Genomic DNA, 72,089 nt, shown 5'->3' on the forward strand with positions numbered 1-72,089 from the left:
TTTTAGATCACCCCCTCAGATCTACAGTGACTGCACTTGCTGTGCGCTTTTAGTGGAAAGTTACATAGTTACATAGTTAGTCAGGTTGAAAAAAGACACAAGTCCATCCAGTTCAACCTTAAAAACAAATAAATAAAATAAAAAATAATCGTACAATCCAAATACCCGATTTTATGCCCACAATTGATCCAGAGGAAGGCGAAAAAAAAAACCCCCAGCAGAGCATGCTCCAATTTGCTACAGCAGGGGGAAAAAATTCCTTCCTGATCCCCCAAGAGGCAATCGGATTTTCCCTGGATCAACTTTACCTATGTTAGTACCCAGTTATATTATGTACATTCAGAAAAGTATCCAGGCCTTTCTTAAAGCAATCCACTGAGTTGGCCAGAACCACCTCTGGCGGGAGTCTATTCCACATTTTCACAGCTCTAACTGTGAAGAAACCTTTCCGTACTTGAAGATGAAATCTCTTTTCCTCTAGACGTAAAGAGTGCCCCCTTGTCCTCTGGGTTGACCGTACAGAGAACAACTCAACACCAAGTTCACTATATGGACCCCTAATATATTTGAACATGTTGATCATATCCCCCCTTATTCTCCTCTTCTGAAGAGAGAATAAATTCAGTTCCTCTAATCTTTCCTCATAGCTGAGCTCCTCCATGCCTCTTATCAGTTTGGTTGCCCTTCTCTGCACTTTCTCCAGTTCCCTGATATCCTTTTTGAGAACTGGTGCCCAAAACTGAACTGCATATTCCAGATGAGGTCTTACTAATGATTTGAACAGGGGGGCAAAATGATATCTCTCTCTCTCTGGAGTCCATACCTCTCTTAATACAGGAAAGGACTTTGCTCGCTTTGGAAACAGCAGCTTGGCATTGCATGCTATTATTGAGCTTATGATCTACCAAAACCCCCAGATCCTTCTCCACTATGGATCCCCCCAGTTGTACTCCCCCCTAGCATGTATGATGCATATTCTTAGCCCCCCAAGTGCATAACTTTACATTTCTCAACATTAAACCTCATCTGCCACATAGTCGCCCAATTAGACAGAGCATTGAGGTCGGCTAGTAAATTGGAGACATCCTGTAAGGACGTTATTCCACTGCATAGCTCGGTCATCTGCAAAGACAGAAATGTTACTTTTGATCCCAGACCCAATATCATTTATAAAGATGTTAAAAAGTAAGGGTCCCAGCACTGAACCTTGGGGTACACCACTGATAACCTTACACCATTCAGAGTACGAATCATTAACCACGACTCTCTGAATTCTGTCTTTTAGCCAATTTTCTATCCATTTACAAACTGATATTTCCAAACCTGTAGACTTTACCTTACACATGAGCCGTGTGTGAGGAACTGTATCGAACGCTTTTGCAAAATCCAAATATATCACGTCCACCGCCACCCCTCTGTCCAAGTATAACACGTCCACAGCCACCCCTCTGTCCAAGTATACCACGTCCACAGCCACCCCTCTGTCCAAGTATACCACGTCCACCGCCACCCCTCTGTCCAAGTATACCACATCCACCGCCACCCCTCTGTCCAAGGTTTTACTTACCTCCTCATAAAAAGAAATCAGATTTGTCTGACAACTTCTGTCTTTCATGAATCCATGCTGTCTGTTGCTTAAAGTGTTTTTGTTCAGCAAGAACTCGGCGATGTGGTCTTTTATTAAACGCTCCAGTATCTTCCCAGCTATAGAAGTTAAGCTAACAGGTCTATAGTTACTTGGTAAAGACTTTGATCCCTTTTTACATATAGGCACCACGTTCGCCCTGCGCCAATCCAGTGGTACTATTGGATTTGTGGATTTGTCTTTGGTAAATCAACCCCATTTGTGCAGTTTGATTTGACCTCATTCACTAGCATTTGTCTTCCCAGTTTGCAGGTGTTTTATCATTTTTCTGGGTTGGTTGCAGGGAGCTAATGCTGGTTATGTAAATCAAAATTTTAGGCTAAAACCTTGTTTTCAGAGAATCGAGCCTGCAATGATAACTACCCTGCACTTGGGCATGTGATCTGATGTAATGGCACACATGCAGAGTAGACATGTGCGATTCGTTTCGTACGATTTTCTCAAAATTCGTACGTTCGGGAGGATCCGAAATACGAATTGCCATGCGTTCCGAATTTTGTATGAAATACGAACTTTTGTTTACGAATCCCCAGGAGGAAGTCAGCACAGCACAGGGATGGTGGGAGCCCCTCATCTAACGAAAATTCGTATTTCAGATAGGAAATTCTTCAACGGAATTTCGTATTTCCGATAAAAAACAAACTTCCATCAGCATCGGCTGTCATATTGAGGTATATATTTTTGCCTTTAAATTCATCGTAACGAACGTTCGTACAAGGTAACGAACCTAACGACAATTCGTATTTCGTACGAATTGAAATTGAATTTCGGACACGAAATACGAAGTACGAATTAATTTTAATAGGAACCGTAACGGAATAGAAGGAAGCAAATTTATTGACGCCGCCCATGTCTAATGCAGAGTAATTACTGGCTATGGCACCAAACAGGAAATGACCACAAAAGGAGGTGGAATAAAAGAAGGCCCCTTGAACTTTTTTAGTCCTGTGCTGTGCCTCGATATCTCATTGTGAAGTTCTGTTACTAATGCTGCCCAGCCCTGCCCTATTGTTGTGTACAGATGACTCACCTGCAGACCCTGTGTTTACTTGTAAATAACCAGAATTCATAAGTAAATAGCTGAGGCCGGCGGCATTGATATGTAAATAAAATCTCTAGCAACCAATTAACAAGCAGAAATCATTTGCTGTAACCTCTAGCAACTAATCAGTGAGCCATAATGTGTGCTGTAACCTCTAGCAACTAGTCAGTAAGCAGCAATGATATGCACATTACCCCCCCCCCCCAGTTCCGGACCCCCTGCATGTTGCATAGTTCTGCCCATTCCTACCTTACTCTGCACTTTTGTATTCACAAGATAATGATTGGTTGCTAGGACCACCTAGCAACCAATCACCTGCTACTCCTCCAGCATTTCCCATCCTCTATTCAGTGCTGCCCCACTGTCTCTCGCTCTCCCTCCCCTGCTGTACAAGAGAGCGAGAGACAGTGTTTTCTTTCTCCTGCTCTGGCGGCCAGTCCTGCGTGTCACCTGGGTAGTGGAACAGCTCGCACCCCCGCCACCCCTGTCACAGCTGGGCTCTCCCTGTGCTGTCAGCCGGTCACATCGCCGCTGAGCTGCCAAGCCCGCCCCACTGTCACTGTTTCATACAAGGGAGGATGGGGGGCACCGTCTGACTCTCCCCAGTGTGTGGCACCCAGGGAGGACCGCCCGCCCCCCCATGCCCCCCAGTTAGTATGCCACTACCTACCCCTGATATAGCAATACTTGCTACTGGATACTAAGTATTAATTTCCATGAATTCCTGTGATATTTTTGTACACTCAACCTGGTGTGTCAGAGCAGCTGAGCTTCATGATAAGGTTGAGGCAAAGAACAATGGCTCCTACGGGGGCAGCACTATACATATAACCTTAAACTGTAGGCAATCATTGTTAGTTAACAAGCTATAACATTCTTCTAAGACTTCTTGTACCTGGATATAATTACTTTGAATAAGTGTTTGATTATTCTTGTTTAAACCTGTGCACAGTATTCAATCATGCTGGAGTTAAAGTGGTTGTAAACCCTTACAAACCACTTTGACCTACAGGTAAGCCTACATTAAGGCTTACCTGTAGGTCCAAGAAATATCTCCTAAACCTATACGGTTTAGGAGATATTTACCCGAAGACAGGCACGCAGGCGCACTGGGCAAGCCGCAGAGTGTCGGCTCCCGTGCGCACGCGCGGGAGTGATGTCATTGCTGCTCCGACGAATCACAGCGCCGGAGCAGCGAGACCCACCAAGAAGATGGATGTTCGGAACTACAGGGGACAGCGGTGACTTCGCTGGCTCCTGTGTCAGGTAAGTGACACATAATGGATGCGATGCAATGCATAGTAGTCCATTATGCTTTACCTTTGCAGGGAATCAAAGAGGAATTAAACTCATCAGGGTTTACTTTCTCTTTAACCAGAAGCATCACCATGAAATATTTAGCCACCTTTAGCTGTTGGAAGGTAGTATTACCACTCTGCCTATTTAAAGATCCTTTACGAGTGTGGCTAAATGCCTCAAGATATCTCTGCAAATAGATGGCTCCATTGCTGGGGGGGAAAGAACATTAATATAACAGCAGTGGAGGGCAAGCAACGCGTGCCCATCATCAGTGTGTGCCTAGAGCTCATAAACCACGCAAATTATCTAGGTGACATTAGCCTTTCAGTTTGACAAACATGTCCCTGTCTGCAGTTCCCTGATGCCACTTGAAGGGTTGAAAATGCAATAATCCCAATATTGTGGTGGTCAGCTCAGATTGTGAGGTCTCCCTTACTCTTTTGATTTCAGTCTGTCCCGACTGCTTGTTTGTGCACTTGTGTTTCTAGCTGCAGGCGATACATCTTTCATGTGTCATTCCTCATACAGCGCAGTCTTTTAAACGCATTCATTGAGGTAAACCGCACGTCACCCTTATTGTAGACTGTTCCAGATGCTGATATTGTACCCAGTGTTCATGAACTGGTTCTTAATTGTACTTTTGGGGATGGCTAAATAAAATGAACTTAAAAGAACTTTTCTGTAGCCTGGTGTCTATGGCTATGGTCCCGGGTCCCCCATTGCTGCTACATGGACAGTGTAATAATAGGGCTGCAAGTGTGTGCGGAGACTCTTTTCTTCTCCCCCCCTTCTCTCTTCTACCCGCTTCTGGCTGGCAGCGCCTCCTGACCAATCCACTTCTGAGGCAGGCGGAGCTGTTGCTTTGCCCGTTGGGAGATGTAATTTTAAAAAGGCGGGGAGAGCAGTACAGTGCAAGGAATAAGAACCGGCAGTGAGACATTACCCTGATGTGCGGCTGCAGAGATCGGGCAATGTCTCACTGCCTGTGATTAGCACAGCGCTGCGCCGACTTCCTGGCGGGCTCTGCACGTGCAGCATGCAAACACGCCTGAGCTCATCCCTGATTGCAGGTAAGAGGGAACATATTTAACCACTTGCCGCCCGCCCTATAGGCAATTGACGGTGGAAAAGTGGTTTCATAATCCTGATCGGACGTCATATGACGTGATCAGGATTATGAGCCGCTGCGTACCCCCGGGGGCGTGCATCGCGGCGATCGTTGTTGCGGGGTGTCAGTCTGACACCCGGCAACTACGATCTCGGTAAAGAGTCTCCGACGGAGACTCTTTACCACGTGATAAGCCGTGTCCAATCACGGCTGATCACAGTGTAAATAGGAAGAGCCGGTGATCGGCTTTTCCTCACTAGCGTCTGTCAGACGCGAGTAGAGGAGAGCCGATCGGCTGCTCCTCTGACAAGGGGGGGTCTGTGCTGATCGATTATCAGCACAGCCCCCCCGAGGATGCCCACACTGGACCACCAGGGACGCCACCAGACCACCAGGGATGCCCAGCAAAAGGTAATCCTCCCTAGACCACCAGGGATGCCAGTCAGCACAATGGATGCCAATCAGTGCCCATAATGGATGCCAATCAGTGCCCACAATGGGCATCACTGATTGGCATGCATTATTGTTTGGCACTGATTGGCATCCATTAGTACAGTATAACACCAATGCCGCCTATGAGTGCCCACCTGTGCCGCCTATCAGTGCCCACCTGTGCTGCCTATCAGTGCCCACCTGTGCCGCCTATCAGTGCCTGCCTGTGCTGCCTATCAGTGCCCACCCATGCCCATCTGTGCCGCCTATCCATGCCCATCTGTGCCGCCTATCCATGCCCATCTGTACCGCCCATCCATGCCAATCCGTGCCAGCTATTAGTGCCAATTTGTGCCACCTATCAGTGTCCATCCATTTCGCCCATCCGTGTCGCCCATCAGTGTCCATCAATGCCACCTCATCAGTGCCACTTCATTGGTGCCACATCATTGGTGCCCATCAGTGCCGCCTTATCAGTGCCCATCAGTGTAGCCCCATCAGTGCCCATCAGTGAAGGAGAAAACGTACTTATTTACAAAGTTTTGAAACTGAAACAAAAAAAAACAATTTTTTTTTCAAAATTTTCGGTATTTTTTTATTTGTAGCGCAAAAAATAAAAACCGTAGAGGTGATCAAATACCACCAAAAGAAAGCTCTATTTGTGGGAAAAAAATAATAAAAATTTCATTTGGGTACAGTGTAGTATGACCGCGCAATTGTCATTCAAAGTGCGACAGCGCTGAAAGCTCAAAATTGGTCTGGGCAGGAAGGTGTTTAAGTGCCCGGTATTGAAGTGGTTAAGGCTATAAACAGGGTGGAAGTGATTTAATTCTACATCCATGTGATCAGTAAAGGCTGCTGTGTGATTATCTAACATATCAACATATGTACAATTGGTTATTATTTTCTATGAGGACATTATTCCGGTATATGTGAATGTTATTATTATAGATATGTATTATTTTGTATGAACACAATAGCAGTTGCTACCCAGTCTATCAGTCTGAAGGTCATGTGTTTGTGTCATTTCAGAAACCTTTCAATAAAAACATTTCTGGTTTCACCCGGCCCGCTCCCTTCACATATTGGAATTATTGACCATATTTTCAGCATATGTGCAACATAAGCGGCCTGTTGGCCTTACTTCTGTGTCATCTTCTGTGTGCGTGCCTGTTGTTTGGGGGGTTTTCATGCGGGTAGCATGGATGTTTCGGGGCTCAGGAGTTAGCGAGGCTTTTGTCTGGTTTGCGGATGTATTGGGGTGCACGGATTTGTACACTAGTGCAGGGCCCCCCATGTCAGCGTGGGTTCCACCTGGGGGTTCTGGGGGTGGGAGTGGGTCCTTCCGTGACGCAAGTCTAGTGAAGGCTGAGCTAGTAATGGTTTCTCCTGTGGCGACCACCGCGGCGTCTCAACCCCCTGCTCTGGCCTGGCTCCGGCGACTGTAAGCCATGCCGGAGCAGACGGTGGACAAGGTAAGGTGCAGGAAAAGGAGGTGGACCGAGTACGTTTGGCGGATTCGGGCAAGGTGTGAGGTATACATTTGTTTTGAGGGACCGCTAGGAGCACATCTCAAGACGGAAGTGCGTGAAAAAATTTGGAAGGGTGAGTATGTAGAAATGTTTTCCCTGCTCCCACTAGGGAAGTTTAACCTGGACAGAGGTAAGATGGATGACAGAAAAAAGGAGGACGAGGAGAAGAGGCGGTATAGACTCATAAAAAAACAAAAATTGCAGCGCTAAATAATGTGAGATACTAGTGACAATACACACCAGACAAATATCAAAAAATTGTGCTAAAAAATCTGTGAGAGTAAACTCACTGAAAACAGTGAGCCACAACAATAGTAGTGAAACTAATAAATTTGAATAAAAAGCAAATGAATATCAAATCCAAAATGCATAACATTAAATTATAAAAAATAATCTGTGCAGTTCATAGAAAATCGCAGAGAATGGGAAAATGCTATGCACATAAAAAAATCCTCATGAGAGGTCAAGACTCTACAACATCAATGAATCAATCCTTCGTGTAATCCCCATCCAATTCTTATACAGGGGACTTCAAATATATGCGGTAGTATGGAAATGTGATACTTGACGTCCAAATTCCACCAATAGCAAACTTCTAAGAAGATAGCAGGCGCACTTATCATAGAACAATAATGGGTACTCTTACCCTAAGGTGTGGACCCACACACCGTAATGGTGGGTCAATCGTGCATCAAAGTGCAAGGAACAATCAAACTCCCGACTCTCGATCGAGATATGCGATGCAGGTTCTCTGTGTCTCGAACTCCCCGAAAGTGCAATCATGAAGGTAGGTATAATGAGAAAAAATAGAAAAAATGCCTCCACATAGAGTAGATCACTCCAGTACATAAAATATATTTAAAAATGTTAAATGATAAAAAACTTAATTCATGAAGGTACAAGCCATCAAGAGAAATTATGCATAGGCCAATGCATATTTTTGTTTTTTGTTTTGTCATCCTTTTCTTTCCAGGTCCGGGCTCGTGTTTGATTTGGATCATGGGCCACTCATATGTCCACTGGGGTGCGAGGAGAGCTGATGTTTGGCCTCGCAGGATGTCAATTAGGCATTCCCAGGGAGGAGGCTGTCATTCGCTGGATCGGGGTGCCAGGCCTATTGTGGAGCAGAGTGGTACCTGAAGTTGAGCGGTGTGCTCGGCTTGGCAGAGCCCCGGACGTACTTGTTATACATGCTGGGGGCAATGATTTGGGTCTTAGGAGTGGAAGGGATCTAATACAGGATATAAAATGGGTTTTTTTTTGTTTTTTTTTGTGTCTGTAAGTCGATTATCCTGATCTATTGATCGTTTCGTTCGAGATGGTGGCACGCACATTTTGGAGGGTGGCCAGTTCAGTTTCCAGGCTGAATAGAACCAGGAAGAAGACTTACCGGGAGGTGGCACACTTTTTTATGTAGAATGGGGGTTTATCCATCAGGCATCAGGAGCTGGAGTCAGAACCGTGGAGATATTTATGGGGAGACATTAATTTGAATGCCGGGGGTATCGATATGTGGTGTCTTGGCCTGGAGGATGGTATTCAGAGGGCCTTGTGGGTGTGGAGGTCCCCACAAACCTAAGGTGTCGGGTTTGTGTGGTGGTGGTGAGGTGCAAGGTCCTTTTTTAGGTTATATGGGCACCAAAAGGTATGATGTAGGAACCCATCTGAGGTACCGCTCCCAGGTAGTGGATGTGTACCTGCTAGTTGTCTGTGAGTTGGTTTTTGCGGCTGGAGGCCACTGAAGTGACTAGCAGGTGCTGTCCTGGGTTTTTATGTCTATTAGGACCTTGCAGCCTTTTCTCTTTAAATAAACAGTCTGGCCTGGTTTTTATGTTATTAATGTTTATTATTGGTTATTTATATTTGTTTAATAAAAAGGCTGCTATGGCCAATTTACTCCATTTTTGTGTAGTGTGGTCACTAAGGGAAAAAGGTGGAGGGTTATTGGTATAGCATTAAAGAGGAACTAAACTCTCCCACTTTGATCTTTTTATTTAGTCCATTATAATAAGTAATTATCAAACTATAGTCACTGTAATCCAGCCCAAATCGCATAATACTTGTTTCCAGGGGTTAGGCAGCGCCATCTTAAGTATTGTTTTCTGAGTCCACAGTGGAATGTACACATTGAGCACTTCCTGTACTGTTAACCAAGCCTCCTTCTCAATCCAACATTTCTATGGCAACCCTGATTCCCTGTTCATAGGTGACTTGTTTTATTTCATAGTATTTACTTGTGCCGATTATTATTATTATTATTATTGAGAATTGATATCGCGCCAGCAATTTACGCAGAGCTTTACAATATAAAAAGGAGACAATACAGTTACAATACAATAAAATACAAGAGGATTAAGAGGGCCCTGCTCAGAAGAGCTTACAATCTAATAGGGTGGGGCAGGTGGCGGCACAGTGGTGTAGTGGTTAGCACTCTCACCTAGCAGTAAAAAGGGTCACTGGTTCGAATCCTCTCCACAACACCACCTGCCCGGAGCTTGCATGCTCTCCCTGTGCCTGCGTGGGTTTCCTCCCGGTACTCCGGTTTCCCCTCACACTCCAAAGACATGCAGGTAGGTTAATTGGCTTCTGTCCAAAATTGGCCCTAGTATATGAATGGGGACCTTAGATTGTGGGCTCCTTGATAGTAGGGACCAATGTGAGTGTGCAATGTACAGGGATAGGGGTAGACACTCACCCAGGTTGAACTGGATGGACTGGTGTCTTTATTCAACCTTACTAACTATGAAACTAGGTGGTGCAAAAGGTTATAACTGTCAGGAATGAGATGATGGAAGTGGTAGGAGATTAGTTTGAGACGTGATAGGCTTCCCTGAATAGATGAGTCCTCAGGGATCGCCTGGAGGTAGCAAGAGTAGGGGATAGCTGGACCAGTGGAGGTAGCAAGCTCCAGAGGATTGGATAGGCTCTGGAGAAATCCTGGAGGCAAGTATGGGAGGAGGATTATCTAGTGTTTGCCTGTTTCAGTCTTATCAGCTTCATCTGATAAGATTGCAGTAAGGCCATCCAATGCCCAGGTTTAAACTCCACATCACATGGGGTGTAGGAGGAAGCTCTCAGTCTCCTGGGATTTCAGTGTTGTGTGCTGTAGGAAGTCCTGATAATAGAAGTGCACAGAGTGTGCCATAAATCATGGGGCATGCTCAGTGACATCATTCTAAAGAATAAAAAGGATTACAACAATATTAAGCAAGTAAAGAGATATCTACAAGCAGCGTTCATTAGAGTTTTTTATGCTGATTTACATGGGATAAAGTTGTAGGGGAGGGTTTACAACCACTTTAACAAGACATATTTAATACTATAGTCATGTGATTTTGGTGATTATATACAGCAAAGGTGAAAAAGTAAACCTAAAACACTAATAGAAAACACAAGATGCATGTATTGTATAAGCCGCCCAACAATTTGTGCATTCACCCCATGCAGGTCTCGCTACTGAGCTCATGCTAATACGTCATATCCCTCATGTTTGTCAAAAATTTTAATTTTGATTCTAGTAAAGAAGTGTACAATGGTTTCATCATAATTCAATGAAAGAACATGAAGCAGGAAACATATTACATTTGTTGTAGACATTGTGTAATCCTGCACAATTACTTGATGAATATTTTCGTATCGCCTGCAGCCAGTGAAGAGACGTCACCTCGTGTTTCCATCCAGAGAGCTTGGTTCACAGGAACTCTGCAGCGCTGTTTTGAACTAGACAGAGAACAGCGATGCCAGAGGCAACTTATCCACAGGTACTGTGTCTGGTGAGTCACCAGGCACCCAACATCCAGAAATAAACAAGAAACTAGAAAAGGTTTCTTAGAGCCTTTAAAACTCATGTCTGCAGCCTTCTTTCTAGTCGAACAGGACCCATTGAATAACATCTTTGAAATGCCTTTGCTTATAACCAGTGCTTACCCTGTACTTCTTTTTTTAACCATTCGTCACATATTTTTGCTCCTAGCTTGTCCTAAGTAGAAATTTACGACAATACTGTAGCACCTCTAACCCCATAGATGCTATCAGGGACCCCCAAAAATCATGTGGACTGACATTTCACCTCAAAGTAGGATTATTGACTTGTAGGGAATATGTGAACAGATGGTTGCTGGTCACTTTTTGGTCAGCCAGTAGAGTTTATTCAGACTGATAAACTCCAGACAGTGAGGGTTAGGGTAAAAGGCACCCAAAAGAACCAGACACCAAAAAAATCCTATTTTACAGCCAATACAGAAAAGTTGCAGACCTTGCGACTGGACGGGCCACCAGACATCCTGCAGTGTTCAAGCATTTTCCTTGCTTTTCAAAACACCCTCTGGTCCACAAAAAGCCTGCCCTAGTGATACTCCTGGGCACACAGACACACTGAGCCTTGCACCCTGTACATAGAGAACTCTTGACCCTGTACATAAAGAACTATTGAGCCTTGCAGCCTGTGCATAGAGAATGCTTGAGCCTTGCCCCCTGTACATAGCGATCCTTGCACCCTGTACATTAAGAACGTCTGAGCCTTGCACCCTGTACATAGCGAACTTCTGAGTCCTGCACCCTGTACATAGAGAACTCCTAAATCTTGCACCCTGTACATAAAGAATTATTGAGCCTTGCACCCTGTACATAGCAATCCTTGCACATGGTTAACATGGTTGGTACCCATCTGTGGGATGGGGGTTAACATGGTTGGTACCCATCTGTGGGATGGGGTTAACATGGGTGGTACCCATCTGTGGATGGGGGTTATCAGGTACCTTCCGGTTAACGAGGGGTTAACCAGGAAGGGGTAAAAGGTAGGTCACTGCGAAAGTTGAGTACCGCCTCCAGGTCCGGGGGCTTGCGACCGGAGGCCTAAAGTTAAAAGAAGTTTGGCGCAGTGACCAGTGGTGGGTGTTTCCCTCAAAAGACCCTAAAAGTATATAAAAGTTGGTTAAGAGTTATTTAAAATGTTATTTATTTAATTGTTAATAAAAGGCCGTCAAGGCCATTTACTCCAAAATCTCATCATGTCATTTGTGGGGGGATTTGGAGGGGTTAAATATTATGTTTAACGGGTGGCTGAAGTGACTGTGGGTTAGGTCCTTCACATGTCATGGTTCCTCACCACAAACATCGAATTGTAAGGGATAAGGACAAATGAAAATGTCTTTCTGTCTGTCAGCCTGTTTGTCCTCTGCAAGCACTACATACTATGTCCGTGTTGTATACACACATGAAAATAGATAATTGTGGTTATGATATGATTTGGACATTATGATTTTCTCCTCTATGTTTCCGGCATTAGCAAGTGGCTGCAAAGTGTTGCAGATCCTGCACCAAATCTCACAGCTTCTTCTGATCATTTCACAATAACTAAGTTTTTTTGTTTTTTTTTATTCTCAGTTGTAGCGTATTTCTTATTAAGCAAAGGCAATCCATCCCATCTTTGATCCCTCGCATCAAGGCCGTCAGAAGTTGTTTCATTGTGCCGAATGATAAAAATAGCCTAGAAACTTCAGAGAGAGAACTTTGGGTGCAGCATATGGGCTGCTTGGCACTTCCAATAACGAGGGGAAGAGTTAAAGGGCCACATATGTTACTTTAACCTGTCATAAATGGAGCACTGTTCATTTCAAAGAAATTGAGGATTCCTTTAGATAGATGTATCTATCTAGCAATGCGCGGCGTAGCAAAGTGTGTGAACTGCTCATTGGGATCTCCAAGCTCCTTTGATAAAATTAGAGCTGACAAGCTCCAGTTTGCTCGGAAAGCCACAGGGAACATGAAGAAAGACAAAACTGCTGACGAGCTCAGACAGTAAAATCGAGTCAGATTATTCTGATTATGAAGAATAATACTATAGATTTCAGAGGTTCTATGTTAGCAGCTCCATGTGTGACCCAGTCAAGGAAAGAGAGAGAGCATGACCCAGTTGCTGTTAAGCTAAAATACATATTTAAAGGTCAGCTAAATACAGTAAAACCTTGGTTTGAGAGTAACTTAGTTTGAGAAAGTTTTGCAAGACAAGCACAATTTTTTAATAAATTTTGACCTGATATACAAGCGATGTCTTGATATACAAGTAGCGTTGTGTCACAACTGAGTATAAAAGAAAAGAGACACACCTCTAATGCCGCGTACACACGACCGGACTTTTCGAGGGACTAGGTCCGATGGTCTTTCTGATGGCCTTTCGGCAGAGTTCCGACGGACTTTCTGAATGAACGGACTTGGCCACACACAATCACACCAAAGTCCGTCGGATTTGAACGTGATGACGTACGACCGGACTAGAATAAGGAAGTTCATAGCCAGTAGCCAATAGCTGCCCTAGCGTAGTTTTTTGTCCGTCGGACTAGCATACACACGAACGGATTTCTTGGTCTGGCGGAGTTCCGGTGGAAAAATATAAAACATGTTCTATTTCTAAAGTCCGCCGGATTTTTGCCAAGCAAAGGTCCGATGGAGCCCACACAAGATGGAATTGTCCGACGGACTTGTTCCGTCGGACCTTTGCTGTCAAAAAGTCCGGTCGTGTGTACGCGGCATAAGTGTAGCAATATGGTTACATTTATTGAAGGTACAACATTTAGCAACATATTGCTACACTTAGCCCCTGTACACACGGTCGGACATTCTGCCAACCAAATCCGTCGGATTTTTGTCCGACTGATATTGTCCGTTGGATCTTGTCCGAAACTGTTGCATACACACGGTCGGACTAAGTTGTCGAAAAATCCGATCATTCAGAACGTGATGACGTAATTCCGTTACGATGGGACTACGTTCAGGCTAGTAGCCAATAGCTTTGATGTAGGAATTTGATCTGAGCATGCGTGGCACTTTGTCCGATCAACATTCTCTACACATGATCGGAGTATGTCCGATCGGACCAGTTGGTCGGAAAATATTTCCAACAAGTTGGAAAATTGGGTCCGACGGATATTCCGATGCATACCATACACAGTCGGATTATCCGACAACACGGTCCGATAGGACACATTCCGACGGATTCTCCGACCGTGTGTACAAGGGCTTAGAGTTGCCTTTCTTCTCTTTTATACTCTGTAGCTCCTGCTGGATTTTGCTTCTAATCCCCTTGAGGAGGCTTCCATTTGTGAATGGACATTTTATGGTTACCCAACCACTGCTATAATCTTTTTATATAGACTATAAACTGAAGGACCTATGAATAAATGGTTGTGGAATGAAACATTTGAGTTTCCATTATTTCTAATGGGGATATTCGCTTTGATATACAAGTGCTTTGGATTACAAGCATGTTTCTGGAACGAATTATGCTCGCAATCCAAGGTTTTACTGTCCTTGTTTTGGCCTATCATGTCCCATTAGGACATTGTTGGGAATGCTCTTGAGCATGTGAAGATCCAGGGAAGTGACTTTACCGGAATGCTAAATCCAATTTATAAAAATCAGGCATTGGTTCTACCAGTGGTTGTAGCTTCACATGCTGACTGGACATACCAGACACATGGTGCAGTAGACTGAAACGGTGTTGTGCATGGACTGGTGTCTTGATTCAGCAATGGTTTTTATAGATCCAGTTAAAGGACCATTAATGTAGAAACATACCAGACAGAATATAAGATTTACCCAGAAGCCATTTCTCATTCTGGGAAGGCTCATTGTGTGGAGACCAAAACTTTAAAACAGTGCTATCTTGTTGCTAAGCCATGAATCACTATACTCAATAATACCTTGGAGGACCAAGGTAAAGAATAGATCACATTTTCAGGTTTGTTGAATTGTAGTAGTATATATTTTCTTTCTGCATTTTTAAAGTTGATGCTTCCTTAGTAGAAAAACCCAAATTTGTTGCGCTGGGAGCATATAATAGCTTAAATTTAAAATTAGTATTGTGGGCAAAACATAAACAAAATATATAGAAAAGGGTGAAGTGCTTCAAAAAAGTCCAACATGAACCCAACATATATTGCTGGCACAGACTCAACTGGCAAAAACATATAAATGTAATCCACTTTTTAAAAGTCTGAAATAAGCCAAAGACGTGTCTTTCCTCACTTCTTGAGGAAGTGAAGAGACCGCCACCGTCACCCAAACATACTGCCTCTTACCCATAGGTAGATGTTAACAAGCATGGATATAAATCACTGACAGCTCCTCAGAAGCACGGGGATGACTCTGTATCTTCTTCACAGTCTCAATACCCAGTTAAGAGAAAAAAGAGACTCCTCATTGTACACACATCCAAATGTTAGATTATTGATAAAAAGCTAAAACGTTTTGCACTCACATTTCAGGAGGTTAATATAGGCATTGTAGGAAAGGTCCAGTGTTTCCAACCCACAACATGGCCGCTGCATCCCAGCATGCAAGTCGCGTCACACATCTCCTACTCCTCCTACGCGTTTAGTCATCTAAGACGTCGTCCGGGGCCTGACATCATAGATGACGATGTAAATGTATTTCACACAAACAAAACAAAAAAACTTAGGCGAATGGAGTTTCACCACTTCTGCCACTAGCCCTGTGCTTTCTGCTCACTACTGTCACTTCTAAATACAGAAGCTGCAGAAGGTTCTGTATTTAGAAATGACAGCACAACTCTTTGGGCAGCTGCACCTGTGGAGGGTTCAGTGGTGGCTACACTGAGCCCTCCACAGGTGCAGCTGGTGTAATGTACAGGGGGGGTGCCAATGGCATCACCCCACTGTAATTGCCAGGACTCGTAGCATCTCTTCCCGCCAGCTCTGATGTGTCTGATGACAGACCATAAGGGGGAGCATCTCTCGTCCTGCATAAGGTGTGCTGTATTTGAGGTCTGTGTTGGGAGGGGAGAAGAAATAAAAGGATTTATGGAGGCATCTGTCATCTGTACAGCTAGGGGGATGGGGGGGGGGGGGTGCTGGCAGGGAAAGAAGATTTTTACCGGGATGGGGGATGGGGTGCTTGTGCTAGTTGGGATGTCAATGGGATTTGAGGTTGGGAAAAGGAGGGTCATTTTTGGTTTAAAATAGCCAGTGAGATATGCACTCCTGAACTCTGCCTTCTGTGTGCTGCGCACTCCTAGACCCTGAATTCTGTATGTAGCACACTCTTGGACACTGCAGTTTGTACATAACACATTCCTGAACTCTGCACTCTGTACACTCCTAAACCCTGCAGCCTGTATGTAGCACACTCCTGAACTCTGCACTCTGTACACTCCTAAACCCTGCAGCATGTATGTAGCGCACTCTTGAACTCTGCACTCTGTACACTCCTAAACCCTGCAGCATGTATGTAGCGCACTCCTGAACTCTGCACTCTGTATACTCCTAAACCCTGCAGCATGTATGTAGCGCACTCCTGAACTCTGCACTCTGTACACTCCTAAACCCTGCAGCCTGTATGTAGCTGAACTCTGCACTCTGTACACTCCTAAACCCTGCAGCCTGTATGTAGCTGAACTCTGCACTCTGTACACTCCTAAACCCTGCAGCATGTATGTAGCGCACTCCTGAACTCTGCATTCTGTATACTCCTAAACCCTGCAGCCTGTATGTAGCACACTCCTGAACTCTGCACTCTGTACACTCCTAAACCCTGCAGCATGTATGTAGCGCACTCCTGAACTCTGCACTCTGTGCAACACATGCCTCGTATTTAATGCCCCTTTAAGACCCTCCCACTCTTAGTGCTGTTTGGCCATACCTAGTCTGGGGAAAAGTGGGGGGCTGGGGGTGGTCAAGTTCCTGCACCTATTCTCTGAGAAAAAAAACCCTGCTTAGAAGAATTCATTTTTTAAAATTTTTTGTTGAAACACTTCAAACAAGAGCAAAGTTAAAATGTTTCTGCCTTTCTCCTCTGCCGCTGGAGAGCCCCCGAGTATCAAAGCCCAAAGGGTCATCTCTGGTTCAGTACCGCTGTCGAGGAACGATGTCTGTCTTCAAAGAGCTTTACTCTGAGAAAGCTTCATTAATTATAGGAAATTCCCCACCATCTCTGTTTATTAAAATTACAAATTCAACAGCATAAACAGGTCTTTTATCTCTCTCCTTTGACAGCATCGTGCTGTGAAAGCAGCCTTTTGAAGTTTGCTCAGGTTCGTGTGTTGGGGAAGCTCTGTATATAACGGATTGGACTTTTTAAGTCTTTGCCTCTAACCTCTAGAATGACAGATCCTTAAAGTGAACCTGTCAGCTGAGCTAAACTTCTACAATTAAAAGTCCTGCCTAAAAGAAGAAAAGATTGCCTAAGTAAGCCAGAAAAACTATCTCTGTGAACTTCTCCAAAACTGGACGGCACAGTGGTGTAGTGGTTAGCACTCTCACCTAGCAGTAAAAAGGGTCACTGGTTTGAATCCCAACCACGACACTACCTGCCTTGAGTTTGCATGTTCTCCCTGTGCCTGCGTGGGTTTCCTCCCACACTCCAAAGACATGCAGGTAGGTTAATTGGCTTCTGTCCCAAATTGGCCCTAGTATACAAATGGGGACCTTGGATTGTGCAATCCTTGAGGGTAGGGACTGATGTGAGTGTGCAATGTACAGGGATAGGGACAATTGTAGACACTCACTCAGGTTGAACTGAATGGACTGGTGTCTTTATTCAACCTTACTAACTATGTAACTATATATACTTTTACTTTCCTACTAAGAACTTTGAAGCTAATTCCAACCAACCTATCACCCCTCAGTGAGAGTGCCTCTGTTGTACTGACATTTTGTAATGTACATGTAGTGGTGGAATTGGTGGTGGTCGGTAGGTCTATGGCAGGTTGCCTCGTGGAGGATCTTTGTGGAGCGAGTCCATTCAAGTGCGTGCAGATTGTGGAAGAAGTTGAGCAGAGCTGTGCAGAAAGTCTTTGAAACTCCAGCCAGTTGGAGAACAGTGATTATTATTAATGTATGATATAATACATAGCTAATGAGTTGTGGGATTTGATCCCCAAAAAATTTTTAATTTCAGGCTCAACAATCGCTCTGGGACACTGATATCTTATTAGGAAACAGACTGCAGTCCCCATGACCAACAAATGTAAGACTAAAGCTGGGTATACCCTGGCAGAATTTTGTTCAAAATTTTTCGTTGTAAGAATGTTGTAAAAATTTTCCTTTTCTTTTGTAATCATTAATGGGGGTCAAATCAACCTTTGTTGATGACCACAGTTGAATGTGAGAATTGATATGTGGTTTTCATTTGATAAAGTCCATTCGTTGCAAAATCGAATGAATCTTGAACTACTTTCGTATTTCCTCAGAATTTTTGTAAGAATTTTAGTTCAAAATTCTACTAGTCGAAAAAGGCCCACTTAGTATGCAACTCAGTAGTTACCAGGTTCCTGCGCCTCATAAACATGCCACTAATATCATCATTGACAGGACCACTAGGCTCGTTAAAAATACCCTCTAAATTAATAGAATATATCCTTTATTAAAAATGGCTATAAAAAACTGCAACGCAATAAAACCAAAATAAAACAAAAAATAATGAATTTGTTTGCGCTAAATATCACAATCAAACGAATAGCAGTTAACACTAATTGTTGGATACAATAAAAGATATATAAAAAAAAAAGATGCTATGCATAGTAGCTCATTATGCCTTTGCCTTGCGGGTTGCTTTTTTTTTTCTTTTTTTTTAAGTGCCTTTACTTCCTCTTTAACTATTATTATTGCTATTATCAGAAAGTGAACCGGGGTGGAACTATGGAACACACTGGCTGCTTTTTCTCAGACTCTTTATCGGGGTCGCTTGGTATACTATGATATCAGCAGCCCCAGGGGGATTTTATCTGGCAGGGCAGTCTGGTGTACAAAACAAATGCCACAGCGAATATTAGATCCACTCATCAGGTGGCCTACGTGGAGTATGTTTATTAGCAAAATGTTCATGTTTTTACAATGTGCACTTTTAAAGTGGTTGTAAACCCTTACAAACCAATTTGATCTACAGATAAGCCTAGATTAAGGCTTACCTGTAGGTCCAAGAAATATCTCCTAAACCTATACGGTTTAGGAGATATTTGCCCGAAGACTGGCACCGCTATCTACGGCGCATGCGCCGTAGACAGCGGCGCACAGGCACACTGAGCGGGGCATCGTCGTGCGTCTCGGCTCTCGTGTGCATGCGCGGGAGTGACGTCATCGCTGCTCCGGCAAATCACAGCGCCTGAGCAACGAGACCCACGGAGACCCATCAAGAAGATGGACGCTCGGAACTACAGGGGATAGCGGTGACTTCGCTGGCTCCTGTGTCAGGTAAGTGACACATAATGGACTACTATGCGATGCGATGCGATGCATAGTAGTCCATTATGCTTTGCCTTTGCAGGGAATGAAAGAGGAATTAAACTCATCAGGGTTTACTTCCTCTTTAAGTTCTTGTTAGTTATGATATCCTAGAATGCAGTTTGGTGTTCCCAGGAGAGCTTTATTTCCAGAGAATAGGAATGTCAGTTTAGATCAGTGAATCTCAACCAGGGTTCCTCCAAAGGTTGCTAGGGGTTCCTTCAGCATTGGGCCATTTCTGCCTCTCGGATAAGTTCCCACTCACACCATTGATTTTTTTAGCTATCTATAAGGAGGTAATTCTTCCCACTGACCATCACACTAATGTATTATAAGTTGTAGATTTCTAATTTTTAGCAGGGGGTTCCCCGAGACCGGAGAACTATTTCAAGGGTTCCTCTGTGTTGAAAAGGTTGAGAAAGACTGGTTTAAATATTTAGACATAAATCTAGCCTGCTACTTCAAAAGCCTATTTTGTGTGACAGCAAATGTTAAAAGCATTATTCATTCCTATAAATGTGATGATACACCCACTGTTGCAATTTAGTAAGCTTTTAGCCCCCGCTCACTTGCAAGTTGACATGTGGACGTATTAAAGGGTGGTGGGGATGGGATTCAGCCTTGCAGAGTGCCTTCCAAAGTGGTGGTTTGTGGTCAATCCAGAGTAAAGCAGAGTTCTTTGTGATCTTTTCTTTCTGCTTTTGTTGTCCTGCTTTAGTTAAACTGCTAATTACTCCTGCAGAAAAATTACTCATAGCTGCAAAAATTGCATTTAACAAGAACATGGTAACACATACTGTATATAACATACACTGAATAATTAGCAGTACTATAGAGTAAACCTGTGCATTGCCCCTATAATGATGCATATAGTATGTGTCATGCATTATAATCTACCACAGCACCTAATACGATCCCCAGTGCAAGAAAAAGCTTATTCATAAAAAATTAAGTTCAGGAAATTAAAGCAGCTTCTATCTAAGAACAACAGAACTACTCACAAATACTAGCTTTCTATAACGCCCACTATCCCAAACCTTTAAATCCCCCTGTTAACTATATATTAGCACATATGTTATTAAAAACCCTAGGGCAGTGATGCCGAATCTTGGCACCCCAGATGTTTTGGAACTACATTTCCCATGATGCTCAGGCACGCTGCAGTGTAGTTGAGCATCATGGGAAATGTAGTTCCAAAACATCTGGGGTGCCAAGATTCGGCATCACTGCCCTAGGGCAAAGGGTCTTTCTTAATTTAACACTATATAATGACCTCAACACACCCGCACTCACAGATAAAAGACTTTATATGACTAAATGGGAATCCGAATTAGGTTCACAGTTTTCCACTCAGGAGTGGAATTCTATGTGGATTAATTTGTGCAAATATATGAAATTGTTAACAATAAAAGAAACTGCAATAAAACAGATGGAATTACACTCTCTCATTTAAAGAGGAAGTAAACTCTCCCACTCTGATGCTTCTTTTTAGTCCATTATAATAAGTAATTATCAGACTATAGCCACTGTAATCCAGCCCAAATCTCATATTACTTACTGTTTAAAGAAACTTTAAAAAACTTGTTTCCAGGGGTTAGGCAGCGCCATCTTAAGTATTGTTTTCTGAGTCCACAGTGGAGTGTATTTCCGCCCTTACATTGAGCACTTCCTGTACTGTTAACCTCCTTCTCAATCCAATGTTTCTATGGCAACCCTGGTTCCCTGTTCATAGCTTACTTGTTTATTTCATAGTATTTACTTGTGCCGATGTCTAATGTTTCCCTTTGTCAGACTTATCAGCTTCAGCTGATAAGACTGCAGTAACGGCCAGGTTTAGACTGTATGTGAGGTCACATGGTGTGTAGGAGGAATGAATGAGTGAATGAAATACTTATATAGCGCACAATGCGAACTGAATCGCCTCTAGGCGCTGTGGCGAGCTTTGAGCATCAGCTAAAAGAGGAAGGTCTTAAGTTTTTTCCTAAAAGTCAGGTGATTTTCTTCCAGGCGGATGTTGATTAGTAGAGCATTCCACAGCCGGGGCCCTTGGACAGCGAATCTCCGATCCCCCTTGGATTTATACCGGGCTTTGGGCACGAGGAGGAGGTTTTTGTTAGCTGATCGAAGACTGCGGTTTGGTGTGTAATGATTTATTTTCTCCATAAGGTATTGCGGAGCTTCTTTATGCACGCAGCCCATTATGTGTCACTTACCTGACACAGGAGCCAGCGAAGTCACCGCTATCCACTGCAGTTCTGAGCGTCCATCATCTCGGTGGGTCTCGCCGCTCCGCCGCTGTCATTTAGCGCAGCCGCAATGACGTCACTCCCGCGCACGGGAGCCGCCACTCGCGGAATATCGCCGTTGACCGCAGCGCGCTCAGTGCGCCTGCGCGGCGCTGTCTACGGTGCATGCGCCGTAGACAGCGGTGCCTGTCTTTCGGCAAATATCTCCTAAACCGTATAGGTTTAGGAGATATTTCTTGGACCTACAGGTAAGCCTTAATCTAGACTTACCTGTAGGTCAAAGTGTGTTGTAAGGGTTTACAACCACTTTAAATCTGCAGTTTACATTAAAATATTAACTGATGATCCTTTCATGAAGGTCCCTGATTGGACTTTCTGTTACAGGGTGACAATGCTCTGTCCCGATCTACTATTGAGTTCTTGGGTTGTCACTCTGTTACCTAGACTTCCTAGGGAGACAACACTAGGAAGTTTCAACACACGTTATGCAGGCATGATCCACTGTTGTCACCATCAAATTGCAGCCCTGGGAAATTGCAAGCAGCCTTCACATGAGTGGTGCATGTATATATTATCGTCGGAATGTCGGACCGTGTGTACAGGGTATAACAGAACTGTGGTTTCACCGCCTTTCCCAGAAGTGCATACGACAGAGCTTAAAGTCAAATTACAGCAAGTCTTCTACATGGAAAGTGGCATCCCTCGCAGTCTCCCTGGGCTGTTAGAACCAGCTACGAAAGCCTATACAAGTCAAGTAATAGAAGGCAACATAAAATGAGTGTTATATTTGACACTGTTTTTATTAAACTAATGCATCAATATGTGGTTTGATAGATGTAGCTGCAATTCTCAATGAATTCTCAAGGTACTCATTATGCCGCGTACACACGGGCGGACTGTATGGCCTACTTAGTCCGTCGAAACACATTTCAGCGGACAGTCCGCTCGTGTGTGGGCTTCAGCGGACTTTTTCAGCGTGCAGTCTGGCGTACTAAGTATTTCGGATTTTTCGAAATTCTGTCCGTCGTACTTTGGTTTCAGCGGACAATCCGCTCGTCAGTATGCTAGTTCGACGGACTAAGAATGGCGCATGCTCAGAAAGGATTTACACGGCGGAAGGGTGCATTGCTGTGTATTGGACTTCCTATTTCTAGTCCCGTCGTACGTGCTGTACACGTTATCGCGCAAGCTTTCGACGGACTGTTTGTGCATCCGTGTGTGGTCAAGTCAGTTCATTCGAAAGTATGACGGACTGTCCGTCGGATTGTATGACGGACTAAGTAGGCCATACAATCCGCCCGTGTGTACGCGGCTTTAGATGTTTTGGTTCCAATTTTGTTCTTCTTGTGCTTAGTCCTTGACAATAGTTGCTCACAAAATATTAGTACTGCCGAAAGCTGGCGACATCAATAGGGTGTGATTGTGAAGAGTGGGAGATTTTTCTTTGAGAAAATAAAACTTATAAAAGTCCAGTAAAGAGACACAGTCAAATTTTTTCTTCAGCCACTTGCGTTTGCTAAATGTCAATGCATTTTTACAAGAAAAGATCTTAATTAGGTTTACGATTTTGCGTTAGGCCGCCTTCATAGCCATCTTAAGCCGCAGGTTTGACACCCCTGACTTATCACTTTTCAAGGACTGAGCACCAGCAACCGTAATCGGAGGTTTCCGGCTCCCTATATCATCCCGAGGTGACTCCTAAGGTGTTAAGTATGCACTTTTCTGATACTCAGGAAAGTCAAAGCTAATGAGATACCTGTTAGTTAATTATACAAAACCAAGCAGGCTGCTTTAGCGGTGGATTTATTTTAAGTCGCTAATATCCGACAAGGCAAGTAAAATGAAACACCGACCTATTAATCAATTGGCTAATTAGACAATGCGCTTTTAGGTGAGTATAAATCTCAGACCCGGGACAGTTAAGAAAATTGATGAACCATGTTTAAGAAAAGTCTATTACTGATCTCACCCCACTGTGTCTGAGGAGGATGCCAATTCAAGAAAGCACCACAATTCCTGGCCCTCACAAGAACGATCCAATATAGGGGCACAATCTATTTTAGGTTTTTGTTGACAGTCTCTGATACACAAATTATTTTCAAGGTCATAAACCACTGAAATAGCACTCAGTAAATGTTCAGTTCTATTTCTGGATCAGTTTAGAATTTATAGTTAAAGTATACCTAAAGTCTGATTTTTTTTGTCTTTTTTTGTCTTGTGCAGGCATGTCCAAAGTCCGGCCCACGGGCCAATTGCGGCCCGCGGTCCGGTTTTGAACGGCCCATCTGGTTATCTAAACATATACATCTTTTGTGGCCCCCGCCAATCTCCCAACGCCGGGGCCACAAAAGATATAACGTTCGCCTGCCTCGGAGGGAGGAGGCGAGACGAGTGCCGTGCACACAGGAGGAGAATTTCCTGTTTACACGGCAGCTGTAATAGGAAGTCCCATCTCTGCCATTGGACGACTGTTCTGTTCATCATAGGAGGCGGGACTTTCTCTTAAAGAGGCCGTTGTGTAAACAGGAAATTCTCCTGTAGGATGTCTTTGGCGCTCGTCCTGCCCTCCATGGCTGCACTGATGGTAATGGTGGCTGCATTCCTGGCAATTGCAATTGTGGGGCTGCATTCCTGGCAATGGTGAGTGAATTCCTAGCAATGGTGGGTGCATTCCTGGCAATGGTGGGGCTGCATTCCTGGCAATGGTGGGTGCATTCCTGGCAATGGTGAGTGCATTCCTGGCAATGGTGGGGCTGCATTCCTGGTAATGGTGGGTGCATTCCTGGCAATGGTGAGTGCATTCCTGGCAATGGTGGGGCTGCATTCCTGGCAGTGGTGGGTGCATTCCTGGCAATGGTGGGGCTGCATTCCTGGCAATGGTGGGGTTGCATTCCTGGCAATGGTGGGGCTGCATTCCTGGCAATGGTGGGGCTGCATTCCTGGCAATGGTGGGTGCATTCCTGGCAATGGTGGGGCTGCATTCCTGGCAATGGTGGATGCATTCCTGGCAATGGTTGGGCTGCATTCCTGGCAATGGTGGGTGCATTCCTGGCAATGGTGAGTGAATTCCTAGCAATGGTGGGCACATTCCTGGCAACGGTGGGGCTATATTCCTGGCAATGGTGGTGCTGCATTCCTGGCAATGGTGGGGCTGCATTCCTGGCAATGGCGAGTGCATTCCTGGCAATGGTGGGCGCTGCATTCCTAGCAATGGTGGCCGCTGCATTCCTGGCAATGGTGGGCGCTGCGTTCCTGGCAATTGTGGGTCTGGGAATGGTGAGTGAATTCCTAGCAATGGTGGGTGCATTCCTGGCAATGGTGGCTGCATGGTCCCTGTCATCGGGAGCAGAGATCAGTGACGTGTCACATGTAGTCACGCCCCAGGACACACTTAACCCCTACACTGCCCCCTAGTGGTAACCCCTTCACTGCCAGTGTCATTTACACAGGAATCGGTGCATTTGTATAGCACTGATTACTGTATAAATGACAATGGTTCCAAAAATGTCCGCAATAATGTCGTAGACATGATATATTGCTGATCACCGCCATTACTAAAAAAAAAAAAAAATAATTAATAAAATGAATAAAAATGCCATAAAACTATCCCCTATTTTGTAAATGCTATAACTTTTGCGCAAACAAATCAATAAACGCTTATTGCATTTTTTTTTTACCAAAAATATGTAGAAGAATACGTATCAGCCTAAACTGAGGAAATGTTTTTTTTAAATATTTTTGGGGGATATTTATTATAGCAAAATGTAAAAAATAGTGTGTTTTTTTCAAAATTGTCGCTTTTTTTTTGTTTATTGCGCAAAAAATAAAAGCCGCAGAGGTGATCAAATACCACCAAAAGAAAGCTATATTTGTGGGGGAAAAAATAATGTAAATTTTTTTGGGGAGCCACATCGCATGACCGCGCAATTGTCAGTTAAAGCCACGCAGTGCCGAATCGCAAAAAGTGCTCTGGTCAGGAAGGGGGTAAATTCTTCCAGGGCTGAAGTGGTTAAAGTATTGCACTTAGAAGTGCTGTTCCCCTTCCTCCCTACCAACTGAAAGTACATGTCTTTGATAAAAGCTCTTCTCCTGCTGTAACAATTTATGGGCTGAGAATAATAGCTCAAGAAGGTGAAAAAGAATTCAGATTTGATAAATGTGAATTTGTGGAAAATAATTTCTATGTAGATGAGCTGAAATCTCTGCCTACAGAAGAACTGATTGATTCTCTCAGGAGAACTTAGGATATGCTTGCCACTTGCAACCTCAGGCTTCACAAAATTTTCTCTTAACAGTGACAAGGTAAGGAAAGCCTTTCCCTCTGACAAACATGCTGTTAGTGCAAAGAGATTCGGGGTAGAAATGGATCTTTCCCCTAGGCACCGTAGCCTAATGCCGCGTACACGCGATCAAATTGTCCGGCGTACTTAGTCCGCCGAAATGCATTTCACCGGACAATTCGATCGTGTGTGGACTTCAGCGGACTTTCTCAGCGTAAAGTCCGGCGGACTTAGAAAGTATTTTTGCAGTCCAATCTTTCCGCCGGACTTGGTTTTCAGCGGACAATACGTTCGTCAGTATGCTAGTCCGGCGGACTAAGAATGACGCATGCTCAGAAGCAAGTACGAGAAGGAAGCTATTGCCTACTGGCTATTGAACTTCCTTTTTCTAGTCCCGTCGTACGTGCTGTACGTCATCGCGCTAGCAAACGCCGGACTTTCTGTGTGTCCGTGTGTGGCCAAGTCCGTTCGGTAGAAAGTCCGCCGGACTATCCGCCAGATTGTTTGCCGGACTAAGTACGCCGGACAATTCGATCGTGTGTTCACATTTCAAGTATCAAATTGTGAAAAGCCCTTCAAGCGAGGAGTTTTGTCTGCTGTGAACAGCATCTACAATCCTATAGGTTTCATAGCACACTTTACCATGCAGGGTAAGATACGGCTTTGACAGTTTACTTCTGAAAACACATATTGAGACATCCCATTACCGAGGGAGAAACAACAAAAACTAAATCATGAAAAGAGTCCCTGAAAGCACTAGAATTGCTTCAAATATTGAGCTCCTACATTTATGCATCCCTAACGAATGCCACCAGGAGAGACATCCATGTTTTCTCTGAAGCCTCCATTGAAACAATACTGTAGCTGTTGTAGCCTGCCTTAAAGTTATAGATCCAAGAGACAAAGTGTGAGTTTTGTCTTCGGTTAGGCCAAGCTGACCACAAAACCAGAACAAGCCATTCCGAGGCTTGAACTTTGTGCAGCCATCTTATGATTTTAGTTATTTAAATTGCCGAGCTTATAAAACATGAAATATATTTTAAAATAGAATCTTTTCACTTTTACACAGACAGCGAGATAGTTTTGGTATACATACACAACCAAACAAAACAGTTCTAGAAACAGTAATTTCTAGCAACCAATTAACAACTAGAAATAATTTGCTGTAACCTCTAGCAACTAATCAGTGAGCCGTAATGTGTGCTGTAACCTCTAGCAACCAGTCAGTAAGCAGTAGTGATATGCTGTAACAGCTGGCAACCAATCACAATTGCTGCCTGATCTGATACAGTAAACTGATTTTAAGTCTAGCTTATATTTATTGTATGTCTCAGAGTAGGTGGAGAGTGAAATTGCATGGGGGGGCCCCCAAGAAAATTTTTGCCCAGGGTCCAATCAATCTTTAAGATGGCCCTGATTGCCAGGATATATGTTTTTCCTTATGTAGCACCCCCTACCTTTTTTGTAGGGGCTTAGTGGTGTTTTTGATAGTGTAGGGTGTAGAGATAGGTACATTTGGCCGGGGCCATGTCTTTTTGCTGGGCCTGGTTGTGGATTTGGGGTTGAGAGTGTGTAGAAGGGGGTGGGACCGCCTGCACTTGAGCTCAGGAATGCCTCCTCTGCTGGACGGTGGTTGTGCTGGACAGAGAGGATGGGCTGAGACCTGAGTGGCAGGAAACCCCATGTGAGAGAATTGACCAATGGCTAATTTTTGTGGTCACAGAAGAAGGTCTCCCATAAAAGGGGGGGGGGTCACATGTCCTGGACATGGAGTTCAAGGAAGGGAGTTCGAGGTCCAGAGGTTCGGGACAGTAGGCCCGGGGGTTCAGAGACCCCGAAGCCTCCGGGAGGAGACTTGAAGGCCTGGGAGTTCAGAGATCCCAGAGCCGGATAGCTGGAGGTGATTTCAGGGAGGCTGAAGTCGGGTCCCCTGGAGCAGGAGTCATCATGTAACGCTGGAGCAATACCGGGACGTCCCAGGCGGGGATGTACTGGATTGCTTGGGAGGAGGAAGTAGGAACTAAGAGGAAGAAGAAGACTGGGAAACAACCTTCTGTGAGTAAACCATGGACTGTTGTTGGGAGAGTGCAAAGGGAGTGCAAACCCAGTGGAACTATCCAGAAACCTCATGCTGTGTATCCAAGGACCACAGTATCAAGAACTTCTCAGGGTTAGTGAAGGAGGTTGGACACTGCAAGTCACAGAAATACGTGGCGAGCAGGGCTGGACTTACCATTGGGCTTGACTGGGCTCAAGCCCATGGGCCCCGCCCAATAGGGGGCCCCGGCGAGGCCCGCTGAGATACATAGCCGAGTGTGCTCGGCTACGCTCACAGTCACACCCAGTCCCGCCCTATGATGGACATAACACAGGGACTGGGCATGACTGTGAGCTGAGCCAAGTACACTTGGCTACTCTCGGGACTGCGAGAGGACCCGAGAGCCGCCAAGAGGACCCAAGAGATACGCAAGACTCTGTATCTCGGCGGCGCTACTTTTAAACTTCAAGACTGCAATGACAAGGCTGCGAATGACAAGGCTGCAAATGACACTGGGGCAAGGCTGCAAATGACAAGGCTACACTGACAAGGCTGCAAATGACACTGATAAGGCTGCATTAATGGGCATTTAAATGTAAGTTTTTTCCTTAAACTTCATTGCTAAAAGTTTTTTCCCTTAAAATTCCCTCCTAAACTTGGTGTGCGTGTTATAAGACGACGCTTGATATACGTCGATAAATACAGTATTGTATAGAAGGTAGGGCCCGAAAGTGACTCAAGCCCAGGGGCCCCCACCACCCTAAGTCCTGCCCTGGTGGTAAGGCCTAGGACTTTGAGTTTCAACATCCTCAGCATTATTCAGAGTGATGCTCATCTGCCCATAGTGAGAGTGCGCTAAAGAAAGAGAGAAATCGGAGAAGGATCGCTGACAGGGAAATCTAATCCACAAAGCTACGGCTATGATTTAATATTCCCCTTCATTTCAAAGTTGGGAATTAACAGGGCATCTCAAATGCTTCATTAGACCGCCCTGTAAATGTATTCCCAAATAAAGCAACTTGAAAAGTTCAGAGTGTGAAGGGCTGTGTTATGGAATTGCATGGGAGGAACAAAACCGAAGCAACTGGCATAAGGTAAATCAACAAAATCAGCAGCCCCCAAGGGGGTAGAGCGCTACACTTATCATGATATAGTTACTATTTACATATATGGATTAGTAAGTCACATTCTGCTGATTTTACAGTATTCTGCAATGCTGAAGACATTTTCAGAAGAAATCCAGTTGAATGTGACTACCGTATTTGCCGGCGTATAAGACGACCTTTTACACCCGAATTCCGCCGCCAAAAACCAGGGGTCGTTTTATACGCCAAGTGAAGAGGAAGAGTACCTGGTAAAGCCCTCAGTAAGCTGGATAACAGGCCGCCGGACGATCGTGATTGTACGGTGCTCCGTACTGGGTGGAGAGGCCGCCGGGTGATCTTGTGTGCATACAGTGTGCGTCTCAGCCAATCTTGGCGGGCGATGCACTGTTGATGAATGCAGACCCTGTTAAGCCCGCTCGGATTGGACTAACAGCCTCTGCCAATCCGAGCAGGATACAAGAGTCAGAGCGGCGCGGGCTGATGATGTCACAGCCTCTGCCAATCCGAGCAGGCTTTGCATCCATCAACAGAGTAGTAAAATGCATTGCCTGCCGTGATTGGCTCAGTGGTGCACACTGTATGCACACTGTAATCTGTAACCGGACAAAATATACAAACAAAATACCGGTATACCGGTATACTGTACAGTAATTTGTTAACCAGTGAGGAAGTGACAACAAGTTTGCAGTAACAAACCATCATACTGTACCTACCATACTAACAAAGCATACTGTACCATCATACTGTACCATCGTATACGGTATACTGTACCCACTAACAAAGCATCATATACTGTATACTGTACCTGTTTCTGATGGTTCATTAAAATTACTGTGTTTAAATCAAATCTGATGTTAAGTCTGATGTTTTTTTTTTTAATGGTGTTGCCTCAGAAGGGGGTAGTCTTATACGGCGAGTATAGCCCAAAACCTACGTTTTCACTGGAAAAATAGGGGGTCGTCTTATACGCCGGCAAATACGGTAACTATTTATATAACACTAACTATACCATGACCTAGATAAATGGAAACCGTCACAGAAATATATGATTGTTTTTTTCTCTTCCTTTTTAAGTTTGTATGTTCTATCTTATACACGCAGTTTGTTTAATGACACGTTAGATGTATTTATTATCTCATCTCCTACTATCTCTAACAAGCACCTGAGTCACCTCCTCCTACAAGTAATTACAATGCCGCACAAACACGCTAATCCTACAATAATTACACCTCTACCATTACACCCAGCTCCAATTACAGGATTGGTACCTCCCTCGCCTCTAACTGTGCCAGAGGACATGAAATATTCATAAACCGGGCCCCAGGATTTCGGCGAGTGACTTGTGTTTTTTTTTTTAAGTGGCAAATGTTCATCTTAAACTGGTAAGGGTTAATGCTGAGCGTGTTTGTTGATAAGAAATGCGCAATGCAAGGCAGGAAAACAGAATAAAAGTATAAATAAATCTCATGAATATTTCAGAACTCTGGAATTAAAGAGCAACTCCAGACACACTGTAATAAAAGCACCTGTTTACTGTAGCCAAGTTATGCATTTAACAAGATAAAAAAAAGAAAGTACCGTATTTATCCGCGTATAACACGCACTTTTTCCCCCTTAAAATCGGGGGAAAGTCGTGGGTGCGTGTTATACGCCGATCCCCACTGTCTGTGAGCTGAAAATAGCGAGCGGCGCCGACAAAAAAATACAGAGCGCCGCCGAAAAATACAGAGTGCCGCCAAAAAGACCGAGCCGACTGCTCGGCTTCGCTCGCAGTCCCGCCTCCCTGCTGTTTCTGGAGCGAGCGCTGCCGAAAAAGACCGAGCCGACTGTACTGTGTACTCGGCTCGGCTCCGCTCGCAGTCCGCCCAGTCTGGGCGGGACTGCGAGCCGAGCCGAGCCGAGTTCACAGTACAGTCAGCACGGTCTTTTTCGGCGGCGCTCGGTATTTTTTCAGCGGCGCTCGCTCGGTCTGTCTCGGCAGAGGGGAAATTTAAACGTGGGCAAGACTGAAAATGACACTGGCAAGCTGAAAATGACACTGGGCAAGGCTGTAAACCGCGCTGGGCAAGGTGCAAATGATGCTGGGCAAGCTGCAAATGACACTGATCATTCTGCAATGATGGACAAGGCTGCAGATGCACACTGATAAGGCTGCATTGATGGGCATTTTTTCATTAAAGCGGGAGTCCGCCGTTTTTTTTTTTTAAAAGCCAGCAGCTACAAATACTGCAGCTGCTGACTTTAAAAATAATGACACTTACCCGCCCAGCGCGCCCGCGATGTCGGCACCCGAAGCCGATCTCTCAATCGTCTCTCGGGTGCTGCCGCCGCCATCTTGGGTATGGGAATCAGGAAGTGGAGCCTTGCGGCCTCAGTTCCCTACTGTGCATGCGCGAGTCGTGCTGCGCAATAAGGATGGTCCCCGCTGTCTCTGGGATCTGTGTGTTTCCCAGCAGGCAGCAGGGGGACCTTTGGAAAGGGGCGTAGATTCTGCAGAATCTACGCCCCTTTCCGCAGATATCTATGCCGGAAGTGGGTGCAGAATACCTGTACTGTACAGGTACCTGCACCCCCCTCCCCCCTGAAAGGTGCCAATTGTGGTGCCGGAGGGTGGGAAGGTTCCAATGAGCGGAAGCTCCACTTTAGGGTGGAGCTCCGCTTTAAACTTCCCTCCTAAAACTTTTTTCCTTAAAATGCCCTCCTAAACTTGGGGTGCGTGTTATACGCCGATAAATACGGTAAGTTATGGTGAGGTGGGATCAAATGCACACAAAAGTGTGATGTCAGCTTAAAACAGAAGGCATATTCACGTTTGATTACAACACAATCTAAAAAATAAGAGGTGTAGTGTTCATTTTAGGATAGGATAGGATTTTAGTATACATGAAAATTATTTCTTTACGACCCCGGAGCTAACTGTGTATCCAGAATGGCTGGTTTATATTAGATAGGCTAAGATTATAAAGCCATTTATTCCAAACTCTATACAGCTATTTCATACGTGTTGCCTAGGGGGACAGAGACTAGGTATAAGCAGACATGTCACGGTGAGGGGGGAAACGCAAAAGCTCTCTACTAAACCTGTAATCCTTGATAGTTACATGGTTGACTTCAGGGACATAAAAAAAGATTTACATGACTCATTACATGATCATTAAATGAGGTTTTGAATTTGTGATAGAAGTGATACCGCGCACATACCTTCTGCCTTAAGAAGTTGCAAAGCTGGAAAAAAAAAAGAAATAAAAATTATAGTCAAACAATTTCTAGGATACTGTCACAGTTCAGCCTGCATTTTCTTGCCTGTGAAATTCTTACCTCTTTGCGGCAGTGGTTCTGCTAGAACTGTAATTCTATTCAAATGTGTTGTTTGGCTTCAATGTTCACCTAAGCCCTTGTACACGCGGTCGGACATTCCGATGGAAAATGTCCGATCGGACCGTGTTGAAAACTAGAAAACTATATACATAAAACTATTTTTCATAAATAAAAAACTGATAATTGCCATGTGCATATGTATTCACCCCCTTTGTTATGAAGCCCATAAAAAACTCTGATGTAACCAATTACCTTCAGAAGTCACATAATTAGTGAAATGATGTCCACCTGTGTGCGATCTAAGTGTCACATGATCTGTCATTACATAGACACACCTTTTTGAAAGGTTCCAGAGGCTGCAACACCTAAGCAAGAGGCACCACTAACCAAACACTGCCATGAAGACCAAGGAACTACAAACAAGTAAGGCACAATGTTGTTGAGAAGTAAAAGTCGGGGTTAGGTTATAAAAAATATCCAAATCTTTGATGATCCCTAGGAGCACCATCAAATCTATCATAACCAAATGGAAAGAACATGGCACAACAGCAAACCTGCCAAGAGACGGCCACACACCAAAACTCACGGACCAGGCAAGAAGGGCATTCATCAGAGAGGAAGCACAGAGACCTAAGGTAACCCTGGAGGAGCTGAAGAGTTCCACAGCAGAGAGTGGAGTATCTGTACATAGGAGGACAATCAGCCGTACGCTCCATAGAGTTGTGCTTTATGGCAGAGTGGCCAGAAGAAAGCTTTTACTTTCTTTTCAAATATTTTATTGAATATAATGCAATAAAAAGAGTGATACAATAGATTTATAGTTAAAGCGGGATTCCACCCTAAAGTGGAACCTCCGCTGATCGGATCCCCCCCCCCTCCGGTGTCACAATTGACACCTTTCAGGGGGGAGGGGGGTGGAGATACCTGTCAAAGACAGGTATTTTCACCCACTTCCGGGCATAGACTCCCGTGGGAGTCTACGCCATTTCCTGCCCTGCCGCGCTGTCTGCTGGGACACACACGGGTCCCAGTGACATCGCGGAGATTTCCTATTGCGCGGCGCGGCTCGCGCATGCGCAGTAGGGAACCGGGAAGTGAAGCCGATTCGCTTCACTTCCTGATTCCCTCACCTAGAATGGTGACTACAGCAGCCGAGAGCCGAGCGATCGATCGGCCTCGGCTGCCGGCATCGCTGGAACCCGGGACAGGTGAGTGTCCATTTATTAAAAGTCAGCAGCTGTAGTATTTATAGCTGCTGGCTTTTAATATTTTTTTTTTTTGGTGGAATCCCTCTTTAAGTAGAATGTATAAAAGTGTGAAATGAGGCTTCTCAGCATATTAACAGGAGGTGAATACTATAATAATAGTCATGTAATTTGGGATATATTAGTTTAACACATTTTAGCTAAAGATAAACATTTATAACGTTTAATAACTGGATTAGATGCATAGTAAAAATTGTAATTTCAAAGTTTAGGGTTGGAGGAGATTTGGTATAATATAGGGTAAAAGAAAGGTTGTTACCAGAAAGGTATAGAGAGATAAGTAGATAATTCAGGGCCAAGATCCAACCATGTGGGAAAGCTTTTACTTTCAGCAAAAAACAAAATGTCACGTTTTGAGTTTGCGAAAAGGCATGTGGGAAACTCCCAAAATGTATGGAGGAAGGTGCTCTGGTCGCATGAGACTAAAATTGAACTTTTTGGCCATCAAAGAAAACGCTATGTCTGACACAAACCCAACACATCACATCACCCAAAGAACACCATCCTCACTGTGAAACATGGTGGTGGCAGCATCATGCTGTGGGGAGGTTTTTCAGCAGTTTGGGATTGGGAAACTTGTCAGAGTTGAAGGAAAGATGGATGGTGCTAAATACAGGGATATTCTTGAGCAAAACCTGTACCACTCTGTGTGTGATTTGATGCTAGGGCAGAGGTTCACCTTCCAGCAGGACAATGACCCCCAAACACACTGCTAAAGTAACACTTCAGGGGTTTAAGGGGAAACATGTAAATGTGTTGGAATGGCCTAGTCAAAGCCCAGACCTCAATCCAATAGAAAATCTGTGGTCAGACTTAAAGATTGCTGTTCACGAGCGCAAACCATCCAACTTGAAGGAGCTGGAGCAGTTTTGTGAGGAGGAATGGCCAAAAACCCCAGTGCTAAGATGTGGCAAGTTCATAGAGACTTATGCAAAGTGACTTGGAGCTGTGATAGCCGCAAAAGGTGGCTCTACAAAGTATTGACTTCAGGGGGGTGCATAGTTATGCACATTGTCTTTTTCTGTTATTTTGTCCTATTTGTTGTTTGCTCCACAATAAAAAAAAAAACATCAAAGTTGTGTATCATAGAAAAAACACAAGAATATGAGTGATATATATTGCTGCCGCCCCCCGAACGCCCCTGAAAGTCTCCCCCAGTGGGGTTTTTACGCAGCAGAGATCAAAACATAAAATTTGTTTAAAAAGATTTTATCAGAAATTGTAACAACAAGTTGTGGAGACACATAAATACTTAAAATATGATCTCCGGTCACATATATGTATGAGTATTCAATTTTACAGTATTACAATCATGCAACAGTATTTTACAGTGTTTAAAATGCAAACTCCCAATGCGTTTCAACATGCATGGTCAAAGTCTTCCTCAGGGAATTAATTTGCTGTCAAAAGGCATATGTACAATCATTATTTATATATCAACAATGTAAACTTTGATAATGCAAGATCCCTCATACACACAAGGGCAAATTACAAAGACAACATATTTACCAATGAAGGGTACACACAGAAAATCTCCTGTCTGGAGTTCCCTTAAAAATCAGTCAGCAATCCCCTGCCCTCATGTGGTACACGCTCCAAGAAGAGAGATCCACTCACACGTGGCTAACAAGAAGCCACATTATAGGCAGCCAAAGGAGAGTGGAAAATAAGGATCCCAAGTACCTGTAGCAAAGGTCCCAGTAATTATTTTGTAATTTATCAGAAGCTTACATTGTAGGTTAAAAAAAAGGAAGTCGTGATGTTTGAAATAATAAGAAAAATATGAAGAATATAATAATAATGAATTTATATGAAAATTCTATAGGTGTAAAAAATGTGATGTATTAATTGGTACCATAGGGTGCCACACATTGTAATATAGTAAGATAACGAATGTGCCTAGCATAATCTAGTGTCATTGAAAAATGAATTTAAATAAAAATAAAATGAACTTGGTGTCTGGTCAAGGAATGATATGTGAACAAAAATTGAGAGAATAAAAAAAAAAAGAGAATATTGAAGTCCAAGGTGAAAGATGTGAGTATGAGTATGCGAAAAAGAATCAAAGGGAGAAGAAAAAGTGGCCCTGGTGAGAATTTCAAACACCAGAACCAGGATCAGTATAATGACAAGGAAAAGGTGGGTATAACAAAAAAACTCGTAATGTGTATAAATTAGCAAAATAAAAAGATTCTCCCTAATGTAAATTGGTTAATAAAAATAATAAAGGTGACTGTTGAGTGAGAAAAAAATATATTAGTGTTAAAGTGGGGTGATGTAGGATTCCAAACCGATCCCAACTGTTATATCCAATGTGTTATGTATTTCAATCTGACTGTATGGTCATAAATTAGTACCTTCAATATGGAATCCCAGCAGTCAGTATATGCAACAAGTATAGTGAATACCAAACTGGAGGGAGAGATCCCCAGATGGCCATATTAGGCCTGGTAGATGTAGGGATTGTCGAAAAAGAATTTTAAAATATATATTAGCCCTTGTACACACGGTCGGAGATTCAGACAGAATCTGTCCTATCGGACCGTTTTGTCGGATATTCCGACTGTGTGTGGTCTACATCGGACTGTTTCTGTCAAAATATCAGACGGACCAACTTTTCCAACTTGCCGGTAAAATTTTCCGACAAAATGCTCCGATCGGACATACTCCGATCACGTGTAGCCTACTCCGACGGACAAAGTGCCACGCATGCTCAGATCAAATTCCTAGACCAAAGCTATTGGCTACTAGCGTGAACGTAGTCCCGTCGTAACGAAATAACGTCATCACAATCGGATTTTCTGACAACTTTGTCCGACCGTGTGTATGCAACAGTTTCGGACAAAATCCGTCGGACAAAATCCAACGGATTAGTCCGACCGTGTGTATGCAACATCACTTCCGGACCTCTTCCGGAATTAATCCGTCGGAATTACTCCGACGGATTTGGTTGTCGGAATCTCCGACCGTGTGTACAAGGGCTAACAGTCACAGATCACAAAGTGCTTCAAGAGGTGCCGAAAATATTAGACAAAGGAAAAAAAGAGCAGTGCAGTAGAGGGAATATATGTAACTAACCTGTATTGAAATTTGATGATGTATACGTCGACTTTCTCATCCGGGTGCTGGGAATCGACTGATGACTCCTCAAAGTTCCTACTCTTTAGCTTCCAACCAACACATCTGGCAAATTCAGATGTGCGCTACAGAAAGTAATATCGTTCCTGAAGCACCTGTGACCAATTAACCATTCTCCTAATTAGTAGTCTGAAGGAAGAAAAGAAAAAAAGGCTGTTTAAAATGTGACAGAAAAGGTGTTAAAAATCTGCAAGGAAAGACCTCAAAAAGAACCTAAAAAGGCAAACACAACAATCACCAGCAGTCACAAGCAAAACTGGTTTTCACTCTACACGCATAGTTCCCATTTTTCAGCTTCCAACCAGCAAATTCATGGCTCTGACTGCTCTGTGTCCTGATTGGGCAAAATCTTGCACCTGACCAGTGGTCAGGTGCATTGCTTCATCCAACTAGGGTCCTAGAATGCAATGAGCATTGCGCAGTGCATTGTGGAGTGCCCAGCAGGGGAACATCAAACTGAGCGTCCCGCAAATTCGGGGCGATGTTTCGGGCCAAACTTTTGCACGGTTCAAACTGTTCCGCCAACTCTACTGGTAGGGCCATCTTTATTATACTGCAAACCATGACATCATCTGAGCTTCCTCCCCTTACATATTTGTGTATGCTGGTAGACACTTCATCATAGTCATTTAGGTTTTAGAAATTATGCAATTTAAAGCTGCTAACTTTGTATTTATCAAGTGTAGCACCTTCCTCATATGGTGGTAGGAAAAGTTAAATACTGTTTGGGCCCATTTTCCTCAATGGGGTTAATCTGTTCTGTTAGACAAATTTAGAAATAGATGCAAATTGTTTTAGCACCAATTTTTTAATCTTGAGCATTATGTATCCATTTATTTCATTTAATAAATTTATATAATAAATAATTTGTAAGTAAACCCCCCCCCCCCCCCCTATCGTTTTCAGCCAAGGAAGCTGCCATCTTTGCCTCTGTTTAATATAAAACTACCATGATGCTGCACATGTGATCAGTCATGACACCAGCCATTGGATGGTTTAACAGTTTGATTGAGAGCACAACCAATGGGAGTGTTACATTTCCGGCATGCCCCGGAAATGAAACTGTTTTATGGATGGGTTTACTTCCGCTTTAAGGATACTTCGTGCCCAGTAATATTGAATAAAATAAGGAGGATAATTATATGTATATAAATTAGAAACACTGTTTTGGTAGGATAAATATATTAAAAGTGAATAGAACTAGTCCCTGATATATATATATATATATATATATATATATATATATATATATATATATATAAGAAAGGATATCTAATAAACGAAACAAACATATTTTTATCAATTTTATATGATTTTAATGATATTAGGTTTTATATGGCTGTAGTGATATGGACTGTCATCACAAAGCCTCGCACGTTCCAGTGTTCTAAACCTTGTTTGTCCCCGTGCTTATTCGTGCAGCCTGTAACCTCATACCTGTGTGCCAACAGAGTGAGTTATGGGGCAGACAGTCCTCTATGAATCTGCTGCTATGCATCCATGTACCCTTTGACTAAAAATCCCAGGGGCCCTTGCAGTGGCCTGAAGGTTGCTGGGAGGGATGATAAAAGGAGCTTAGAAGCCCTTGCACGCTCTCTTCCTCCTGGGCCTGAGGCAAGACAGACCTCTCTGTGTGACAGAGAGTGAGAGGTTGCGGCCTACCTTGCCTAGTCTTCTATCCGCTGTCAGACATCCTGTTATCAGCATCCTTTACAGCGCCTACCCATGGGTGCAGACATTTCAAGAGGGACCCTGCAGGGGGCCAAGACAGAAGATCTGCTGCCTGAGTGTCGCCGTCCGTGTTCCTGTGCCGAGGACTGCAGATCGAGTTGAGTCATTGGTGAGAGAGCAAGCTGCTCAGTCTTTGTCTATTCCCTACCACCATTACAGAACACAGTGTGTACACATCCCTACCCAAGAACACATTACTTCATTGCTGGAACACTGCACTCAGGCGCCTTAGGCCTTCACCACTTGGAATGCATTGTTATATCTGCAACCAAAGGGATTCAAGTTAACAAGCTCCAACTAGCTAGCAAAGAATAACTGGCTTGCCTGCCATTACTCCTAGGAAGTATGTATATATATATATATATATATATATATATATATATATATATATATATATAAACACCAGCGAGAGATTAGCTCTCTCATTAAAATAGCATTAGATTAATTCTATTGCAGTGTGGCCACATATGTAGTTAACTGAACTGAAACATCGACTAGGAGGTGACTTTGGATGTGAATACAGTGTATCTTTGTGTATATAGCATTATTCATTGTTTAAACATTGTTGTGTCTTCGGTAGGAGTCTGTTTGCTGAGTTGGCATTGTTGTCACAGCTCAGCAGATTTACTCCTTTCTTGTGAAATAACTTTTCCTATTTTGTTCAGGTTAAACATTTCAGAACCTCTATCACCGAGTTGCTTGATTATTGCTTTATAGTACTAATAGGATGTCTGAACCCAGAGTGTCAGGTGGGTTGGAAGGTTCACTTGGTCATTGCAGTGCAGAGGAGCAGGTAATTCCCAGCAGTCCCCAAGGGGGTTGTGCTACATGTATATTTCATATTGTTTTTTGTTTTTTTTAGTCAAATGCCTTACATGAGGTAATTTGTAAGAAATATTATGCATAACAAAGGGAGGAGCAAGATGGCAGGCGCAATTGAGTGAAAGTAGGAGATTTACCCCTATGGTATCACCTAGGTCAGTGATGGCGAACCTTGGCACCCCAGATGTTTTGGAACTACATTTCCCATGATGCTCTAGCACTCTGCAATGTAGTGGAGCATCATGGGAAATGTAGTTCCAAAACATCTGGGGTGCCAAGGTTCGCCATCACTGACCTAGGTTATACTAATATGATGGATTTTAGATAAGAGTTAGAGGTAACGTATTAGCATAGTCCATATAACACACAGGGTGGAGTAAGATGGCGAAACTATGTCAGAGTAGGGATTTGCCTCTTCTAAGCACCCCTTACATTTTTGGAAATATTTTATGATATCTTTTCATGTGACAACACTGAAGACGTTACACTTTGCTACAATGTAAAGTAGTACGTATATAGCTTGTATAACAATGTAAATTTGCTGACTCCTTTGCTGTCAACCATGGTGAGGCCTGTTCTGTGTTGAACCTGTCCACTGTAATCCACTGTATGGTCTTGGTCACCGTGCTGCAGCTTAGTTTCAGGGTCTTGGCACTCTTCTTATAGCCTAGGCCATCTTTATGTAGAGTAACAATTCATTTTTTCTGCTTCTCAGAGAGTTATTTGCCATGAAGTGCCATGTTGAACTTCCAGTGACCAGTATGAGAGAGTGAGAGCAACAACACCAAATTTAACACACCTGCTCCCCATTCACACCTGAGACCTTGTAACACTAACAAGTCACATGACACTGGGAAGGGAAAATGGCTAACTGGGCACAATTTGGACATTTTCACTTAGGGGTGTACTCACTTTTGTTGCCAGCGCTTTAGACATTAATGGCTGTGTGTTGAGTTATTTTGAGGGGACAGCAAATTTACACTGTTATACAAGCTGTACACTCACTACTCTACATTGTAGCAAAGTGTCATTTCTTCAGTGTTGTCACATGAAAAGATATAATAAAATATTTACAAAAATGTGAGGGGGTGTACTCACTTTTGTGAGATACTGTATATATATGGAGGTTGCTCAACCTCGAATCACAATGGAAAACAATAGGATGTAGTGACAGAGATGTTGGATTAGAATTAGAGGTATATCCTATATAAGCCCTTATACACGCGGTCGAACATTCCGACGGAAAATGTCCGATCGGACCGTGTTGTTGGATAATCCGATCGTGTGTGGGCTTCATCTGACTTTTTCCGTCGGAATGTCCGACCAACAAAGTTTAAGAGATGGATATAAAAAGTTTCCGACAACATGATCCAATCGGACTTTGTCTGATCGTTTATAGAGAATTCCGATCGGACAAAGTGCCACGCATGCTCAGATCAAATTCCTAGACCAAAGCTATTGGCTACTAGCCTGAACGTAGTCCCGTCATAACTCAATAACGTCATGACGTTACGAACGATCCCATTTTCCGACAACTTTGTCCGACCGTGTGTACGCAACACCAGTTTCGGGCAAAATTTGTCGGACAAAATCAGACGGATTTTGTTGCCGGAATGTCCGACCGTGTGTACAAGGGCTAACACATAGGGTGGCGTAAGATGGTGGATGAAACTATGTTAGAGCAGGGATTTGCCTCTTATTAGCACCATTCGGGTATACAAATATGGTGGCTACTTAACTTCCGGTCACAAGGAAAAGCAATAGAAAGTGATGAAAAGAGGAAGTAGCTCAATAAGGTGTAGTGGGAGGTGTTGGGTGTAGTGCCACTCCCAGCTTCTGAAGATACCCAGCGGAAGGGACAAATTACGTCAAGCGGGGTCAAGTAGTGACGTAATTTTCAGTAATTGGAACACACGCTGAGGCAGTGATCCAACTCCATGAATTTGCTTGAATTGTTATTCCTTTCAAGCTTTTTAAAAAAGCCAAACAGTATTATGCTATGGAGACTTCTCTTTTTGTTGAACCTTATGCCATGAATATACTAAATCGCGGAGGACCCTCACCCTCAATTCGGTGAGTGGGGAATACAGACGGGGACCACGGCACCGTGGAATGGATATTCCCTTGAATGACTAATGGCGCGTACACACGAGCGAATTGTCCGGCGTACTTAGTCCGGCAAACAATCCGGCGGATAGTCCGGCGGACTTTCTACCGAACGGACTTGGCCACACACGGACACACAGAAAGTCCGGCGTTTGCTAGCGCGATGACGTACAGCACGTACGCCGGGACTAGAAAAAGGAAGTTCAATAGCCAGTAGCCAATAGCTTCATTTTCGTACTTGCTTCTGAGCATGCGTCATTCTTAGTCCGCCGGACTAGCACACTGCGGAAAGATTGGACTGCAAAAATACTTTCTAAGTCCGCCGGACTTTACGCTGGAAAAATCCGCTGAAGCCCACACACGATCGAATTGTCCGGTGAAATGCGTTTCGGCGGACTAAGTACGCCGGACAATTTGATCGTGTGTACGCGGCATTATAAGCAGATGTATATGAATTTTTGAAGTAAGCATACACTGAGTAATTTAGTTGTAAAACACCAATATTTAAGTTTAGTATGTATATATATATCATAAGCAGGGCTGGACTTACCATTGTGCTTGACTGGGCTCAAGCCCATGGGCCCCACCCGATAGGGGGCCCCATGGGCCCTGCTGAGATACATAGCTGAGTGTACTCGGCTCCGCTCCACTCACAGTCACGCTCAGTCCCACCCTATGATGGACATAACACAGGGACTGGGCGTGACTGTGATCTGAGCCGAGTACACTCGGCTACTCGCAGCTCCGCTTGGGACTGCGAGAGGACCCAAGAGCCGCCAAGAGGACCCGAGAGCCGCCAAGAGGACACGAGAGCCGCCGAGATACACAGGACTCTGTATCTCGGCAGCGCCATTTTTAAACTTCAAGACTGCAATGACAAGGCTGCAAAGGACACTGGGGCAAGGCTGCAAATGACAAGGCTACACGGACAAGGCTGCAAATGACACTGGACAAGGCTGCAGATGGATGGGCAAGGCTGCAGATGGACACTGATAAGGCTGCATTGATGGACATTTAAATGTATTTTTTTTCCTTAAACTTCCCTCCTAAAAGTTTTTTATCTTAAAATTCCCTCCTAAACTTGGGGTGCGTGTTATACGCCGGCACGTGTTATACGCCAATAAATACGGTAATGTATAGAAGGTAGGGCCCGAAAGTGACTCAAGCCCAGGGGCCCCTACCACCCTAAGTCCTGCCCTGATCATAAGCTTTGATATTGTTTTATAAGTTCTTTCTGATCTAATACTATAGCAGAAGCTCCGCAATCCAAATTTAAATTTGTCACAAATTTAGTAAGACTATAACACATGACCATAGGGCTGGTATACTATCAAAAATAACCATTACCGCAGTACCTGTCCACTATATGCTACACAGAGACAGTGTTCGGTTTCAAGAAGCTTTAGTGTCCTCAACTTCCTTCTAGTTTTGGAGTATCTTTCTTTCCCCAATTCCCATCCAAGTTCAACCCATTATTAAAGAACAAAAATATTACAGCGCACACATGCAGGGCCGGATTAAGAGCATCATGGGGCCTGGTGCTGAGGATTTTGGTAGGCCGCTTTTATGGTTAATAAATAAAATTAAAACGCAAACAAATTTTTATTAAAACAAATTAGGTGTTTTTAACAAACTGCTCATTCACACTATGTGCAAGAGAACCCGTGCGAATGAGAAAAAATGTTCTGTATATTTCTCTTTACATTTTTTAATTTTTTTTTAAATTATTTGTTGCAATCTTTTATTGTTTACATTTTTGTTTTTTTATGTCTTTTTTTTGTTTTTTTACAATTTTACTTTTTTTTATTATTATTTTTTTTCCAGTGGAGGGCAGTGGGTGGTGTCAGCAGTTTTTTTTTTATTTCATTTTTTTATAATTTATTTTTTACAATTTTTTTTTTTTATTTTTTTTTTTCAAAATGCACTTGGGGCTGGGTTTTTAGCAATAGACAGCATTAGTAGGGCAATGGCCTTGCCCAAATGGTCAGTCCAACCCTGCTGGGCCTATATTAAAGGTAGAGGCTTGGAGCTGCAGCTCCAATATCCCCTACGTTAATCTGGCCCTGCACACATGCAAAACTAACATTTACCTTCAGCAAGGCTTTTTTAAAAACACTTAGACATTTTCAAAAAACATTATCAAAAAATATGGGGATTTGGTCACACCATATTGCTATACGGTGCTTAAGCCCACTTACTGCGACAAAGTACCCCATGATTAATGGGTCCTACATTATCCATAGACTAGGAGATCCTGCTTCTCTGAACCATGGGAGCTATACTCCTCTATATGGGAGAACATGAGGTCTCCACCATGACACAGGTGGTCACTAATGAGAGGTACTTACTGAAGGAGTGGGGTGCTCCACCCAACAGGATTTGGTCAGAATCCATACAATAGACAAACAAGATATTTGGGGGGCACACCCTAAAAAATGCATAAAGATGGTGCTGCCATAAGACCATACAACAGAACAAAGATGTTATTGCTTGTTTGTCAACCCATTATTAAGACACCAAAAGCAAATACCCTGGATTGTTTCTTGAGCCATAAGAGTGAATGTGAATATGTGCCTGGCTGCAGGCCATCTGCAGGGAGAAGACTCCGGGACCTACACAGTAGCTGGCCCCTACAGGGGTGCAGCTACACAAGTATAATGAACAATTTATAGTCATTTGTATTGCGATCAGTCTTTACATCAATTTAAATGCACTTTATTTTTTACTTTGTCCTTTATAGTACTTGACTTTTTTGACTTGCAGTTTTTATTTTTGGATACTTCTGACAGCCGCAGATCCTGTCCAGACATTACTCTCCTCAGAACAAGCCACTGGGATTGAGTAATTAAACTGTACACCTCTGCCCTCCATGCAGCTCATCAACACGTACATCTATCTTCTCGATGAAATATGGGTCACTGTATGACTTAATTACTATAAGTGAGGACATTCACGGACATTTCCTTAAAGAGGAAGTAAACCCTGATGGGTGTTACTTCCTCTTTCATTCCCTGCAAAGGTAAAGCATAATGGACTACTATGCATCACTTACCCGACACAGGAGCCAGCGAAGTCACCGCTGTGCCCTGTAGTTCCGAGCGTCCATCTTCTTGGTGGGTCTCGCTGCTCCGCCGCTGTGATTCGCCGGAGCCGCGATGACGTCACTCCCACACATGCGCCGTAGACAGCAGTGGCTGTCTTCAGGTAAATATCTCCTAAACCGTGTAGGTTTAGGAGATATTTCTTGGATATTCATATTCATCTAGGCTTACCTGTAGGTCAAAGTGGTTTGTAAGGGTTTACAACCACTTTAATAGCAACCAGTTTCTATCAACTGAAATAGCAACTAAAACTCGGCCCCTATTGTGTTATTCACCTTCTTTGTCCCAACAGAATAACCAGTCACTGCGGTTGATGTCACCCAGGGCGGGAAAAAATTGGTGTCACCTCCCCCCCCCCCACCAACTAGAGTCCGCCTTCAGTACAGACCCCCCTCCCTTAGTATAGACCCCCCAATAAGTACACTCCCCCCTCTTCAGCAGTATAGATTCTCCCTCAGTACAGACTCCCCTCCATCTGCATAGACCCCTTCAGTACAGACTCCCCTCACCCAGCAGACCCCCTCTGTGCAGACCCCCCATCTATCAGTATAGACCCCATCAGTGCAAACCCCCTTCCATCAGTATAGACACCCCATCAGTGCAGACCTCCCCTCCATCATTGCAGACCCGGCTCAGTGCAGACCACCCCCTCTATCAGTGCAGACTCCCCAGTGCAGACCATCCCTCCAGTGCAGATCACCCTCCTCTATCAGTGCAGATCACCCTCCTCCATCAGTGCAGACCCCCCTCCATCAGTGCAGATCACCCTCCTCCATCAGTGCAGACCCCCCTCCATCAGTGCAGACCCCCCTCCATCAGTGCAGACCCCCCTCAGTGCAGACCACCCCCCTCCATCAGTGCAGACCACCCCCCTCCATCAGTGCAGACAATCCCCTCTCATAGCGCCCCCCCCCCCAGCACATGTCCATTTGCATTACATTTTTAAAGACCTCAGAACAGCACGGGATAGGCACAGCAGTGTGTCCCGTGGACGCCCTCCTCCTCCTCCTGTGTAGATGTGGGAGGTGGCGTCGGTCTACTCCCCTGTGTGAGACAGGGAGAGATGCGAAAGATCAGCGTAGGGGGTGAGACCCGTGCGGCATTATCGGTGCCGCTGCCCGCGGGTGTCACCCCTCTGGCAGGTGTTACCCGGTACAGGCCGCACCCCCCGCCCCCTGTATGAAATGGTAATGAGGTACAAATGTACCCCTATCATTTCACCAAAAAAGTGTAAAAATGGTCCAAAAGACAAGACACAACTTGGGACAAGTCCTTTATTAAAAAAAATAAAAAAAAATGTCCCACAAAGTCCATTCATCTTCTTCTCTCGCTGCACCGATGGACCGAAAAAGAAAAAAAATTAAAAAACAAAGCCGCGACAGACATGCCTCCATGGAAGGCACCCGCAGTATGACACGTCCTCGCAGGTGACAGTTCTTTTATAACTGAGGGCGGGGCAACATGGTGACGTTCCCAGGTGACTCCGCCTCCCTCTGACACACGGGGTCTTCCCTATGGCTTTCCTGGGGCGTCAAAGGGGGGTGGGCCGGTTTTATTTTTTAATTTTTTAATAAAGGATTGTGCAAAGTTGTGTCTTGTACCATTTTGACACCATACCATTTTTGTGAAATAGTAAGGGAACATTTGTACCCCGTTACCATTTCACATGGGGGGAGGCTGGGATCTGGGGGTTGTTAAAGGGGGCTTCCTGATTCCGATAAGCCCCCCTGCCTGCAGACCACCACAACCACCGGGCAAGGGTTGTGGGGATGAGGCCCTTGTCCCCATCAAAATGGGGAGAAGGTGCTTTGGGGGACTACCGCAAAGCACCCTCCCCATGTTGAGGGCATGTGGCCTAGTATGGTTCACGGGGGGGGATTTTTGGGGGTACCCCCACGCCATTTAAAAAAAAAAGTTTGGCACAGGGTTCCCCTTAAAATCCATACCAGACCTGAAGGGTCTGGTATGGATTTTGAGGGGGACCTCCGCGCCATTTTTTTTTTATTTTGGTGCGGGGATCCTCTAAAGATCCATACCAGACCTGAAGGACCTGGTATGGAATTTGGGGGGACCCCGTGCAATTTTTTTTCATTTTTTATTTTGGTTTTGGCGTTTCCCTTAATATTCATACCAGACCCAAAAGGCCTGGTAATGAACTGTGGGGGAATCCCATGCCATTTTTTTCAATGACTTTTATCTGTATTACCAAGACCCGACAATTCATTATAGCCGCAAGTACTTTTAAATTACTTTTTTTCCTTTAGAAATCTCATTTTGTGCAAGGACTGTTCTAAACACAGGAAACATGTGCCAGTTTACAGGAATACTATAGACACCCTCCAGGTATGAAATTTAAAGGAATATTTCACTTTTATTGTTTCACTTTAAGCACTATTTAAATCACTACTCCAGAAAAAACTGCCATTTTTAAAACTTTTGTTTGCATTGATACATGCAGAACACCCGAACTTATGCTTGGGCTGAACTGTTCTCCCATCCCTACCAGTGAATATGACATTCCTGGGGCAGCCACGTACCAGTAGGCTAGGCTTGCTTGACTTATAGGAACAGGAATTGCGCTAGGTCTAAACTAAGCCACTAAGCTATATTCCCTGACCACTCATGACCAGGGCAGGACTTAGGGTGGTGGGGGCCCCTGGGCTTGACTCACTTTCGGGCCCTACCTTCTATACATTACCGTATTTATCGACGTATAACACGTGCCGGCGTATAACACGCACCCCAAGTTTAGGACGGAAGTTTAAGGAAAAAAACTTACATTTAAATTCCCATCAATGCAGCCTCATCAGTGTCCATCTGCAGCCTTGCCCCAGTGTCTCGGGTCCTCTTGGCGGCTCTCGGTGGCTTTCGGCAGCTCTCGGGTCCTCCTGGTGGCTCTCGGCGGTTCTCAGGTCCTCTCGGCGGCTCTTGGTCCTCTCGAAGTCGCGAGCGCATGCCGGGAATAGCCGAGTTTACTTGTCTCAGCTCACAGTCACGCCTAGTCCCTGTGTTATGTCCATCATAGGGTGGGACTGGGCGTGACTGTGAATGGAGTCGAGCCGAGTACAGTCGGCTATGTATCTCAGTGGCGCCTGCGGGGCCCCCTATTGGGCGGGGCCCATGGGCTTGAGCCCAGTCAAGCCCAATGGTAAGTCCAGCCCTGCTCGTGACCAGAGGTGACCATACAAGTACATTTTTTTTGATACAATTGATTGATTTGTGAGATACACAAGATGCAATGTCCAGTATATAGTCAGTCCAAACATTGAAAAAGTCTCACACATGTGATATCCTCATTCTCGGAAAACATAGCATAATGTGTTTTGGGGTATATTTCTAAGTATCCCTGTGCTGTGTGGGAGACATAGCTTGTTAACGATGACAAAAAAAATAAATAAAAGTAAATAAATAAATAATTTCTTCATTTTCCAAACAATGACAACCTCAAAAAAAACTCACCATGCCTCATACTAAACACCTTGGAACCTCTACTTTTTAAAAAGGGGTCAATCAGGGGTTATTTGTACTGTCCTGGAATTTTGGGGTCTAAAGAAATTAGATAGGCAGTTAGTATATGAGGATTGAACAATTGTCAAATATACTGTATACAGGTATACCATAGTTTGTAGACTCTATAACTTTCAAACAGACTAAATAATATACACAAATTTTGGTTATTTTTACCCCAAAAAAATGTAGCAGAATACATTTTTTTCAAAATTTATAAAGAAACATGATTTATGTGCAAGATTCTAAATTATTTATTTGTAAGAAGAGAAATTGACCCAAAAAAGTGGATCACAGGTTCAAATATACTGGATCACTAGCACATTTCCTAAACACCATCATTCACACACTGTGTATTAGCCCTTGTACACACGGTCGGACATTCCGACAACCAAATCCGTCGGATTTCGTCTGATGGATTTTGTCCGAAACTGGTGTTGCATACACACGGTCGGATAAAGTTGACGGAAAATCTGATCGTTCAGAACGTGATGATGTTATTTCGTTACGACGGGACGACGTTCATGGCTAGTAGCCAATAGCTTTGGTCTAGGAATTTGATCTGAGCATGCGTGGCACTTTGTCCGATCGGAAATTCTCTACAAACGATCGGACAAAGTCCGATCGGATCATGTTGTCGGAAAATTTTATAGCCCGGCTCTAAAACGTTGACGGTCGGATATTCCTACGGGAAACAGTCCGATGGAGCCCACACACAGTCGGATTATCCGACAACACGGTCCGATCGGACATTTTCCGTCGGAATGTCCGACCGTGTGTATAAGGGCTTACAATGTGCTAGTTCTGAGACTTTATTTTTTGTTTTGGTATAAATGGGAATTTGTCTTTAAACTGATGGCATCCTGAAAAACACATGATAAAATAATAGCACTCTGATATTCCTCTATCCCCAGATGAAAGGTTTTGAAATTGTTCTTCGTTGTGAAATGCAGACTGACAGCTCTGACTGCCAAATACACAGTCTTGTGGGATATCTGCTGTGTGCGGACCCCCTGGGATGCTACCGTCACCAAGCCATCCAACAACGAGAGGCGGGTTTCCAGGGATACGCTGTCCATGGGGAAAGAAGTGAATGGGAGGGGCAATATTGCAGGAAAGCATCTCCTACACTGCAACAAACACAGCCAAGAACCACGAAAAAAAAGAATTGTGTATTTACACCTTCACACGAGCAACAGGCAGGAAATCATTATATTTTAGACTACCAATCCTTAAATGTCGTTTTCTTTTTTGGGCTTTTTTTTTCCCTTGATTTTCACCTGGTGATCTAGCTGATAACACACTTCCTCTCTTATGCTGCGTACACACGACAGGACTTAAAGAGGAAGTAAACCCTTTCAAACAACTTTGACCTACAGGTAAGCCTAGATTAAGGCTTACCTGTAGGTCCAAGCAATATCTCCTAAACCTATATGGTTTAGGAGATATTTGCCCGAAAATGGGCACCGCTGTCTACGGCGCATGCGCCGTAGACAGCGGCGCGCAGGCGCACTAAATGCGGCAAGTCCAAGAATGGATTTGCCTAATTTGTCTACTCCCGTGCGCATGCGCGGGAGTGACGTCATCGCGGCTTCGCCGCTGTCATTCGTCGGAGCTGCGAGACGCCACCAGCAAGATGGATGCGGCGGACAACAGGGGACAGCGGCGACTTCGCTGGCTCCTGTGTCAGGTAAGTGACACATAATGAGCTACTATGCGATGCGATGCATAGTAGTCCATTATGCTTTACCTTTGCAGGGAAAAAAAGAGGAAGTAAACCCATCAGGGTTTACTTCCTCTTTAAGTCCGGCAGACTTTCGACGGAGTTCTGACGGAGTTCTGACAGAGTTCTGACGGACTTTCCGAATGAACGGACTTGGCCACACACAATCACACCAAAGTCCGACGGATTCGAACATGATGACGTACGACCGGACTAGAATAAGGAAGTTCATAGCCAGTAGCCAATAGCTGCCCTAGCGTCGGTTTTAGTCCGTCAGACTAGCACACACACGAGCGGATTTCTGGGTCCGGCAGAGTTCTGTCAGACTTTTGTGAATCAAAAGTCCGTTGCAGCCCACACACGATCGAATAGTCTGGCGGAATCATTCCGTCAGACTTTGGATGTTGAAAAGTCCGGTCGTGTGTACGGGGCATTAGGATGTCTTCACTCTGGATGGAGGAGCAATGGAGACACCTGTGGACAGCAGCATTGTCAATCTGCGGAGAGGGTAGTGTTATGCCGCGTACACACGATCAGATTGTCCGGCGTACTTAGTCCGCCGAAACGCATTTCAGCGGACAATTCGATCGTGTGTGGGCTTCAGCGGACTTTTCCAGCGTGAAGTCCGGCGGACTAAGAAAGTATTTTTGCACTCCAATCTTCCCGTCGGACTTGGCTTTCAGCGGACAATACATTTATCAGTATGCTAGTCCGGCGGACTAAGAATGATGCATGCTCAGAAGCAAGTACAAAAAAGGAAGCTATTGGCTATTGAACTTCCTTTTTCTAGTCCAGTCGTACGTGCTGTACGTCATCGTGCTAGCAAACGCCGGACTTTCTGTGTGTCCGTGTGTGGCCAAGTCCGTTCGGTATATTGAAGGGGGGGTGTTTATACTGAGGGGGGTCTGCATTGAGAGGGGTGTCTATACTGATAGAGGGGGTCTGCACTGGGGGGGGTTGTCTATACTGATGGGGGGGTTTGCACTAAGGGTGTCTACACTGATGAGGGGTCTGCATTGAGGGGGGGTGTTTATACTGATGGAAGGGGTCTGCACTAAGGGGGTCTATACTGATGGGGGTGTTTATACTGATGGGGGGGTCTGCAATAAGGGGGTCTATTTTGGGGGCGTGCATTGAGGGGGTCTATACTGATGGGGGGGTCTGCACTAAAGGAGTCTATACTGATGGGCGGTCTGCATTGAGGGGGGTCTATACTGATGGGGGTGTTTATACTGATGGGGAGGTCTGCACTAAGGGGGCCTATACTGATGGGGGGGTCTGCATTGAGGGGGTGTGTATACTGATGGGGGGTCTGCATTGAGAGGGGGGGGTGTCTATACTGATGGGGGAGGGGGACTGTACTAATGGAGGGGGGTCTGTACTGAGGGGGGAGGTCTATAATGAGAGATGGGGATTTGTACTGAGGGGGTCTATACTGCCGGGGGGGGGGTCTGTACTGAGGGGGGAGGTCTATACTGACGGAAAGGGGTCTGTACTGAGGGGGGAGGTCTATACCGATGGAGGGGGGTCTGTACTGAGGAAGGAGGTCTATACTGATGGAGGGGGGTCTGTACTGAGGGGGTGTCTATACTGATGGGGGAGGGGGGACTGTACTGATGGAGGGGGGTCTGTACTGAGGGGGAAGGTCTATACTGACAGAGGGGGGTTTGTACTGGGGGGGTCTATACTGCCGGGGGGGTCTGTACTAAAGGGGGAGGTCTATACTGACGGAGAGGGGTCTGTACTGAGGGGGGGAGGTCTATACTGATGGAGGGGTCTGTACTGAGGAAGGAGGTCTATACTGATGGAGGGGGGTCTGTACTGAGTGGGGGTCTATACTGACAGAGGGGGGTCTGTACTGAGGGGGGAGGTCTATACTGATGGAGGGGGGTCTATACTTAGTGGGGGGAGTCTGTACTTAGGAAGGGGGATCTATACTGCGGGAGGGAGATCTGTACTTAATGGGGGGGTCTATGTTGAGAGAGGGGGGTCTGTACTGAGGGGGACTATAGTTGTTGGGGGGGTGACACCAATTTTTTCTGCACTGGGTGACACCAACCCTAGTGACGCCACTGCACCTGCCTACATACCGAACATCGGTACCATGTTGCAGCTGTGAGCCAAGAGGTAAGCTTGCAGTTAAGGTGCGACCCCCAACCAAATTCAACAGTGCCTGAGTTAAACTTGCTGTGAAAAAAAGCATGGCCATGACAACCCTGTTCATGTTCAAATTCTAATGGGCAACCGGTACCTGCTTCAGCTTCCCGGCCAACAGTGTGAAAAAGCCCTTAGGAATTGATGAGCTGCAATTAATTAAATATTTGTTTTTGGGATTATTACTACTTTAAGTCATAATTGCAGATTAAAATCCTCATTTACAAAGGCTGACATTTTCCCTCTTCACCTGCCAAAGATTCAAATGATAGCTAGTTGTGCAAATGTGCTTAGATTCCCCAGTTTTAATCAATATTCTTGTTTGTATTAAGACATGTACGCAGCTGTATTAAGTGTAAGGAAGCGCAGGACATACATGACAGGGTGCAAGGGAATTAGAGTGTTAGCCCTTGTACACACGGTCGGAGATTCCGACAACCAAATCCGTCGGATTTTGTCCCAAACTGTTGTATACACACAGTCGGACAAAGTTGTCGGAAAATCCGACGTGATGACGTTATTTCGTTACGACGGGACTACGTTCAGGCTAGTAGCCTATAGCTTTGGTGTAGGAATTTGATCTGAGCATGCATGGCACTTTGTCCGTCGGAGTAGGCTACATATGATCGGAGTATGTCCTATCGGAGCATTTTGTCGGAAAAATTTTCCAACAAGTTGGAAAACTTGGTCCGTCGGATACTCCGATGGAAACAGTCCGATGGAGACCACACACAGTCGGAATATCCGACAAAACGGTCCGATCGGACACATTCCGTCGGAATCTCCGACCGTGTGTACAAGGGCTTAGCCCTTGTACACACGGTCGGAGAATCTGTCGGAATGAGTCTTATCGGACCGTGTCGTCAGATAATCCGACTGTGTGTGGTATGCATCGGACTGATTCCGTCCGAATCTCCGTCCGACCCAATTTTCCAACATGTTGGAAATATTTCCCGACCAACTGGGCCGGACGGACCTAATCCGATCATGTGTAGAGCATTTTCATCGGACCAAGTGCCACGCATGCTCAGATCAAATTCCTACATCAAAGCTATTGGCTACTAGCCTGAATGTAGTCCCATCGTAACGAAATTACGTCATCACGTTCTGAAAGATCGGATTTTTCGCCAACTTGGCCCGACCGTGTGTATGCAACAGTTTCGGACACAATCCGTCGGACTAAATCCGACGGGCAAAATCCGATGGATTTGGTTGGCAAAATCTCCGGCCCTGTGTACGTGGGCTAAGAGGTAAAAGACAGCGTGGGGGTGGTTAGGAGGCAGACGTACTTACCCCATTGGTGGATGGTCACAGAGGGGAGGAGTGTGGTTGTTTCTTCCATGTGCTGGGGTGGAGCAAGTTAGCAGTTGGGGGTCAGCAAGCGAGGAGAAACGTTCCCGCCCTCCCTCCCTAAATAAATTGATTTGGTTTGGTGGTGCTGGTCGCTGCGAGGTGTGGCGTTGGGTCCTTGACGACTGGTATATATATATATATATGGAAATATATATATAGAAAGGCATGAGTCATTTGAAAAGGTTGGGACCCATACCAGATATGGAGTCATTATGTTTGGTCTGGTGTCAGTCCAGATTAATGGCTAATATGTGTTGGGGGGTCTGTGGTCAGTTAGTGAGTCCTCGAGGTGAGTTGGCGGCTGGGGACAGATGCTGACGAAGAGGGGATCACAGGCTCAAAGTAATAAGGGGTCGTCAGGGACCAGCCGGAAAATTACTTAGTGGTTTTTGGGTAACTGGAAGATGTTAAAAGTTTTTTGAATTTTTGAAAATATTTAAAATAAAGTTTAGTTTTTTATTGTTATTAACCACTTACAGACCGGACCATTTTGCTGGTCAAAGACCAGACCACTTTTTGCGATTCGGCACTGCGTCGCTTTAACTGACAAATGCGCGGTTGTGCGACGTGGCTCCCAAACAAAATTGACGTCCTTTTTTTCCCACAAATAGAGCTTTCTTTTGGTGGTATTTGATCACCTCTGTGGTTTTTATTTTTTGCGCTATAAACAAGAATAGAGCGACAATTTTGAAAAAAATGCATTATTTTTTACAATAAATATCCCCCAAAAATATATAAAAAAACATTTTGTTCCCTCAGTTTAGGCCGATACGTATTCTTCTACAAATTTTTGGTAAAAAAAATCGCAATAAGCGATTATTGATTGGTTTGCGCAAAAGTTATAGCGTTTACAAAATAGGGATAGTTTTATAGCATTTTTAATAATAATTTTTTATTATGTTTTTTTTTACTAGTAATGGCGGCGATCAGCGATTTTTATTGTGACTGCGACATTATGGCGGACACATCGGACATTTTTGGTGACCATTGTCATTTATACAGTAATCACTGCTATATAAATGCAGTGATTCCTGTGTAAATGACACTGGCAGTGAAGGGGTTAACCAGTGGGTGGCAGTGTAGGGGGTTAAGTGTTCCTAGGGGCGTGTTACTAACTGTGGGGGGGTTGGGCTTTCATTTAGTGAACACTGATCTCTGCTCCAATCACATGGAGCAGAGATCAGCATCACTAGTTGCTAGGCAGAATGGAGAAATGCTGTTTATACGGCATTTCCTCCATTCAGCCGTCCCGTGAGACGATCGCGGGTATGCCCGCAGCGATCGAGTCCGCGGGTCCCGCGACCGGACTCACGGGGGTCCCGACCAGCGCGGGAGCGCGCCGCCGGCGGCGCGCTCCCGATGGCAGGTCGGCATTGAAGATTGGACGTACCTGTACGCCAATATGCCTGCCTGTGCCATTCTGTCGACGTACATCGGCGTGCTCTGGTCGGGAACCGGTTAATAAAGGCCGTTGAGGCCATTTACATCCAAGCAGGTGTCCGTGTATTCATTTTAAGGTAACAGTAAGTGCATGCATGTATTGGTGGGGAAGTAAGTTATCTGGCTACCCTAGTCATGTGAGTGATAATTATTGCAAGTTTATTTAACCCACTTACTACCAGACCACGCTAAGCAATGCTTTTATCAATTACACCCCTATCAAAACATTTAGTTTGCCTTTATTACTAAGCCTCAGAAAATCTGGTTTCATCCTCTGGAAGTCAGAACCCAGAGAGGTGAACATCAGCGATGTGTCTTGTCACAAACCAGCTAACGTCAGCGTTGGCATTATGAGGATACGCGTCATTAAAAACAAACGTATCGTCTCTTGATGGCATGTTAGGATCATTAAACATATGTAGCAGATTTTTGATCACTGCTGTAATCTACAACAGCTGCTCAACAACAACGACAGTGCGACATCATTCAGAGTGTTTTACCCATAAAGCCTCACTCGTAGGGTGACCACATTTCCAAACTGCCATTCAGGGACACTGCCCCCCCCCCCCCCCCCCAGCACGCACGCCCTCGCGCCAGCCGGAAAAAAATATGATTTTTGATACTTTTTTTTTTTTTGCCAATTTTTGGAAAGACAAAAGCAAACAGTGGTCACCGGTTTAGACAGGTGGTATACATTCTCTACGGATTTTTATTGCCCCTACTTGTCAGCTTCATTTTTTATTGCCCCCTACTTGTCAGCCTAATTTTTTTTATTGCCCCCCCCCCCCCCCACTTGTCAGCATAATTTTTTTTTTATTGCCCCCCTAGGGTAAGGCTCCACTTTGTCAGCCTAATTTATTACTCTACTGTCCCCAGCCCCAGTGACCCGACTTGTCATCTGACCTGCTCCAATCAGGTTCCATTTGCTCACCTTTTAAGGGCAGCACTGGGTAAAGGCCCCTTGCTCCCCTCGGCCTTGCTCTGAAACTTTGCGAATGTGACGTCACTGGTTGCTAGACACCAGACGGGGTGGCCCTAGCAACCGGTTTAGCAATCTTCTATTAGGGTGGCTATGTGTCCTCATTTCATTCTGGGACACTGTATTGTCCCGGAATGAAGGTGCCCGGGTCACGGGACACAAATGTGAATTGCGGGACAATCCCGAGCAATCCGGGACACGTGGGCATCCTACTCACTCGCTTTACTATTATGGTTCTTTGTCATTTATATGAAGAAAGAGGTGTGGCTGCAAAGATTTAAGGAGATGATATGGAAGCAGAAAACTTCTTTACTGACCTTGTCCCATGTTGGGTGATCACAGTTTAAACCAGGGTTTCTCAACCAGGGTTCCATGGAACCTTAGGGTTCCTCCAGTGGTTGCTGGGGGTTCCTTGAGAAATTAGCAATTTCTGCCTCTCAGATTAATTCCCACTGCCACCATTGATATTTTTAGTTATCTATAAGGGGTAAGTCTTTCCAGTGTCCACAAGTGTAAGGAACATTCTTCCCATTGACCTTCACACTAATGTATCATGAGTTGTAGATATAGTAATTTTTAGCAGGGGTTCCTCGAGACCAGAAAGTTATATCAAGGGTTCCTCAGTGTTGAAAAGGTTGAGAAAGGCTGGTTTATGCATAGCATACTAGCTCATTATGAATAACTTACCCGAGAACGAAGCCCCCGAAGCGGTCCTCCGTCTTCATCTTCGCCGCTGCCATGTATCCCAGAGTGACTTCCGGGTCTCGCTGCTCCGCCGCTGTGATTCGCCGATGACGTTACTCCCGCGCAAGAGCACGGGAGCCGGCATGAGCGGCATATCGCCGCGATCTGCGGCCTGCTCAGTGCGCCTACAAAGCCGCAGTGGATTTTGGACGGGAACTAGGCAAAAATCACATGTGTGTGGCCAACTTTAGAGGACTATGTGGGATGTTCTAGCAGGCAGGGCAGCATTCTGGTACCTTTCATCATTAAGTGCCAGTTCACACTAGTGCGATGGCAGACATTGCATGTAATTCGCAGCACACTGCTGTTCACATTACATGCAATGTCTGTGCAGGTGCGATGTCAGCCATACAGATAGTATGGCTCATATCGCACTGCATTTGGTCCAAACACGCACAGGACCTGTTCGGCCCGGAATCGGATCGCATGTATGTTCACACATATGCGGTCCGATTCATGTCCGAACTGTCAGTTCGCAGTGCGATATGCGAGCTGAAATGGGGGTGTCCTTAACATATAATGACACTCCCCAGCAGTTCGCATATGGCAGTGTGAACTGCCGTGCGTGTCGGGAGCGATGCGGGAACCCGCAGTTGATTCGCAGGGTTCTCGCATCTCACTAGTGTGGACCAGCACTCAGGGGTTGATTTACTAAAGGCAAATAGATTGTGCACTCTGCAAGTGCAGTTGCTCCAGTGCCTAGTAAATGAGGTAAGGCTCCATGCACACTGAAGCTGATAAACTGCAGTTTATTGGAGTTTTGGCGTTTTTTGTAAAAGCCCATAAACTCCACTCTATGTTAGCCTATGTGTCCATGCACACATGGACGTTTTTCAGCTTTAATGAGCAGTGGAGTTTATGGGCTTTTTTCTGAACGCCAGAAATTCGCGTTCAAAGTGCCGTTTTTCAGCGGCAAAAAACGACAAACGCTCATTAACGCTCATTAACGCTCATTAACGCTCGTTCATTAGTGTTCGGCATTCTATTTTTCAATGCATTGTGGGATTTTTGGAGTGTCCTCTGTGTATTTTTATAAAAAACGCCCATTAACGCTAACGCTGTAAAACGCTCATTAACGCTCATTAACGCTAGTATAAAACGCTGTTAAAAGCAGGTTTTTCAACCAGCGTTTTCTGCCAGCAATCTGGCGTCCAGAAATAGCTTTTTTGAGCTTCAGTGTGCATGGAGCCTAAAGAATCACTTTGCAAAAAGTGGCCAATTAGATGCAAGGAAAATTTTTAAAAAAATGCATTTTTGCTTGCATGATTGGATGATGGAAGTCAGCAGAACTAAAGCTCTGGGGCAGCTGCTCTTGCAGAGTGCAGAGTGTATTTGCTTTTAGTAAATCAACCCCAAAGTGTTCCTGGTTCTCATTATTGACTTTTAATACTCATGCACACTGGAGCTCATAAACTGCAGTTTATTGGAGTTTGGGCGTTTTTTTTTAAAAGCCCATAAACTCCACTCTATGTTAGCCTATGTGTCCATGCACACATGGAAGTTTTTTTAGCTTTAACCACTACAATACAGGGCACTTTCACCCCCTTCCTTCCCAGCCCAATTTTCAGCTTTCATCGCTCTAGCGCTTTCAATAACAATTGCGCAGTCATGCTACACTGTACCCAAATGAAATTGTTATCATTTTGTTCGCATAAATAGAGCTTTATTTTGGTGTTATTTATTCACGACTCCGTTTTTTATTTTTTGCGATATAAGCGCAAAAAAAGCGGAAATTTGGAAAAAAAAACAATATTTTCTTTTTTCTATTTGAAAAGAAATCCAATAAAATCAAATTTTGTCATAAATTTAAGCCAAAATTTATTCTGCTACATGTTTTTGGTAAAAAAAATTCCGTTAAGTGTATAATAATTGGTTTGTGTGATCACGGACATATGTACGCAAATGATCATGTACATATGTGTGCAAGTGATCACGTACATATGTGTGCAGATAATCATTGGGACATGTGATTTTAGTGGGACATATGTAGGGGACATGTTTTTATTATTAGGGACATGTGTTTTTATTATTTGGGGACATGTATGTTTTGGGGACATGTGTGTTTTGGGGACATATGTGGGGACTGTGTTTGTACTGTGTGGTGTGTTGTGTGTTGACACTAGACTGATGATCAGTGAGTAAAAAGCTGTAAAAAACAGCTCATACTCACTGATCATCAGCCGGCTGCAGCGTTCTGCTCTCCTCTCCTCAGCGATGACTTCTGTGTGAGGAGAGGAGAGCCGCTTGCCTAGCAACCGGCTGTTTGTTTACATCACATGACGGCCGTGATTGGACACGGCCGTCATGTGATCAGGAGGGCCAATCACAGAGCCCTCCTGCCGATCTGAGATGTGCCGTGTCCGGGTGACACGAGTACATCGGGATCGCGCCGCTGCGCGGGCACGCGCGCGCGCGATCCCGCTACTTCTGAAGGACGTTCCTGAACGGCCTATCAGGAGTAGACGGCTCCCACCCGGCCGTATATATGCATTGGCCGGGTGGGAAGTGGTTAATGAGCAGTGGAGTTTATGGGCTTTTTCCTGAACGCCAGAAATTTGCTTTCAAAGCGCCGTTTTTCACCGCCAAAAAACATCAAACGCCGATAAACGCTCATAAACACGCGTTAATTAGTGTTCGGGATTCTATTTTTTCAATGCATTGTGGGAGTTTGGAATGCACTGTGGGATTTTTGGAGTGTCCTCTGTGTATTTTTATTGAAAACGGCCCATAAACGCTAACAAACGCTCATAAACGCTAGTACAAAACGCTGTTAAAAGCGCGTTTTTCAACCAGCGTTTTTCTGCCAGCAATCTGGCGTCCAGAAAAAGCTTTTTTGAGCTTCGGTGTGCATGGAGCCTTATACCTGAATTTTGTTTCTCAGGTCTTTATTTCTCCGTAGCCAGTCCATAAACTGCTTGTTGTGATTGTTTCCCATTGATCACTTCTAATGCTGAAAATAAATAGTTTAATTTGCCTTTGTTAGAATAGGTGTTTTGAATTTCAACTTTGTAAAATACCATTATCTAGTCTAGAGTTTGCCAGACAAAGCCGGAAATTTATGAGCACCGGGACAAATAAAACACAGGAGTAAATTGAGCATGAGCACTGTGCATGACTTTTCTTCTTTAAACTGATCATATTTGCCAGGAAAATGTTTGTTTTATGGGGTTTCAGCTTATACTTTATGGAGATATTTACTGTTTCAATAAAGGACAGATGGAAAATACCCCAATTATTAAAGATATTTTTATAAACTTTGTATTTGCTATATTGGGATAAAGCTTTGAGATGTGAACAAAAATATGACTGTAAAATTGTTAGATGTAGAATGTAATGCCAGCAGAGGGCATTTACTACTGGTCCCCCTGTGGTCATGGGGGTAGAAGCAGCTGCCTCGCTCCCCACACCCTATGGCTCGGTTCACACAGGGGCAGCACGACTTGCAGCCCTGCGACCTGCACACGATCAGCGGCGACTTGCAAAACGACTTCTGTATACAAGTCAATGCAAGTCGCCTGAAGTCGCCCCAAAGTAGTACAGGAACCTTTTTTCTAAGTCGGAGCGACTTGAGTCGCTCCTATTAGAACGGTTCCATAGTACAGAACGGAGCGCGACTTGTCAGGCGGCGAAGTCGCCTGGACAAGTCGCCCCTGTGTGAACCGAGCCTATCCCTGTCCTTGCCCAGTGTCCTTAGAACAGGGACTATAGAGGTGGTAGTTCTGCTAACATACTCTACCTAATTATACCCAGATTCCCTCTCCATTGTCATCTCTTTGTGGCCACCAGAATGAGAGTGCTAGGTGAGTATGTGTAGCAAAACTTTTACTTAATTTTTTAGTGTTGGATAGAGTGGAGAGGGATGAGAACACCTGTCAGTTTTTATTGATGTCCGTGCCCCCATCAACCGCTAGGGATCCGCACTATAGCCGAATTACGGCTACAGCGCGGACCTGCATTGACGTTATCCTGTGCACAAGTGGCCTGAAGGGCGCGTGCGGAGCGCTCTGTGATCAGCAAGTCTGAGACTCGCTGGATTATAGATTGGAGTAAGGGGTCGATCCCGACCCCTTACCATGTGATCAGCTGTCAGCCAATGACAGCTGATCACGTGATGTCAACACAATTGGTAATCGGCTACTTTTTCTCCTCGCACTGATATCACGAGTAGAAAAAAAAAGCCGATCACCAGCGGCAGTGAACGGGACATCAGTCCCGATCACTGTGATGTGCCGCCAGATCCTCAGTGCCCACCTGTGCCCCCTACAAGTGCCACCTACCAGTGCCCACCAGCGCCACCTGTCAGTGCCCACAGTGCCACCTATCGGTGCCCACAATCAGTGCCTGGACAGTGCTGCACATCAATGCCACCTATCAGTGTCACCAGTGCCCATCAGTGCCACCTATCAGTGCCATCTATCAGTGCCATCTATCAGTGGTACCTATCAGTGCCCATCCGTGACACCCATCCGTGCCACCAGTGCCATCTTATCAGTGGCCATCAGTGCCTCCTTATCTGCGCCCATCAGTGTCACCTTATCTGTGCCTATCAGTGCCACCTTAACTGTGTCTATTAGTGCCCATCAGTGCAGCCTATCAGTGCTCACCAGTTCTGCCTCATCAGCGCATATCAATGAAGCAGAAAAATTACCTGTTTGCAAAATTTTATAACAAACTATTAAATGTGTTTTTTTGTTTGTTTAGCAAAAAATAAAACTCCCAGCTGTGATTAAATACCACCAGAAGAAAACTCTATTTGTGGGAAAAAAATGATAAAAATTTCATTTGGGTACAGTGTTGTATGCCCGAGCAATTGTCATTCAAAGTGCATCAGCGCCGAAAGCTGAAAATTGGTCTGGGCAGGAGGGGGTTTAAGTGGTTAAGGAGATACAATTATTCATATTTGTCCTTTTACCATTATTATTGAAAGTGAAAGTAAAAGAAGTAGGGACAAACATCTGGCGTAGAGCATGACATTATCACACCGCCAGGAGAAAGGGTAAAACTAAAACCTTATAGAATACCAGAGGCCCGACGGGAGGCAATACGTGGGGAGGTTCAAAGGATGCTGGAATTGGGTGTGATAGAGGAGTCCCAAAGTGACTGGTCCAGTCCTATCGTACTAGTGCCCAAACCTGATGGGAGCTGGCGGTTTTGTAACGATTTTCAACAATTGAATAAAGTTACAAATTTTGACACCTACCCCATGCCGCGCATAGATGAGTTGATTGACCGGCTGGGAACAGCCCGATATATGACAACTCTTGATCTCACCAAAGGCTATTGGCAAATTCCCCTGGCCGAGTCGGCCAAGGAGAAAACTGCGTTTGTAACCCCAGATGGGGCATTCCAATATAAGAGAATGCCGTTTGGGTTACAGAATGCACCGGCAACATTCCAGCGGAAAATGGATAAGATTCTGAGGCCCCATCATAAATATGCTGCAGCTTACCTGGATGATGTGATTATCCATAGCACAGACTGGGTCTCACATTTGCCAAAAGTACAAGCAGTCCTAGACTCTATCCGGGAAGCTGGGTTTACGGCCAATCCAAAGAAGTGTACAATTGGACAGGAGGAGGCCAAATATCTTGGGTACACTATTGGGAGGGGGGTGATAAAACCCCAAGTCGATAAAGTGGAGGCAATACAGAGTTGGCCACGTCCCAACAGCAAGAAACAGGTACGAGCCTTTCTGGGAATCGCTGGCTATTATCGACGATTCATTCCCCATTTTGCTTCTCAGGCTGTGCCCCTCACCAACCTGACAAAAGGGAAAGAGTCGGTCATGGTTAAATGGTCCCCAGAGGCTGAAGAAGCATTTCAGTCCTTAAAAACAGCCTTATGTAGCCAGCCAGTGTTGTACTCACCAGACTTCTCTAAGGACTTCGTTGTACAAACTGATGCATCAGACATTGGGTTAGGAGCAGTGTTATCCCAGGTCTGGAACGGGGAAGAGCACCCAGTCATTTACCTCAGCAGGAAGTTGAAGTCCCATGAGGTAAATTATGCCACGATTGAGAAGGAATGTTTAGCAGTGAAGTGGGCTCTAGATTCCCTTCGGTACTATCTGTTAGGTAGGCACTTTGACCTGGTGACTGATCACGCTCCTTTAAAGTGGATGGCTCAGAACAAGGAGACCAATAGAAGGGTAAATAGGTGGTTCCTGGCCCTACAGGAATTTAAAGAGAAAGTAAACCCATCGATCTAACAGTTTGAAAAAACAGTTACATTCCCGGCATGCCGGAATGTTAACTGTCACATTGGTTGCGCTCTCAACCAAACTGTCAAACCATCCAATGGCTGGTGTCATAACTGATCACATGTGCAGCTTCATGGCAGTTAAAGATTAAATAGAGGCCAAGATGGCAGCTTCCTTGGCTGAAAACAATAGGGGAGTTTACTTCCACTTTAACTTTACAGTTAAGCATTGCCCTGGTGTTAAAATGGGGAATGTGGATGCTTTGTCTCGGATACATGCGTGTCTGACTGCTTGTGTTACAACCCCAAGGTTGAAACAAGAGGGGGGGGGGGTATGTGGCAGCAGGCAGGTAAAATCACCTGGTTGTATCCAGGATGGAAAATATGTATGCCCTAGATTCAGGCTTTATGCGGACTTGTACCACTAGAGGGGAGTGCTGGGAGTCCTATAGGGGGAGAGTTAATGAGCCCAGCTGAAGTAAGTGGGTTCATTAGGGCCTCTACAAAAAACCCCAGCATGCTTAGGGATAGTCTCCATCCTGGAACCAGTTTTGTGTTTGTATAGACTGGGGAGTGTGACACTTGTTCTGTGCGGTGAGTTAACACCTGTGTGGCAAACCTCTACAACAGAGACAGGGACTGGTGCAGCACAAGGCTGCACTCAGTTGTTAGACAGGGAATCTATGTGTGTAATTAGAGGTCAAGCTGACCAGGATTTTGTTTCATTTTGGTTTGGCTGTTATATTTTTCACTGCATGTAGCATAAATAAACCACACCTTTTGTTGTTTCCACCTACAACGCTGTCTGCTGTGCCTGATTTTGTGTTGTGAATCCATCCAGGGGGTCACACACACCCGCTGCCAAGCTAACCCCTCACAATATATATATACCGTATTTATTGGCGTATAACATGCACCGGCGTATAACACGCACCCCAAGTTTAGGAGGGAATTTTAAGGAAAAAAACTTTTAGGAGGGAAGTTTAAGGGGAAAAAAAACTTACATTTATATGCCCATCAGTGTCATCTGCAGCATTGTCCACCATTGCAGCCTTGTCATGCAGCCTTGTCCACCATTGCAGCCTTATGCAGCCTTGTCCACCATTGCAGCCTTGTCCACCATTGCAGCCTTATGCAGTCTTCTCCACCATTGCAGCCTTATGCAGTCTTGTCCCCCATTGCAGCCTTGTCTATTTTATTTGCTATTTATTTTTTATTTTTTTTAAATGCCACCGCCAGAGCCACAGAGCCGGATGTGTATCTCGGCGGCGTGCGGTTGTTCTCGGTGGGCCTCCGGCACCTTTGGCTCTTCTCGCCAGCTTTCGGCCGCCTTCGGCCATACTCGGCCGGAAGCCGCCGAGAACGGCCGAAGGCGGCCGGAAGCCGCCGAGAATGTCCGAAGGCGGCTGCAAGCCGCCAATAATGGCCGAAGGCGGCCGGAAGCCGCCCAGAGGCTCAGAATTTCGGAGGATCGGTGTATAACAAGTACCCACGATTTTCCCCTGCTTTTCAGGGGAAAAAAGTGTGTGGTATACGCCGATAAATACGGTATATGTGTATACAGTATGTATATTATTATATTATTATTATTATTATACAAGATTTATATAGAGCCAACAGTTTACACATCGCTTTACAATGTAAAGGGGGGGGGGGGGGGGACAACACAATTACAGTACAGTTCAATACAAAAGGTACAGGAGGAGCTTACATTCTAAAAGGGATGTATATAAATATATATATTCATGTATTCCTGAGTGCACAAGACATTTTGATCCCCTTTTGTTTCATTTGTTTCCAGTACATAGGCACATCATGTTGTGTCTCCCGGACTTTACATGCGTGTTTGTTGCAAAACTCCTGAACACCTGTGACCCCGAGAGACAACATACATGAGCTTCCAGGCCACAACACAGACGCCTCGCTCCAATCATTCATCCAATGGCACGAGAAGAAAACAAACAAACACAGAAGGTCTATTTTTATCAGCATCATCTGTTAATGGAAGGAAAAACTGAGCTGTACATTTATTTTGGATCCGTACTACATGGGGGATTAAGTCATTAAAATAATGAACATTTTGTTTCCATGGATGCTGCGGCCTGCTGGCTTCCGACATCAGAGGCTCGTGGCAGAACGTGGACAGATTTTCTGATCCTCTGATATATTTTTTTCTCTCTCTCTCTTCGCTTTCATGAACTGCATCCATTTGAATTGCAGAAGCCGACTGATGGCGCCTTGCACTTTCTGTGCTTTCTGTGACCACAGCAGGATCCATCAGAGCATTTCATTGAAGTGAACATGCTGCATTGACGTGACAGCCAATTGCTGTCCTGCTCTTTATCTTCATAGCGATAATACAATACCTTTGACTAATCCACAATGACAAAAAAGATTTGTATATACTGATATAAACATGCTTGGCTAGTGGAAATATGTGTGCTAACTCCACCTAAATTTGTTCTTTCCGGTTTGGGTGGCCAGTGTTACATAGTTAGTAAGGTTGAATAAAGACACCAGTCCATCCAGTTCAACCTGAGTGAGTGTCTACAATTGTCTTTATCCCTGTACATTGCACACTCACATCGGTCCCTACCCTCAAGGAGCCCACAATCCAAGGTCCCCATTCATATACTAGGGGCCAATTTTGGTAAGAAGCCAATTAAACTACCTGCATGTCTTTGGATCGTGGGAGGAAACCGGAGTACCCGGAGGAAACCCACACAGGCACAGGGAGAACATGCAAACTCCAGGCAGGTAGTGTCGTGATTGGGATATGAACCAGCGACCCTTTTTACTGCTAGGTGAGAGTGCTAGCCATTACACCACTGTGCCGCTGTGTTGGGTTGACTCACACTCTGGCTTTGAGATTTAATCATCCGTAAACATGTCTGTAGGGCCCTATCAACTGTGTCCCTTTATAGAATTCCTCCCTAATTAAAGAGGTTGTGACCCTAAAAAAAAAAAAAAAAAGATTATGTTAATTTAAAGCATGTTAAACCACATAGTGTTTGTGTGGTGTAATTTGTAATTTGTCTCTTTCTAGGTTGTAATATACCTGGTTTATCCTGCCTGTTCCTGTGTCCCCCTTAGTGTGCTGACCACAGTAATCGTAGCTTCTGATCCATGATACCGTGTTCAGTTTACATGCCTCCGTGTCATCTTGCTGCTCTCCCTTACCCCCTCCCTCCCTGTCAGTTGGGGCGTATGTGTGTGAGCCATCTCCTCCGCCCCCCCCCCCCCCCTTGCCACTATTTTAGGGATTCCAATTCCTGCCAGCCCCTCTGTAATAGCAAGATGTACTGCACAATGTGTGTTTTCTTTAAATTCTGCAGCTAAATACCCTTTTTCACATTGCCGATGTTACATGACTGGCTGACATCAGAGGGGAAACTCAGCCCCTCCCACTGTAGTTCTTAGATTGGTGAAGGAGAGCGGCGAGCAGTCACATTGGTGACTTGAAAAAGGGGTATTTAGCGGCAGAGTTTTAAAAACCACAAATTGTGTGGTACATCTTGTTATTACAGAGGGGCTGGCAGAGTTGCGGTCATATTGGTCCACTGACCCAATTTACCATATGCCCGTGTTCTCTGCCTCCATGGCCAGGGCACGATACAAGCAGATCTTGCGGTTCATGCACTTCAATGATAATGAACTCTGTTGTCCTCGGGGTGACCCTGGATACGATCGGCTTTACAAAATTCGGCCCCTCATAAACTACTTTATCCAACAGTTTGCAGCCTTGTTTACTTCTGATCAAGTTGTCTGCATTGATGAGTCCCCGATTAAGTTTTCTGGCTGCTTGATTTTCAAACAGTATCTTCCCAACAAGCGTGCCAGATATGGGGATGTATAAGCTCTGTGACAGGGCCACAGGCTATACATATAGTTTTATGGTTTACGAGGGAAGCGATAGTCACGTAGAGCCGGAGAACTGCCCAGGCTACATAGGGAGCGCTGGTAAGATTGTGTGGGACTTGGTGTCATCCTTATTCGGAAAGGGGTACCACTTGTATGTGGACAATTATTACACGAGCGTGCCACTTTTTAGCCACTTGTTTGATCTAATCACTGGGGCTTAACCCGGCGGGTTGTAGATTCCCTTCTTAGAGCCTGCTTAAAGTGTAATAATTTGCTCACTGTGAAGTGGAGGGATAATCGGAATGTTTTCGTTCTGTGTTGAATGTTTTGAACGCTACCACACACTAGTAAAGTATTAGCGTATGGGTACAGCACTGCACATACTAGGACACACTTTCACAGGGTCTCCAAAGATGCATTTTGGGAGACCCGAACCTGGAACTGAGCCGTTACAACTGTTACAGTTACAAATAAAAGTGTAAAAATGTTTTTAAAAAGTAAAAAAAAATATATATAATAATAAAAACAAAAATAGTTGTCGTTTTATTGTTCTCGCTCTCTCTATTCTCTGTCTATTGTTCTGCTCTTTTTTACTGTATTCTACAATGCAATGTTTTATTGTTACTATGTTTTATCATGTTTGCTTTTCAGGTATGTCATTCTTTTATACTTCACTGTTTACTGTGTTTTATTGTTAACCATTTTTTTGTTTTCATGTATGCCATTCAGCTGCAGCACTGATTTATTTATCTTGAGAGCAACAGCGTTTGCTCCCATACATAAATTAGAGAGTGCGGTAGAAGGTGATTTCACCATCACAGTTAAAAAAGAAAAGAGCATATATTCCGAAGCATGGGGGCAGGAGTAACATTGGTGGCGGATTGCCCCCACGTTTCGGCATATATTTTTAGGCATAGATTGCATTAAAAATTTATTTATTTTTACTATGATTTATTTTATTTGCTTTGCAGGTATGGTATGTCTTCCTGTTACACTGTAATGTTACTTTGTTTTATTGTTAACCATCCGTTACTTAACAGGTATGCCATTCAGCTGCAGCACTGATTTATTTATCTTGACAACAACAGTGTCTACTTTCCAAAATGGGGTCATGGGGGGGGGGGGGGGGGTTGGGGGGTTGTGCTATCTGGGCATTTCATGGCCTCTGACAGGCAGTGAGGAGTGAAATCAAAAATGTACACCCTTAGAAAGCCTGAAGGCGGTGGTTGGTTTTCTGGGTCCTGTATGTGGTTAGGCCACGAAACATTCATGGCACAGGGTGTGCCAAATGTTCCTGGGCACACCCTAATCACCCTGTGTGGTGCCGATTCCTCCTGTTTAGACCCCTGATATTTCACCAAAGCCCCCATAATGGAGCACCTAAAAAAAAATTGAAAAAGAATAATAAAAATAAAAACTATTGACGTTGTCCACTGCCATACTGACACCAATCTACGCCCTACTGACACTGTCAATTGCTCTGACACCGTCAGTATACTGTATATACACATGCAAATATGTTTGAGCTTTGGGGTGCACACCCTAATGCAATAAGCTGTGCACACTTATGTTTGAACAATATATCATTTAGTGACAACTTTGTTTTTTTTTGTCATATTTCAATCACTTGTGACAAAAGAAAGTATTCAATGGGCTCAACATGCCTCTCAGCAATTTCCTTGGAGAGTCTACTTTCCAAAATGGGGTCATTGGGGGGGGGGGGGAGGGGATGTCCTGCCATTTTAGCACCTCAAGAAATGAAATAGGTAGTCATAAACTAAAAGCTGCGTAAATTCTTGACATTTTTTTACCAAAGACATGTGGCTGAATACATTTTGGCCTAAATGTATGACTAAAATTGAGTTTATTGTTTTTTTTTATAACAAAAAGTAGAAAATATCATTTTTTTTTTATATTTTTGGGTCTTTTTCCGTTTATATTGCAAAAAATAAAAATTGCAGAGGCAAGCAAATATCATCAAAAGAAAGCTCTATTTGCGGGAAAAAAATGATGCAAATTTTGTTTGTTTTTTTTTGCATTGCATGACTGTGCAATTACCAGTTAAAGAGGAAGTATGATGGGTGTTACTTCCTCTTTTATTTCCTGCAAAGGTAAAGCATAATGGACTATTATACACTACTATACGCATAGTAGCCCATTATGTGTCACTTACCTGACACAGGAGCCAGCGGAGTCACCGCTGTCCCCTGTAGTCCGGAGCCTCCATCTTCTTGGTGGGTGTCGCTGCTCCGCCACTGTCATTCGCTGGAGCCGCAATGCACACGGGAGCCGCCACTCGCGGCATATCGCCGTTAACTGTGGCGCGCTCAGTGCGCCTGCGCGCCGCTGTCTACGGCGCATGCGCCGTAGACAGCGGTGCCTGTCTTTCGGCAAATATCTCCTAAACCGTGTAGGTTTAGGAGATATTTCTTGGACCTACAGGTAAGCCTTAATCTAGGCTTACCTGTAGGTCAAAGTTGGTTGTAAGGGTTTACAACCACTTTAAAGCAGTGCAGTGCCAAATTGTAAAAAGTGCTCTGGTCCTAGAGCAGCCTCCAAATCGTCCGAGGATGAAGTGGTTAATTGGTGTTTGTATGAGCTATGTTTATAGCACTAAGTGATATTCTTTTTCTGTTATTTTTATAGCAGTCAGTCACTGGTTTAGCTTTGATAACACTTTATGTGAGAGAAGTTCAGAACACATTTAGAAAATAAATTTAACACATTCAGAATCACTGTGGCTCCGTGATTGTGATGATTTGCCTGTTTTGATAATTTGTGGAAGAGTCAAGGGTGGGGATTTACTAAAGACAAATGGACTGTGCCCTTAGCAAGTCCAGTTGCGCTCTGAAAATGTGCAAGTAAAAATGCAGTTTTTATTTAATTTTTTATTTTATTATTATCCCACCTTACCCACCAATACCCACCTTTTTACATTAGGAATGTATTCTGTCACCAAAAACTAATAACAACACTAAATCTTCTTTTTCAGGAGCTCCACAGTGCAATGTAAAAAAGCGAACTGTGAAATCGTAGTACACAAAAAAGTGCACAAGGATACGATAAATGGTCTATCCCTTGAAGAGGAAGGACCTCAATATCTGAACCCCCTGGGACCCAATGGGGCAAGACACCCTATGGCCTATCTGGATCCCACTGCTTAGGGACCTGCTGAAGCCGGTCATACAAGAATTTAGTGAGAGCTCCCTAGAAGAGAGCAACCCTGTTGGGGAGAGGAAAAAGACCTGAAAGCCACAGATCCTCTTCCTGCCATCAGGCCCCAATAACATGCACCCTCAGTCTTCGTGCAGACTAAGAACAAACCACACATGCAGCGCAATTGCCTATGATATATAGTAAAAAACAAAGAGTGCCAAGTGCAGAACACTTTAACACTTTTACACAACCTTTAGGCCACGCTCCCGACCCACGGCTGGGCACTTAAAAAGCAACGTACAGGTACGTGCTTGTGCCCAGCCGTGCCATTCTGCCAACGTATATGTGCAGGAGGCGGTCCTTAAGTGGTTAATGTGCAAGCTGCAGCTTGGTGCTTTTGCTTTTTGCATTACATCTCTGTATCTCTTACAATACCTGTTTGATCCTGCCAGCTGCTGTCTTCCCCCCTGAGAACAGACCCCGATTATCATGGCTGCTGAGCCAAGCTACCATGGTCTAAATGCATATCTGCATCATCCGCAGGTCTCCTCTCTTCTGTCTGCCTTTTTTCAGCACTCCTCTCCTCCCCCTCCCTCTTTCTGTCAACATGTAGTCTGAAGTGAGAAAGGACAATCTCCCACACGCCCCTCTCCGCCCCCCTCCCCTCTCCCCTCGTGCACACTGTATTGGTGGTCACAAGGAGGAAGAGAAGAGATTCCTCTTCTAGCGTATCTTGCATACGTCAGAAGGAATCTGTGTCCCTCCTAGCCCTTGTACACATGGTTGGAGATTCCGACAACCAAATCTGTCGGAGTAATTCTGACTGATTAATTCCGGAAGAGGTCCGGAAGTGATGTTGCATACACACGGTCAGACTAAGTTGTCGGAAAATCCGATTGTACATAACGTGATGACGTTATTTCGTTACGACGGGACTACGTTCAGGCTAGTAGCCAATAGCTTTGGTCTAGGAATTTGATCTGAGCATGTGTGGCACTTTGTCCGTCGGAGTAGGCTACACATGATCAGAGTATGTCCGATCGGAGCATTTTGTCGGATAATTTTACCGGCAAGTTGGAAAACTTGGTCCGTCCGATATACCAACGGAAACAGTCCGATGCATACCACACACAGTCGGAATATCCGACAAAACGGTCCGATAGGACACATTCCGTCGGAATCTCCGACCGTGTGTACAAGGGCCTACTCAGCTCCCTCGGCTCGAATATATAAATGATACAGGACAATTAAAAGAGCTAAAAAAGCTAATAAAAGGTATTTACATAAAACAAAAAATAAGAAGAAGATGCTGCAATGCATAGGGAACCATGTACTGTGTGCCTGATTAATTGAGGGCAATTGAGTTAACAACCACTTTAAAGCGGAGGTCCACCCTAAAGTGGACCTTCCGCTCATTGGAACCCTCCCCCCCTCCGGCGCCACAATTGGCACCTTTCAGGAGGGAGGGGGTGCAGGTACCTGTACAGTACAGGTATCTGCACCCACTTCCGGCGTAGATTCTGCAGAAGGTACGCCCCTTTCCGCAGAATCTACACCCCTTTCCGAAAGTCCCTCGCTGCCTGCTGGGAAACACACGGATCCCAGAGACAGCGGGGACCATCCTTATTGCGCAGTGCGACTTGCGCATGCGCAGTAGGGAACCGGCAAATGAAACCGAAAGGCTCCACTTCCTGATTCCCATACCCAAGATGGCGATCGAGAGATCGGCTTCGGGTGCCGACATCGCGGGCGCACTGGGCGGGTAAGTGTCATTATTTTAAAAGTCAGCAGCTGCAGTATTTGTAGCTGCTGGCTTTAAAAAAAAAAAAAAACGGCGGACTCCCGCTTTAAGCTTATGATCTACCAGAACACCCCAGATCCTTCTCCACCATTGATTCCCCCAGTTGTACTCCCCCTAGTAGTATGATTCATGCATATTGTTGAGGTCTTTATGAGCATAGAGTCTATTTATTGTTTCTTGTTTGTGACTGGTTACTGTGATACTGTTGTTACATGTTACACTACAGCAGAAACGTACGTTTCAGCGGAATACAAATTTGTAAGTTGTTAAATTCCCGCAAGAAAAAAACAATTTGCTTGCGTTACCATTTTTTACTCATGTAATCAATCCTCCAATGGGCCTTCGGCAGTCGTAACAAGCTTCAGATGAATGTGTACCCTGCTGCAACAAGCCCAGGTAATGTGTACCGAGAGAGATTATTTTATTAGAAGAGCCTTCCTGCTTTCTAAACACACCAAGGAATATTGTTCTGTGAATAGAAGCCAGACGTTTCAGTTCGCTGACACCACTACAGATGTCACTAAACATGGGCCTCGCTGTAATCTGCTACACTCAGTTCAGTAATGGGGACACGCTTTTGGCATTCAGAAGGCATTAGCTTGTCACTGCTGTCACAAATATAAGAGAAACGTCTGAACTTGACTTGTAGCTACGTATCAATGGCAGCTAGGAAGATGAACTGGATGAAAGGTGGAGAACTACTGTATTTTTCAAAGGGAGAACAAAGG

This window comes from Lithobates pipiens, unplaced genomic scaffold (assembly GCF_037356315.1).
Source record: "Lithobates pipiens isolate NorthernLeopardFrog02 unplaced genomic scaffold, aLitPip1_a1.2 Scaffold_11, whole genome shotgun sequence".
Lineage (NCBI taxonomy): Eukaryota > Metazoa > Chordata > Amphibia > Anura > Ranidae > Lithobates > Lithobates pipiens.